Source organism: Oncorhynchus gorbuscha, linkage group LG12, assembly GCF_021184085.1.
Source record: "Oncorhynchus gorbuscha isolate QuinsamMale2020 ecotype Even-year linkage group LG12, OgorEven_v1.0, whole genome shotgun sequence".
Lineage (NCBI taxonomy): Eukaryota > Metazoa > Chordata > Actinopteri > Salmoniformes > Salmonidae > Oncorhynchus > Oncorhynchus gorbuscha.
Genome location: NC_060184.1, coordinates 41,141,318 through 41,213,406, shown reverse-complemented (window position 1 = coordinate 41,213,406; position 72,089 = coordinate 41,141,318). Strand labels below are relative to the sequence as shown.

Here is a 72,089-nt window from a genome sequence, read left to right as displayed (position 1 = left end):
AGGATGAGCTGAAGGCTGCTGTGGAGGAGCTGCTCTTTGCCTCAGTACCAAGAGTGAGTAGCCAATCAACCAGGCGGGGTTGTTGGATTCAACTTTTGCTCACCTTTACGGTAACAAAGAACACATACATACACATTGTCAGAAGGATAGGTTGGATTTTTTTTGTGTATTCCCTGACCCCATTTGGTCAATTGTTTTTGGCGAATGGCTGTTGGTTGACCAAGATTTCTTTAGTTGAGTAGTCACAAATATATATTTTTTTTAATGGTGCACAAGACACGTCTGATTCGCACCGTCCTCAGTGGACTAATCCATTGCGGGGGCCACAGGGATGGCACAGTCCATCACTCTAGGACGTGATACTGAAAATGTACATGGATATATTATGGAAAAAATGACTGTGCAACACTAATAAATATATTATTTTTGAACAAATGTGCTTTCTCTCGCATTGGATATCAGAATATTTAGTGCGCCGTTAACTTTGCTATAATGCACATTCAACTGGCATATTGGTGTTGGGAACAATGTGGTTGAGGCAGCAGTGGAGTGAGGAGATGAGGAACCAGCCCTTGCCTTAACTGTCTAAGAAAATTGATGAGAGTGAAACCCCAACTTAAATAGGGCTATAATCAATAGCCTAACTGTTAAATGTGCCTTTATAAATCATCCATAAACACTGAGTGTACAAAACATTGAGAACACCTTTCTAATGAGTTGCACCCCCCCCCCCCCTCACCCTTTTCCCCCTGCCCCAGAACAGCCTCAATTCATTGGGGCATGGACTCTACAATGTTTCAATCACTCCTCTATTGCCTCTCTACTACTGGAGTGCCAAGTCTAGGACAAAGTATTTAACAGTTTTTACCCCCAAGCCATAAGACTCCTGAACAGGTAATCAAATGGCTACCCGGACTATCTGCATTGTGTGCCACCCGCCAACCCCTCTTTACACTTCTGCTACTCTCTGTTCATCATATATGCACAGTCACTTTAACAATACCTACATGTACATACTACCTCAATAAGCCTGACTAACAGAGGTCTGTATAGAGTAAGTCAATATCTGGTGCATCTCCTCATGGACTGCACCAGATTTTCCAGTTCTTGCTGTGAGATGTTACCCCACTCTTCCACCAAGGCACCTGCAAGTTCCCGGACATTTCTCAGGGGAATGGCCCGAGCCCTCACCCTCCGATCCAACAGGTCGCAGATGTGCTCAATGGGATTGAGATCCGGGCTCTTCGCTGGCCATGGTAGAACACTGAAATCACGCACAGAACGAGCAGTACGGCTAGTGGCATTGTCATGCTGGAGGGTCATGTCAGGATGAGCCTGCAGGAAGGGTACCACATGATGGAGGAGGATGTCTAACCTGTAACGCACAGAATTGAGATTGCCTACAATGACAAGCTCAGTCCGATGATGCTGTGACACACCGCCCCAGACCATGACGGACCCTCCAAATCGATCCCACTCGAGTACAGGCCTCGGTGTAACGCTCATTCCTTCGACGGTAAACGTGAATCCGACCATCACCCCTGGTGAGACAACCTCGACTCGTCAGAGAAGAGCACTTTTTGCCAGTCCTGTCTGGTCCAGCGACGGTGGGTTTGTGCCCATAGGCGACGTTATTGCCAGTGATGTCTGGTGAGGATCTGCCTTACAACAGGCTTACAAGCCCTCAGTTCAGCCTCTCTGTCTATTGCGGACAGTCTGAGCACTCATGGAAGGATTGTGCGTTCCTGGTCTAACTTGGGCAGTTGTTGCCATCCTGTACCTGTCCCTCAGGTGTGATTTTCGGATGTACTGATCCTGTGCAGGTGTTACACGTGGTCTGCCACTGCGAAGACGATCAGCTGTCCGTCCTTTCTCCCTGTAGCTCTGTCTTGGGAATCTCACATCTGCAGTCCTCATGCCTCCTTGCAGCATGCCTTAGGCACGTTCACGCAGATGAGCAGGGAACCTGGGCATCTTTCTTTTGGTATTTTTCAGAGTCAGTAGAAAGGCCTCTTTAGTGTCCCAAGTTTTCATAACTGTGACCTTAATTGCCTACCGTCTGTAAGCTGTTAGTGTCTTAATAACCTTTCCACAGGTGCATGTTCATTAATTGTTTATGGTTCCTTGAACAAGCATGGGAAACAGTGTTTGAACCCTTTACAATGAAGATCTCTGAAGTTATTTGGATTTTTATGAATTATCTTTGAAAGACAGGGTCCTGAAAAGGGACTTTTTTTTTTGTTGTTGTTGCTGAGATGACATGTCATATTGTCAAGACTTAAATGTGTTTTTTTGCTCCAGGAATGTAACTTGCGTTTAATTTTATGCCATGCCCCCGTACTGCACTCCCTCGTCCCTATTTCCCTTAACCTCTCCTCCTCCAGATACATTATGCATGACGTGGCACAGGTGAACCTGAAGTACCTGCTGAAGATCAAGTTCAACTACCAGACGTCCCTGTGGTAAAGGGGGCCGTAGTAGCCCACCACCACTCCTCCAAAAAGATCCAGCTGACCACGTAGCAACCCACCGCTTCCAGCCCACGCCCCACAACAAAGGACATCTTTGCCCCCCTTTACCATCTTCCCACCATGTTATGTTTTAAAATCCTTGCCACTATATACCTGGCTTATTGCAATAGCAGATAGCTATAAATTGGATTGATGTATTGGCCTTAGTCTTATGCAACTCAGTACTTACCTGTTTCAGTCTTTACTAAGTTACTAATAAGACTGTGGATCATGAGTTCAGAGTTTGCCTTTCAGAACGGCTGAATTGAGGTACCTGTGGAAAGAGATTCTCATTAGAAAACAATATAACATTACTTGTAAAATTGTACATGTGTACCCATAGTCCTAGGTAGTATTTGAGGTAAAAGCGATGCTGTTTACTCTTAACTGCAATTTGTCACAGTTAATAAGGTATTAGTTTGGGATAAATGCATTTAGACTACATTCTGTGAAATAAATGATTTACTTGGAGTAATTGTTGGTGTTATATCAATCTTTTCATGACTTAATGATAACTTCTGGGGTTGCATGTACAGTATGTCTGGAGAATTAATGTCTACACCTAACATGTCAAACATCCCCAGGTGGGCCACTTTGAATCCTGTGTGAAACAAGGAGAGATTCTCTGCGTGGTCAGGCTATTTTAAACAGCATTCTCATTCATGTATTTTTGTCTTATTTGTGTGGATGAGTTATACAACAGGGATCATTGGAGTGATTTATACAACTATAGCTAAATACATGAATTTCATTGTAACCCAATTTGAACAGCCCTTTCCATAAACTATATATCTGAAAATAATAATGTACTGGTTAGTTATAAAGATGACCGCTGAGTTAGTTGTATGCTCCAGACACCCTCTGTCCCAGAATGCATCTTGACAATAAATCTTTGAAAAAACGGTGCGGCTAATTCAAGATGGCGGAGATGGACCAGCTGTTTGAGAGTAAGTAATAACACGAATTTTACATCACGTTTAAGCTACCTATGCCATTCTGAGGTAATTTGTTTATAACCTGATGTTGTTATTCACTGAATACTTGTCACACCCTCCCCCAATGAAGTGTTTATAAGCTCACGATTTCTAGACTCAAAAGCTAGTGAGCTAATAATGCTTGTTAGTTCTTAAGGTTAGCTAGCTAGTTATTTTCTAACGTTGGCCAGCTGCACTAAACATAATTAGGCAATGGTCATAATAGCTAGCGAACTTATAGCAACCTTGTAGTTCCTTGGCTAGACTTTGTTTCTGAATCTTTTTATCCACTCACATTTTTGAGCCAAGGGGGTAACTAACGCTAATTTATGGGATAATAATTACCCAATCACGATGAGGTCTAACTTACTGTTGTAATAACACATTTAGTTAGCTAGTTGCTTACATTATCCACTGTTCCCTAAAATATGTAGTTAGCAGAAAGAAACCTATCTAAAAACAAACCGCCTATTCAGCAGCTGAAGACAGACAGAACAGCTGTCTAGTGGGTGATGTGAGGCGTTATACTGTGTTGGCTTGCTGTCTGACATATTTCTCTGTATGGGGTGGACTGTATCAACATACATATAGGTTTCAAGACTAGTCATTCAACTGAGACTGCTCTTCTCTGTATCACGGAGGCGCTCCGCACCGCTAAAGCTGTCTCTCTCCTCTGCTCTCATCCTTCTAGACCTATCGGCTGCCTTCGATACTGTGAACCATCAGATCCTCCTCTCCACCCTCTCCGAGTTGGGCATCTCCGGCGCGGCCCACACTTGGATTGCGTCCTACCTGACAGGTCGCTCCTACCAGGTGGCGTGGCGAGAATCTGTCTCCTCACCACGCGCTCTCACCACTGGTGTCCCCCAGGGCTCTGTTCTAGGCCCTCTCCTATTCTCGCTATACACCAAGTCACTTGGCTCTGTCATAACCTCACATGGTCTCTCCTATCATTGCTATGCAGACGACACACAATTAATCTTCTCCTTTCCCCCTTCTGATGACCAGGTGGCGAATCGCATCTCTGCATGTCTGGCAGACATATCAGTGTGGATGACGGATCACCACCTCAAGCTGAACTTCGGCAAGACGGAGCTGCTCTTCCTCCCGGGGAAGGACTGCCCGTTCCATGATCTCGCCATCACGGTTGACAACTCCATTGTGTCCTCCTCCCAGAGCGCTAAGAACCTTGGCGTGATCCTGGACAACACCCTGTCGTTCTCAACTAAAATCAAGGCGGTGGCCCGTTCCTGTAGGTTCATGCTCTACAACATCTGCAGAGTACGACCCTGCCTCACACAGGAAGCGGCGCAGGTCCTAATCCAGGCACTTGTCATCTCCCGTCTGGATTACTGCAACTCGCTGTTGGCTGGGCTCCCTGCCTGTGCCATTAAACCCCTACAACTCATCCAGAACGCCGCAGCCCGTCTGGTGTTCAACCTTCCCAAGTTCTCTCACGTCACCCCGCTCCTCCGCTCTCTCCACTGGCTTCCAGTTGAAGCTCGCATCCGCTACAAGACCATGGTGCTTGCCTACGGAGCTGTGAGGGGAACGGCACCTCAGTACCTCCAGGCTCTGATCAGGCCCTACACCCAAACAAGGGCACTGCGTTCATCCACCTCTGGCCTGCTCGCCTCCCTACCACTGAGGAAGTACAGTTCCCGCTCAGCCCAGTCAAAACTGTTCGCTGCTCTGGCCCCCCAATGGTGGAACAAACTCCCTCACGACGCCAGGACAGCGGAGTCAATCACCACCTTCCGGAGACACCTGAAACCCCACCTCTTTAAGGAATACCTAGGATAGGATAAGTAATCCTTCTCACCCCCCTTTAAGATTTAGATGCACTATTGTAAAGTGACTATTCTACTGGATGTCATAAGGTGAATGCACCAATTTGTAAGTCGCTCTGGATAAGAGAGTCTGCTAAACGACTTAAATGTAAATGTAACATGTCTGGTAGTCCTGGGCTTCCGATTGGCTCAGTGGTCTAAGGCACTGCATCTCAGTGCATCACTACAGTCCCTGGTTCGAATCCAGACTATCACATCAGGTTGTGATTGGGAGTCCCTAGGGCGGCACACAATTTGGCCCAGCGTTTGCCCGGGGTAGGCAGTCATTATAAATAATAATTTGTTCTTAACTGACATTCCTCGTTAAATAAATCTCATACAATTAATTCTCCACTCATCTATTGGCTTCCGCAGATGCTGCCACCACCATGCTTCACTATAGGGATGGTGCCATGTTTCCACCAGGGGTGATGCTTGGCATTCAGGCCAAAGAGTTCATCTGGGAATTTTGTTTCTCAAAGTTTCTCTTAAAGTCCTTTCGATGCCTTTTGGCAAACTCCAAGCGGGCTGTCGTGTGCATTTTTTTGTGTGTCTTCTCTGGCCACTACCAGAAAGGCCTGATTGGTGGAGTGTTGCAGAGATGGTTGTCCTTCTGGAAGATTCTCCCATCTCCACAGAAGAACTCTGAAGCGCTGTCAGAGTGACCAACGAGTTCTTGGTCACTTCCCTGTCAAATCAAATGTATTTATATAGCCCTTCGTACATCAGCTGATATCTCAAAGTGCTGTACAGAAACCCAGCCTAAAACCCCAAACAGCAAGCAATGCAGGTGTAGAGGCACGGTGGCTAGGAAAAACTTCCTAAAAAGGCCAAAACCCAGGAAGAAACCTAAAGAGGAACCAGGCTACGAGGGGTGGCCAGTCCTCTTCTGGCTGTGCCGGGTGGAGATCATAACAGAACATGGCCAAGATGTTCAAATGTTCATAAATGACTAGCATGGTCAAATAATAATAATCACAGGCAGAACAGTTGAAACTGGAGCAGCAGCACAGCCAGGTGGACTGGGGACAGCAAGGAGTCATCATGTCAGGTAGTCCTGAGGCATGGTCCTAGGGCTCAGGTCCTCCGAGAGAGAGAGAAAGAAAGAGAGAATTAGAGAGAGCATACTTAAATTCACACAGGACACCGGATAGGACAGGAGAAGTAGTCCAGATATAACAAACTGACCCTAGCCCCCCCCCGACACATAAACTACTGCAGCATAAATACTGGAGGCTGAGACAGGAGGGGTTAGGAGACACTGTGGCCCATCTGAGGACAACCCCGGACAGGGCCAAACAGGAAGGATATAACCCCACTCACTTTGCCAAAGCACAGCCCCCACACCACTAGAGTGATACCTTCAACCACCAACTTACCATCCTGAGACAAGGCCGAGTATAGCCCACAAAGTTCTCCGCCACGGCACAACCCAAGGGGGGCGCCAACCCAGACAGGAAGATCACATCAGTGACTCAACCCACTCAAGTGACGCACCCCTCCTAGGGACGGTATGAAAGAGCCCTAGTAAGCCACTGACTCAGCCCCTGTAATAGGGTTAGAGGCAGAGAATCCCAGTGGAAAGAGGGGAACCGGCCAGGCAGAGACAGCAAGGGCGGTTCTTTGCTCCAGAGACTTTCCGTTCACCTTCCCACTCCTGGGCCAGACTACACTCAATCATATGACCCACTGAAGAGATGAGTCTTCAGTAAAGACTTAAAGGTTGAGACCGAGTCTGCGTCTCTCACATGGGTAGGCAGACCATTCCATAAAAATGGAGCTCTATAGGAGAAAGCTCTGTCTCCAGCTGTTTGCTTAGAAATTCTAGGGACAATTAGGAGGCCTGCGTCTTGTGACCGTAGCGTACGTGTAGGTATGTACGGCAGGACCAAATCAGAGAGATAGGTAGGAGCAAGCCCATGTAATGCTTTGTAGGTTAGCAGTAAAACCTTGAAATCATGGTTCGAGTGGCACAATGGTCTAAGACATTGCATCTCAGTGCATCACTGAAGTACCTGGTTCCAATCCAGGCTACATCACATCTGGCTGTGATTTGCCTCATGCTACAACCAGCTGTTTGAGAGCTGCACGATCTCTCTGCCTGACAGATTTATCTATAGGCTGTATGTGTGCACCCAACGTGTGATAAATAATCGACAGCTTCGGGTATCCGTCTGTTATTTTTTTTAAATTCTAGCCTAGATTCAAAATGGCATGATTACAATATTTTTTTCTCACTGGCCCAAGCGGGCCACTGACAGGAATGATCGACTGGCCCTGAAGGTTTCCACAACCTCCCCAGTATGTCAATCCCTGACACACACAGGCTGGGGCATTTCTCTGGTGTTGTTGCCTCTTCAGAAAATGTTTGCCGAATTGCACATTTTGATGTGTATAAATTATTTTTAAAATCTAATTGCAAACAAAAAACTAACTTCACCAACAACACACAAATTCCGCTGGCACTCTTGAGACCAATAAAAAAACTTGTCACACTACCAAGTCAAATGGTATATAAAATTAAGCTACTGGAAACAACTCATCTGGCTATAGCCTACCTGCTGATTGGGTATGGAGCAGTTTTGTACTTCAAACAATCAGTGTATATGGTCATTTTTAGGTATACTGGGTGAAGTTGATCATTTCCTAGGCGCACTACATGGCAAAAGCGCAATAGATCACTGTAAAAACTTCCAAACGGTGAAAATCTTTGTAGTTTGAGAATGGTGAAGGTAGCCAACAACACCTCCGCCACACTGATCCTCAACACGGGGCCCCACATATGTTCTTAAGGTTTTGTACACTGTGTATGTTTATATACATTAAGGACACCTGCTCTTTCCTTGACATACAGACAGACCAGGTGGAAGCTATGATCCCTCATTGAAGTGGATTAAACAAATGACATCATTCAGTATGGGGAAGATTTTTAAGCCTTGAGACATGGATTGTGTATGTGTACCATTCAGAGGGTAAATGGGAAAGACAAAAGATTTAAGTGCCTTTGAACGGGGAATGGTAGTAGGTGGCAGGCACACCGGTAGTAGGTGGCAGGCACAAACAGGCAACGTGTCAATACAGGACTAAGATTGAATCCTACTACACCGTCTCCAACTCTCGTCGGATGTGGCAGGGCTTGCTGCCCACTGACACATGCCTACCGGACGAGCTAAATGACTTCTGTGCGCGCTTCGAGGCAAGCAACACGGAAGCATGCATGAGAGCACCAGCTGTCCCGGACGACTGTGTGATCACGCTCTCCGTAGCCGATGTTAGTTAGACCTTTTTGAACAGGTAAACATTCATAAGGCCCCAGGGCCAGACGGATTACCGGGGCGTGTACTCTGAGAATGCGCTGACCAACTGTTATGTGTCTTCACCGATATTTTCAACCTGTCCCTGATTTGAGTCTGTAATACCTACATGTTTCAAGCAGACCGCCATGGTCCTTGTACCCAGGAACACCACGCTAACCTACTTCAATGACTACCGATCCGTAGCACTCACGTCTATAGCCATTAACTGCTTTGAAAGGCTGGTCATGGCTCACATCAACACAGTCATCTTAGAAACCCTAGACCCACTCCAATTTGCATACCGCCCTAACAGAACCACAGATGGTGCAATCTCTATTGCACACCACACAGCCCCTTCCCACCTGGACAAAAGGAACACCTACTTAACTTCTTGGTGACGGGGCAGTATTTTCATGTCCGTATGAAATGCATGCCCAAATTAAACTGCCTGCTACTCATCCCCAGAAGATAATATATGCATATTATTAGTAGATTTGGATATAAAACACTCTGAAGTTTCTAAAACTGTTTGAATCATGTTTGTGAGTATAACAAAACTTATTTAGCAGGCAAAACCCGAGGAGAAACCATTGAGATTATTTTTTAGTTCACTCTCTTTTCAATGAGTTTTCATTGGGAATCCAGATTTCTAAGGGACCTTCTTGCAGTTCCTATCGCTTACACTGGATGTCAACAGTCTTTAGAAATTGGTTGAGGTTATTCCTTTGTGTAATGAAGAAGAACGGCCATCTTGAACGAGGGTCACTTGAAGTGTACTGTTAGAGGCACGTGACCAGAAAGCATGCAACAGTTTGTTTTACTCCTGTATTTTTTTATTTCTTTTTAACCAGGTAGGCTAGTTGAGAACAAGTTCTCATTTGCAACTGCGACCTGGCCAAGATAAAGCATAGCAGTGTGAACAGACAACACAGAGTTACACATGGAGTTAACAATTAACAAATCAATAACACAGTAGAAAAAAAGAGACTATATACATTGTGTGCAAAAGGCATGAGGAGGTAGGCGAATAATTACAATTTTGCAGATTAACACTGGAGTGATAAATGATCAGATGGTCATGTACAGGTAGAGATATTGGTGTGCAAAAGACCAGAAAAGTAAATAAATATAAACAGTATGGGGATGAGGTAGGTAAAATTGGGTGGGCTATTTACCGATGGACTATGTACAGCTGCAGCGATCGGTTAGTTGCTCAGATAGCAGATGTTTGAAGTTGGTGAGGGAGATGAAAGTCTCCAACTTCAGTGATTTTTGCAATTCGTTCCAGTCACAGGCAGCAGAGGACTGGAACGAAAGGCGGCCAAATGAGGTGTTGGCTTTTGGTCTGCATAGTGGTGTGGTCTGCATAGAGGTGGATCAGGGAATTGCCCGCAGCAAGAGCAACATCATTGATATATACAGAGAAAAGAGTCAGCCCGAGAATTGAACCCTGTGGCACCCCCATAGAGACTGCCAGAGGACCGGACAACATGCCATCCGATTTGACACACTGAACTCTGTCTTCAAAGTAGTTGGTGAACCGTGCAAGGCAGTCATCAGAAAAACCGAGGCTACTGAGTCTGCCGATAAGAATATGGTGATTGACAGAGTCGAAATCCTTGGCAAGGTCGATGAAGACGGCTGCACAGTACTGTCTTTTATCGATGGCGGTTATGATATCGTTTAGTACCTTGAGTGTAGCTGAGGTGCACCCGTGACCGGCTCGGAAACCAGATTGCACAGCGGAGAAGGTACGGTGGGATTCGAGATGGTCAGTGACCTGTTTGTTGCCTTGGCTTTCGAAGACCTTAGATAGGCAGGGCAGGATGGATATAGGTCTATAACCGTTTGGGTCCAGGGTGTCTCCCCCTTTGAAGAGGGGGATGACTGCGGCAGCTTTCCAATCCTTGGGGATCTCAGACGATATGAAAGAGAGGTTGAACAGGCTGGTAATAGGGGTTGCGACAATGGCGGCAGATAGTTTCAGAAATAGAGGGTCCAGATTGTCAAGCCCAGCTGATTTGTACGGGTCCAGGTTTTGCAGCTCTTTCAGAACAGCTGCTGGAGCGCGTGCTACAGGTGGGTGTTGCCATCGTGACCAGTGAACTGAGATAAGGCGGAGCTTTACCTAGCATGGACTTGTAGATGACCTGGAGCCAGTGGGTCTGGCGACGAATATGTAGCGAGGGCCAGCCGACTAGAGCATAGAGGTCACAGAGGTGGGTGGTATGAGGTGCTTTAGTACTAAAACGGATGGCACTGTGATAAACTGCATCCAGTTTGCTGAGTAGAGTATTGGAAGCAATTTTGTAGATGACATCGCCGAAGTCGAGGATCGGTAGGATAGTCAGTTTTACCAGGGTAAGTTTGGCGGCATGAGTGAAGGAGGCTTTGTTGCGGAATAGAAAGCCGACTCTAGGTTTGATTTTAGATTGGAGATGTTTGATATGAGTCTGGAAGGAGAGTTTACAGTCTAGCCAGACACCTAGGTACTTATAGATGTCCACATATTCTAGGTCGGAACCATCCAGGGTGGTGATGCTAGTCGGGCGTGCGGGTGCAGTCAGCGAACGGTTGAAAAGCTTGTTTGAAGGTTAGATAGCACAGTGTCCAAGGACGAGCCGGAAGTATACAGAATGGTGTGGTCTGCATAGAGGTGGATCAGGGAATCGCCCGCAGCAAGAGCAACATCATTGATATATACAGAGAAAAGAGTCAGCCCGAGAATTGAACCCTGTGGCACCCCCATAGAGACTGCCAGAGGACCGGACAACATGCCATCCGATTTGACACACTGAACTCTGTCTTCAAAGTAGTTGGTGAACCGTGCAAGGCAGTCATCAGAAAAACCGAGGCTACTGAGTCTGCCGATAAGAATATGGTGATTGACAGAGTCGAAAGCCTTGGCAAGGTCGATGAAGACGGCTGCACAGTACTGTCTTTTATCGATGGCGGTTATGATATCGTTTAGTACCTTGAGCGTGGCTGAGGTGCACCCGTGACCGGCTCGGAAACCAGATTGCACAGCGGAGAAGGTATGGAGGGATTTGAGATGGTCAGTGACCTGTTTGTTGACTTGGCTTTCGAAGACCTTAGATACAGTTTTGGTCCAGGGTGTCTCCCCCTTTGAAGAGGGGGATGACTGCGGCAGCTTTCCAATCCTTGGGGATCTCAGACGATATGAGAGGTTGAACAGGCTGGTAATAGGGGTTGCGACAATGGTGGCGGATAGTTTCAGAAATAGAGGGTCCAGATTGTCAAGCCCAGCTGATTTGTACGGGTCCAGGTTTTGCATCTGTTGGCAGAGGTTGGAGTAGCCAGGAGGAAGGCATGGCCAGTCATTGAGAAATGCTTGTTGAAGTTTTCCATAATCATGGATGTATCGGTGGTGACCATGTTACCTAGCCTCAGTGCAGTGGGCAGCTGGGAGGAGGTGCTCTTGTTCTCCATGGACTTTACAGTGTCCCAAAACTTTTTGGAGTTAGAGTTACATGATGCAAATTTCTGCCTGAAGAAGCTGGCCTTTGCTTACCTGACTGATTGCGTGTATCGGTTCCTGACTTCCCTGAACAGTTTCATATCGCGGGGACTATTCGATGCTATTGCAGTCTACCACAGGATGTTTTTGTGCTGGTCGAGGGCAGTCAGGCCTGGAGTGAACCAAGGACTATATCTGTTCTTAGTTCTGCATTTTTTGAACAGAGCATGCTTATCTAAAATGGTGAGGAAGTTCCTTTTAAAAAATGACCAGGCATCCTCAACTGACAGGATAAGGTCAGGGTAGCCTAGTGGTTAGAGCATTGGACTAGTAACCGAAAGGTTGCAAGTTCAAATCCCCGAGCTGACAAGGTACAAATCTGTCGTTCTGCCCCTGAACAAGCAGTTAACCCACTGTTCCTAGGCTGTCATTGAAAATAAGAATTTGTTCTTAACTGACTTGCCTAGTTAAATAAAGGTTAAAAAAATATATATATATCCTTCCAGGATACCCGGGCCAGGTTGATTAGAAAGGCCTGCTCACAGAAGTGTTTTAGGGAGCGTTTGACAGTGATGAGGGGTGGTCGTTTTACTGTGGATTCGTAGCGGATACAGGCAATGAGGAAGTGATCGCTGAGATCCTGGTTGAAGACAGCGGAGGTGTATTTGGAGGGTCAGTTGGTCAGGATGACGTCTATGAGGGTGCCCTTGTTTACAGATTTAAGGTTCTCCCTGGTGGGTTTGTGTGAGATTGAGGGCATCTAGCTTTGATTGTAGGACTGCCGGGGTGTTAAGCATATCCCAGTTTAGGTCATCTAACAGAACAAACTCTGAAGATAGATGGGGGTGATCAATTCACAAATGGTGTCCAGGGCACAGCTGGGAGCTGAGGGGGATCGGTAGCAGGCGGCAACAGTGAGAGACTTATTTCTGGAGAGAGTCATTTTTAAAATTAGTACTGTTTTGTATAGACCTGGAAAGTATGACATTACAAAATGTTATGGTTGGGTATGGAAATTTTTGGTGGCCTTCCAGAGCCAGGATTCAGACACGGCAAGGACATCAGGGCTAGCAGAGTGTGCTAAAGCAGTGAGTAAAACAAACTTAGGGAGGAGGCTTCTGATGTTGACATGCATGAAACCAAGGCTTTTTCGATCACAGAAGTCAACAAATCAGGGTGCCCGGGGACATGCAGGGCCTGGGTTTACCTCCACATCACCCGTGGAACAGAGGAGTAGTATGAGGGTGCGGCTAAAGGCTATCAAAACTGGTCGCCTAGAGCGTTGGGGACAAAGAATAAAAGGAGCAGATTTCTGGGCATGGTAGAATATATTCAGGGCATAATGCGCAGACGGGTATGGTGGGGTGCGGGTACAGCGGAGGTAAGCCCAGGCACTGGGTGATGATGAGAGAGGTTGTGTCTCTGGACATGCTGGTTGTAATGGGTGAGGTCACCGCATGTGTGGGAGGTGGGACAAGGGGGTATCAGAGGTATGAAGAGTGGAACTAGGGGCTTCATTGTAAACTAAAACAATGATAACTAACCTGAACAACAGTATACAAGGCATATTGACCTTTGAGAGAAACATACAGCAAGGCATACAGTAATCGCAGGTGTTGATTGGGAGAGCTAGCTAAAACAGTAGGTGAGACAACAACAGCTAATCAGATAGTACAACAACAGCAGGTAAAATGACGTTGACTAGGCAGAGAGGGTCGGATTAACTACACACAGAGCCTGAGTGCGGTTGGGGCCGACAGATAAAAACATAAACAAACAGAATGGAGTACCGTGATTAATGAACAGTCCAGCAGGCATCAGCTATGTAGCCAAGTGATCACAGTGTCCAGCGGGCATCAGCTCTGTAGCCAAGTGATCACAGTGTCCAGGGGGCAGCGGTAGATGGGACAGGGAAGCTAGACTGGCGAGTATTATCCAGGCTAAAAAAACTGGCTGGCTGTGCAGAAGGTAAAATCCGCTAGCAGTGGCTAACAATGACTAAATAGCTTGTAGCTAGTTAGCTGGTTAGCTTCTGGAGGTTCTTGAATGCGTTCTAAAAATAAACAAATTATAGTGATTCCGTATCACATTGGGTGAGGCATGTTACCGGAAGGTATAATCAAATTAAAAATCGAAAAGAGATTGAAAATAAATAGTGGTCCAGTGAGTGGTTGGGGCTGGCTGGGGACGCAGCGATTCCGACAGTTAGCAGGCCTGTGCTAACAAGCTAACAGTTAGTAGGCCGGGGCTAAACAAGCTAGCAGTTAGCAGACCGGGGCTAAACAAGCTAGCAGTTAGTAGACCGGGACAGGCTAGCAGTTAGCAGGCTGAATTAACAAGCAAGCGGATAGCAAGGGCTAGAAAGTTAGCCTTTGGGGGATGTCGAGATGGGGTTGAGTCTGTTTATGCCTCTTCATGCGGTGACATCGATAGTCCGGTCGTGGGTCCGGATATTGTAGCCCAGGAGTATGCTTCGGTGGTAGCACAGGAGCTCTGGCCAGGCTAGCTTCAAGCTAAGTGGATGGAAACGCTAGCCAGGAGTAGTCATCCGGGGTTGCGGTTAGCTAGTTAGCTAGTTGTGAAGATCCAGATGAAAATGTTCCGTTTGTGGTGGGAATCCGGGGATAAAAATAATAGGTCCGTTATGCTCTGGTTAGAGCCGCGTTGTTCGAACTGGCGAGAGCTTTCCGAGCTAAAGGTTAGCTGATGACCGCTAGCAATGGTTTGATGACTGATAGCTGGTAGTTGGCTAGCTTCAGTTGAGGGGTTCCGGATCCGAAGTAAATATAAGTACTTTAGAATAAAAAAAGCAGATCCACGCTACATTGGGTGAGGTGGGTTGCAGGAGAGTATTTAGATGTTGAGGTTTAGCAAAATGTTTTAAAAGATATGCGAACACAAATCATCCCATCTTCAATTTTATCGATTATTTACGTTAAAAAATACCTAAAGTAGTTTGAAATGTTTTGGCAATGTTTACAGGTAACTTTTGAGATATTTTGTAGTCACATTGCGCAAGTTGGAACCTGTGTTTTTCTGGATCAAACGCGCAAAATAAATTGACATTTTGGATATATATCGACGGAATTAATCGAACAAAAGAACCATTTGTGATGTTTATGGGACATATTGGAGTGCCAACAAAAAAAGCTCGACAAAGGTAAGGCATTAATTATATTTTTATATCAGAGTTTTGTGTCGCGCCTGCAGGGTTGAAATATGCTTTTCTCTCTTTGTTTACGGAGGTGTTATCCTCAGATAATAGCGTTGTTTGCTTTCGCCGAAAAGCCTTTTTGAAATCTGCCATGTTGGCTGGATTCACAACAAGTGTAGCTTTAATTTGCTATCTTGCATGTGTGATTCCATGAAAGTTTGATTTTTATAGTAATTTATTTGCATTTGGCGCTCTGCATTTTCCCTGGCTTTTGGCCAGGTGGGACGCTATAGCATCCCACATATCCCGGAGAGGTTAAGAATGCTGCTCATTAACTACAGCTCAGCATTCAACAACGTAGTGCCCGCAAAGCTCATCACTAAGCTTAGGACCCTGGGACTTAACACCTCCCTCTGCAACTGGATCCTGGACTTCCTGACTGTCCACCCCCAGTTGGTAAAGGTAGGCAACAACACACCTGCCACGCTGTTCCTCAACATGGGGCCTCACTGGGGTGCATTCTTAGTCCCCTTCTGTACTCTGTTCACCAATGACTGCGTAGCCAAGCAGGACTCGTTCTCTGATCGCATCGAATAGTTTCAAACTGAAATAGATTTTTCCTGTACTTATCGGAGCCCATATGCGTAATGCATCGTCTTTAAAGGGAAAGATACACATCCCTACTGCATTTTTGTAAATACATTTTTTAAAGTTCCATGGTAAAGTCTAGCCTAATTCCCTCTTCTCTTGATTGTCGGCTCTTCCGCCAAGGCACTTGTCAGTCTGAAAGTTACTGTATCTTAACACATTGCGTTGATTATCCTTGTGTGTAAGTATACAGTGCATTCAGGAAGAATTCATACCACTTGACTATTCCGCATTTTGTTGTTGCAGCCTGAATTCAAAATGGATACACAAAAGTCCTCACCTATCTACACGTAATGCCCCATAATGACAAAGCGAAAACAACATGCTTTTATTTTTAAAAGTGCCATTTTATTGATGATTAAATACAAATCTAATTTACATATGTTTTCACACCCCTAAGTCAATACAGAATCACCTTTGGCAGTGATTACAGCTGAGAGTCTTTCTGGGTAAGTCTAAGATCTTTGCTTACCTCGATTGTACAATATTTGCTCATTATTTTTTTAATTCTTCAAGCTCTGTCAAGTTCATTGTTGAGCATTACTAGACAGACATTTTTCTTGCTATTGATGTTCAAGCACATTTAAGTCAACTGTAACTCTTTCATTCAGCAAATGTCTTCTTGGTAACCAACTCCGGTGTAGATTTGGCCTTGTGTTTTAGGTTAGTTTCTTGCTGAAAGGTGAATTTGGCTCCCAGTGGCTGTTGTAAAGCAGACTGAACCAGTTTCCCTCAAGGATTTTACCTGTGCTTAGCTCTATTATTTTTATCCTAAAATAACTCCCTAGTCCTTGCCGATGAAAAGTATACCCATAACATGATGCAGAAACTACCATGCTTTAAAATATGTGGTAATTAGTGATGTGTTGTTGGATTTTCCCCAGACATTTTTCTGTCACATTTTTGTCCGTTTTACATTAGTGCCTATTGCAATATTTTTTGGAATATTTTTATTCTGTTCAGACTTCCTTCTTTTAACTCACTTTTAGGTTAGTATTGTGGAGTAACTACAATGTTGTTGATCCATCCTCAGGAGAACTGCTTTTAAAGTCACAATTGATTGACCTAGTGAAATCCATGAGCGGTTTCGTTCCTGAGTTAGGAAGGACGCCTGTATTGATGCACCATCCAAAGTGTAATTAATAACTTTACCATGCTCAAAGGAATATAACATTTCAGCTTTTTTTTGTTTTTTACCAATCTACCAATAGGTACCCTTTGAGAGGCATTGCGTAACCTCCCTGGTCTTTGTGGTTGTATCTGTGTTTGAAATTCTCTGCTCGACTGAGGGACCTTACAATTATCTGTATGTGTGCGGTACAGAGATGAGTTAGTCATAAAGTCATGTTAAACTCTATTATTGCACAGAGGGAGTCCATGCAACTTATGGAACTTTTTTTGCCATAAAAGGGGTCGAATGCTTATTGACTCAAGACATTTAAGCTTTTCATTTCTCATTAATTGCAAAAATATTCTAAACCTAATTCCACTTTGACATTATGGGATATTTGGTGTTGACCAGTGAGACACAATTTAAATTTAATCCATTTTAAATGTGGCTTTAAAAATGTGAAATAAGTCAAGGGATGTGAATACTTTCTGAAAGCTCTGTATGTATTGCATATGTGTTTGAACTGAGGTTACCAACCTCTTCAAGAGGGAAACAAACGTAGAAGGTGTAAAAAAAAAAAAACACCTGCTACGTTTGTTGTGGAGTTCCCACATCTGTTTTTCAGGGGAAATTTAAGTTAGGTTGAAAATACTGTATCCCTGAGAACCGGAAACATCCACTTTCTGCGACCCCACGGAGATTGAGAGGTTGGAGATGTCAGTACCTCATTGGATTAGGCGTCTTTAGTAGATTCACGAATGACTGGCTTAAAAATGCAACACGCAAGGGATGTGTCGTAGACCCGTAACTAAGCCAATCTGAAGTCTTAACTTGTCAATTGTTATACTGTAGTCATCAAATAGTCTGAGTCAAAGGACTTTATTAACTTATGTCATCCTCAATGTATGATGTGGTAAAAATCTGTTAAGTAGTTTACTCTTCTTGTCTCCTTTCCTGTATGACCAATGATCTTAGGAGACTTGATAAAGCAATAGTGTGGAAACTAGTCCTGTCACCGACGGTGCCTTGCAAAAGTATTCAACCCCCTTGGTGTTTTTTCTATTCTGTTGCATTACAACCTGTAATTTAAATGGATTTTTATTTACATTTCATGTAATGGACATACACAATTGTCATGTATTGTCATGTTATGTCTTGTTCCTGTTCTTTCTCTTCACTTCGTTTCCCCCTGCTGGTCGTATTAGGTTACCTTCTCTCCCTTTCCTTCCCCCAGCTGTTCCTCATCTCCTCTAACTACCTTGTTTACTCTCTCCCACCTGTTCCCTTTTTTCCCTCTGATTAGGTCTCTATTTCTCTCTCTGTTTCTGCTTCTGTCTTTGTCAGATTCTCGTTTGCTTCACCCTTGTCCCGTCCTGTCATAATCTGCCTCTTCATCAGATGCTACGTGTGATCAGGTACCTCTGTCCTCTACAACCCGCGCCTATCTGGAGAGACCAGCAGTCTGTTGCCGCTAACCCTGCTATTCTCCTCTGCTGCTAGAAGGGGACTCTTCTGTAAAGATCAGAGGACTTTATGATTTTTTTGTCGCCCTCTCTGCGGGTTGTCTATTTTGTCAATCGTTACATCTGAAGAGGATATATGTCTTCCCTGTGTTTGGACATTAAAAGACTCTGTTTCTGTTAAACCGCTTTTGGGTCCTCACTCACCTGCATAACAGAAGAATCTGACCAAGAATGGACCCAGCGACTTCGGATCCTCTCCACTCAGCCGTCGAGATCCAGGGAGCGATGCTAGGCAGACACGAGCAGGAATTGTCTGCTGCTCGACATGCCGTTGAGACCCTGGCCGCCCAAGTCTCCGACCTCTCGAAACATTCACCATCTCCGCCTCGATCCACCGGCCACTTCCAGGGCTTCCGAGTCTCCGGAGCCCAGAATTAATAACCCGCCGTGTTACTCTGGGGAGCCCACTGAATGCCGCTCGTTCCTCACCCAGTGTGATCTTGTGTTTTCTCTCCAGCCCAACACGTACTCCAGGGGCACAGCTCGTATCGCCTATGTCATATATCTCCTTACTGGACGGGCTCGTGAGTGGGGCACGGCAATCTGGGAGGCGAGGGCTGAGTGTACTAACCAGTATCAGAACTTTAAGGAGGAGATGATACGGGTTTTTGATCGTTCTGTTTTTGGGGAAGAAGCTTCCAGGGGCCTGTCTTCCCTATGTCAAGGTAATCGATCCATAACTGATTACTCTATAGAGTTTCGCACTCTTGCTGCCTCCAGTGACTGGAACGAGCCGGCTTTGCTCGCTCGTTTTCTGGAGGGTCTCCGCGCGGAGGTAAAGGATGAGATTCTCTCCCGGGAGGTTCCTTCCAGCGTGGATTCCTTGATTGAACTCGCTATTTGCATAGAACGACGGGTTGATCTTCGTTACCGAGCGCCTGGAAGGGAGCTCGCGTTATCCGTTGCCCCCCTCTCCGCATCACTACCATCTTCCTCCACTGGCTCGGGTGCTGAGCCTATGCAGCTGGGGGGTATTCGCATCTCGACTAAGGAGAGGGAACGGAGAATCACCAACCGCCTCTGTCTCTATTGCGGTTCCGCTGGTCATTTTGTCACTTCATGTCCAGTAAAAGCCAGAGCTCTTCAGTAAGCGGAGGGCTACTGGTGAGCGCTACTACTCAGGTCTCTCCTTCAAGATCCTGTACTACCTTGTCGGTCCATCTACGCTGGACCGGTTCGGCAGCTTCCTGCAGTGCCTTGATAGACTCTGGGGCGGAGGGCTGTTTTATGGACGAAGCCTGGGCTCGGGAACATGACATTCCTCTCAGACGGTTAGGGGAGCCCACGGCCTTGTTCGCCTTGGATGGTAGTCCTCTCCCCAGGATTCAGCGTGAAACGCTACCTTTAACCCTCACTGTCTCTGGTAATCATAGCGAAACCATTTCTTTTTTAATTTTTCGTTCACCTTTTACACCTGTTGTTTTGGGCCATCCCTGGCTAGTGTGTCATAATCCTTCTATTAATTGGTCTAGTAATTCTATCCTCTCCTGGAACGTCTCTTGTCATGTGAAGTGTTTAATGTCTGCTATCCCTCCTGTTTCCTCTGTCTCTTCTTCACAGGAGGAGCCTGGTGATTTGACAGGGGTGCCGGAGGAATATCACGATCTGCGCACGGTGTTCAGTCGGTCAGTCGGTAGATTATCGAGGGCTGAATGACATAACGGTTAAGAATCGTTATCCGCTTCCCCTTATGTCTTCAGCCTTCGAGATCCTGCAGGGAGCCAGGTTTTTCACTAAGTTGGACCTTCGTAACGCTTACCATCTCATGCACATCAGGGAGGGGGACGAGTGGAAAACGGCGTTTAACACTCCGTTAGGGCACTTTGAATACCGGGTTCTGCCGTTCGGCCTCGCTAACGCTCCAGCTGTCTTTCAGGCATTAGTGAATGATGTACTGAGAGACATGCTGAACATCTTTGTTTTCGTTTACCTTGACGATATCCTGATTTTTTTCACCGTCACTCCAGATTCATGTTCAGCACGTTTGACGTGTCCTCCAGCGCCTTTTAGAGAATTGTCTTTATGTGAAGGCTGAGAAGTGCTCTTTTCATGCCTCCTCCGTCACATTTCTCGGTTCTGTTATTTCCGCTGAAGGCATTAAGATGGATTCCGCTAAGGTCCAAGCTGTCAGCGATTGGCCCGTCCCTAAGTCACGTGTCGAGCTGCAGCGCTTTCTCGGCTTCGCGAATTTCTATCGTCGTTTCATCCGTAATTTCGGTCAGGTGGCAGCTCTTCTCACAGCCCTTACTTCTGTCAAGACGTGCTTTAAGTGGTCCATTTCTGCCCAGGGAGCTTTTGATCTCCTCAAGAAGCGTTTTACATCCGCACCTATCCTTGTTACACCTGACGTCTCTAGACAGTTCATTGTCGAGGTTGACGCGTCATAGGAGGGCGTGGGAGCCATTCTTTCCCAGCGCTCCCGTTCTGACGACAAGGTCCACTCTTGCGCATATTTTTCTCATCGCCTGTCGCCGTCGGAACGTAACTATGATGTGGGAAACCGCGAACTGCTCGCCATCCGCTTAGCCCTAGGCGAATGGCGACAGTGGTTGGAGGGGGTGACCGTTCCTTTTGTCGTTTGGACTGACCATAGGAACCTTGAGTACATCCGTTCTGCCAAACGACTTAATGCGCGTCAAGCTCGTTGGGCGCTGTTTTTCGCTCGTTTCGAGTTCGTTATTTCTTATCGTCCAGGCTCTAAGAACACCAAGCCTGATGCTTTATCCCGTCTCTTCAGTTCTTCAGTAGCCTCCACCGACCCCGAGGGGATTCTCCCTGAGGGGCGTGTTGTCGGGTTGACTGTCTGGGGAATTGAGAGGCAAGTAAAGCAAGCACTCACTCACACTCCGTCGCCGCGCGCTTGTCCTAGGAACCTTCTTTTCGTTCCCGTTCCTACTCGTCTGGCCGTTCTTCAGTGGGCTCACTCTGCCAAGTTAGCCGGCCACCCCGGCGTTCGGGGTACGCTTGCTTCTATTCGCCAGCGTTTTTGGTGGCCCACTCAGGAGCGTGACACGCGTCGTTTCGTGGCTGCTTGTTCGGACTGCGCGCAGACTAAGTCTGGTAACTCCCCTCCTGCCGGCCGTCTCAGACCGCTTTCCATTCCCTCTCGACCGTGGTCTCACGTTGCCTTAGACTTTATTACCGGACTGCCTTCGTCAGCGGGGAAGACTGTTATTCTAATGGTTGTCGATAGGTTCTCTAAGGCGGCTCATTTTATTCCCCTCGCTAAGCTTCCTTCTGCTAAAGAGACGGCACAAATCATCATTGAGAATGTTTTCAGAATTCATGGCCTTCCGTCAGACGCCGTTTCGGACAGGGGTCCGCAATTCACGTCTCAATTTTGGAGGGAGTTTTGCCGTTTGATTGGGGCTTCTGTCAGTCTCTCTTCCGGTTTTCACCCCCAGTCTAACGGTCAAGCAGAACGGGCCAATCAGACTATTGGTCGCATCTTACGCAGTCTTTCTTTTCGTAACCCTGCGTCTTGGGCAGAACAGCTCCCCTGGGCAGAATACGCTCACAACTCGCTTCCTTCATCTGCGACCGGGCTATCTCCTTTTCAGAGTAGCCTCGGGTACCAGCCTCCTCTGTTCTCGTCCCAGCTCGCCGAGTCCAGCGTCCCCTCCGCTCAGGCTTTTGTCCAACGTTGTGAGCGCACCTGGAAGAGGGTCAGGTCTGCACTTTGCCGTTATGGGGCGCAGACTGTGAGAGCCGCTAATAAGCGTAGGACTAAGAGTCCTAGATATTGTCGCGGTCAGAGAGTATGGCTCTCCACTCAAAACCTTCCCCTTAAGAAAGCTTCTCGCAAGTTGACCCCGCGGTTCATTGGTCCGTTCCGTATTTCTCAGGTCATTAATCCTGTCGCAGTGCGACTTCTTCTTCCGCGACATCTTCGTCGCGTCCACCCGGTCTTCCATGTCTCCTGTGTTAAGCCCTTTCTTTGCGCCCCCGTTCGTCTTCCCCCCCCCCATCCTTGTCGAGGGCGCACTTATCTACAGGGTCCGTAAGATTTTGGACATGCGTCCTCGGGGCCGTGGTCATCAGTACCTAGTGGATTGGGAGGGGTACGGTCCTGAGGAAAGGAGTTGGGTTCCATCTCGGGACGTGCTGGACCGTTCGCTGATCGATGATTTCCTCCGTTGCCGCCAGGTTTCCTCCTCGAGTGCGCCAGGAGGCGCTCGGTGAGTGGGGGGGTACTGTCATGTATTGTCATGTTATGTCTTGTTCCTGTTCTTTCTCTTCACTTCGTTTCCCCCTGCTGGTCGTATTAGGTTACCTTCTCTCCCTTTCCTTCCCCCAGCTGTTCCTCATCTCCTCTAACTACCTCGTTTACTCTCTCCCACCTGTTCCCTTTTTTCCCTCTGATTAGGTCTCTATTTCTCTCTCTGTTTCTGCTTCTGTCTTTGTCAGATTCTCGTTGGCTTCACCCTTGTCCCGTCCTGTCATAATCTGCCTCTTCATCAGATGCTACGTGTTATCAGGTACCTCTGTCCTCTACAACCCGCGCCTATCTGGAGAGACCAGCAGTCTGTTGCCGCTAACCCTGCTATTCTCCTCTGCTGCTAGAAGGGGACTCTCCTGTAAAGATCAGAGGACTTTATGATTTTTTTGTCGCCCTCTCTGCGGGTTGTCTATTTTGTCAATCGTTACATCTGAAGAGGATATATGTCTTCCCTGTGTTTGGACATTAAAAGACTCTGTTTCTGTTAAACCGCTTTTGGATCCTCACTCACCTGCATAACACACAATATTCCAAATTGGTAAATTGAAATGAGAAAAAAATAACTTTGTTTGAAAAAGCCCCTAAATAAGATCTGGTGCAACCAATTACCTTCAGAAGTCACATAATTAGTTAGATTGCACACAGGTGGACTTTATTTAAGTGTCACATGATCTCGGTGTATATATACACCTGTTCTGAAAGGCCCCAGAGTCTGCAACACCACTAAGCAAGGGGCACCAACAAGCAAACGGCACCATGAAGACCAAGGAGCTCTCCAAAGTTGTGTAGAAGTACAGATCAGGGTTGAGTTGTAAAAAAGTATCCGAAACTTTGAACATCCCACGGAGCACCATTTAAATCCATTATAAAGAAAATGGAAAGAATATGGCACCACAACAAACCTGCCAAGAGAGGGCTGACCACCAAAACTCACAGTCCAGGCAAGGGGGGGATTAATCAGAGGGGCAACAAAGAGACCAAAGATTACCATGAAGGAGCTGCAAAGCTCCACAGTGGAGATTGTAGTATCTGTCCATAGGTCCACTTTAAGCCGTACACTCCACAGAGCTGGGCTTTACGGAAGAATGGCCAGAAAAAAAGCCATCGCTTAAAGAAAAAATAAGTAAACGCGTTTGGTGTCCACCAAAAGGCAGTTGGGAGACTCCCCAAACATATGGAAGAAGGTACTCTGGTCAGATAAGACCAGAGTAAATTGAGCTTTTTGGCCATCGAGGAAAACTCTGTCTGGCACAAACCCAACACCTCTCATCACCCGAGAACATGATCCCCACAGTGAATTGTTGTGGCAGCATCATGATGTGGGGATGTTTTTCATCGGTGGGGACTGGGAAACTGGTCAGAATTGAAGGAATGATGGATGGCGCTAAATACAGGGAAATTCTTGAGGGAAACCTGTTTTAGTCTTCCAGATTTGAGACGGGGACCGAGGTTCACCTTTCAGCAGGACAATGACCCTAAGCATACTGCTAAAGCAACACTTGAGTGGTTTAAGGGGAAACATTTAAATCTATTTTAATGGCCTAGTCAAAGCCCAGACCTCAATCCAATTGAGATTCTGTTATATGACTTCAAGATTGCTGTACACCAGCGGAACCCATCCAACTTGAAGAAGCTGGAGCAGTTTTGCCTTGAATGGTCAAAAATCCCAGTGGCTTGATGTGTCAAGCTTATAGAGTCATACCCCAAGAGGCTTGCAGCTGTAATTGGTGCAAAAGGTGGCTCTGCAAAGTATTGACTTTGGTGGGTGAATAGTTATGCACGCTCAAGTTCTTATTTTTTGTCTTATTTCTTGTTTGTTTCACAAAAATATTTTGCATCTTCAAAGTGTTAGACATGTTGTGTAAATCAAGTGATACAATCCCCCCCCCCCAAAAAATATATATATAATAGTTAAAATGCCAAGGGGGTGAATACTTTCGCAAGCCACTGTATCAATGGTCATGAAGGAAGGAGACTGGGAATGGAGGACACTTCAAAGTTTGGGAAAATAGACTGTCTAAACAATGAGGGAGCAGTTGTGACTTGCCAGTGTATTGTGAGTTTAATCTATTTTTGATAATGCCATATGTTGTAAATTTCCAGAGGGCAGTCTGTCAAATACTTTGAATGAGAAGCAAACAAAAGCTCACAACACGAGAGGACAACACACCCTGGTGTCCATGGAAACGGTGAGATGACCAATGTAGCCCTTCCTCCCGTCTATGCCTTGGAACTCTTTAGGGCTCATATGGATTTTATCTCTGGTAATTCAACCATTATTGATTAAGTCGGCACTGACACTCTTATCAGCACTTCCCATGAATTTAGCTGGGGATTGCCACGGCCTTCATGATGCGATATTATCACAATACTTTGTTGGTATGATATGTATTGCGATTCTCACGATTTATATACAGTTCTAGTCAAATGTTTGGACACCTGTTCATTCAAGGGTTTTTCTTTATTTGTGCTATTTTCTACATTGTAGAATAATAGTGAAGACATCAACACTTTGAAATAACACACATGGAATCATGTAGTAACCAAAAAAGTGTTAAACAAATCTAAATATATTTTACATTTGAGTTTCTTCAAATAGCCACGCTTTGCCTTGATGTCAGCTTTGCACAGTTTTGGCATTCTCTCAACCAATTTCATGAGGTATGCACCTGGAATGCATTTCAATGAACAGGTGTGCCTTGTTAATTTGTAGATTTTATTTCCTCAATGCGTTTGAGCCAATCAGTTGTGTTGTGATAAGGTAGGGGTGGTTTACAGAAGATAGCCCTATTTGGTAAAAGACCAAATCCTTATTATGGCAAGAACAGCTCAAACGTATTGATGGACTATCGTTTCTCTTTGCTTAACCTCTGCAGAGCGCCAAATTCAAATAAATTACTATAAAAATCAAACTTTCATGAAATTACACATGCAAGATCACAAATTAAAGCTACACTTGTTGTGAATTCAGCCAACATGTCAGATTTCAAGGCTTTTTGGCGAAAGCAAACAATGCTATTATCTGAGGATAGCACCATAATAAACAAAGAGAGAAAATCATATTTCAACCCTGCAGGCGCGACACAACTCTGATATAAAAATGTAATTAATGCCTTACCTTTGACGAGCATCTTTTGTTGGCACTCCAATATTTCCCATAAACACCACAAATGGTCCTTTGTTTGATTTAAATCCATTGATATATATCCAAAATGTATTTGGTGCGTTTGATCCAGAAAAACACTGGTTCCAACTTGCGCAACGTGACTACAAAATATCTCAAAAGTTACGTGTAAACTTTGCCAAAACATTTCAAACTACTTTTGTAATGCAACTTTAGGTATTTTTTAAAGTAAATAATCAATCAAATTTAAGAATGGATGCTCTGTGTTCAATACAAGAGGAAAACAAACTGTAGCTAGCATTCTAGTCTCGCCTCTGTCTAACAGTACACTTCAAGTTATCCTTGTTCAAGATGGCCATACTTCTTCATTACACAAAGGAAAAACCTCAAACAATTTCTAAAGACTGTTGACATCCAGTGGAATCGATCGGAACTGCAAGAAAGTCCCTGGATTCCCAATGAAAAAACATTGAAAAGTGACCTAAAAAAAATTCTCAATGGTTTGTCCTCGGGGTTTCGCCTGCTAAATAGGTTGTGTTATACTCAGACATGATTCAAACAGTTTTAGAAACTTCCGAGTGTTTTATATCCATATTTACTAATAATATGCATATCTTATCTTCTGGGGATGAGTAGCAGGCATTTCATCCGGACATGAAAATACTGCCCCTGTCACAAAGAAGTTAAAGACATGGTCAGTCAATGCGGAAATTTTCAACAACTTGGAAAGTTTCAAGTGCTGTCACAAGAACCATCAAGCGCTATGATGAAACGGGCTCTCATGAGAACCTCCACAGGAAGTTACAGAGTTCAAGTATAGACGCATCTCAACATCAACTGTCCAGAGGAGATTGCGTGAATCAGGCCTTCATGTTTGAATTGCTGCAAAGAAACCACTACTAAAAGACACCAATAAGAAAGAGACTTGCTCGGGCCAAGAAACACAAACAATTAAAAAAAATATATATTTTTATTTTTTACATTTAACCTTCATTTAGCTAGGCATGCCAGTTAAGAACAAATTCTTATTTACAGTGACGGCCTACCGGGGAACAGTGGGCTAACTGCCTTGTTCAGGGGCAGAACGACAGATTTTTACCTTGTCAGCTTAGTGATTCTATCCAGCAACCTTTCAATTACTGGCCCAATGCTCTAACCACTAGGATACCTGCAATGGACGTTAGACCAGTGGAAATGTGTCCTTTTGGTCTGAGTACAAATTGCGACACAGAGTATGTGAACGGATGATCTCCGCATGCGTAGTTCCCACCGTGAAGCATGGAGGAAGTATGATAGTGTGGGGGTGCTTAGCTGTTGACACTGTCTGATTTTATTTAGAATTCAAAGCACACTTAACCAGCATGGCAACCACACTTTTCTGATGCAATATGCCATCCCATCTGCTTTGCACTTAGTCCCACTATCATTTGTTTTTCAACAGGACAAGGGCCCAATACACATCTAGGCTGTGTAATGGCTATTTGACCAAGAAGGAGAGCGATGGAGTGCTGTATCAGATGAGCTGGCCTCACCCGACCTCAACCCAATTGAGGTGGTTTTGGATGAGTTGGATTGCAAAGTGAAGGAAAAGCAGCCAACAAGTGCCCAGCATATATGGGAACTCCTTCAAGACTGATGGAAAAGCATTCCAGGTGAAGCTGGTTGAGAGAATGCCAAAAGTGTGGAACGCTGTCAAGACTAAGGGTGGCTACTTTGAAGAATCTAAAATATATTTAAGATTTTTTTGGTTACCTGATGATTCCATATGTTATTTAATAGTTTTGATGTCTTCACTATTATTCTACAATGTAGGAAATAGTTTTTAAAAATAAAAATGTGAACCCTTGAATGAGTAGGCGTGTCTGAACTTTTGACTGGTATTGTATATATTTCAATTTGATGCTGTGATTTTATTGCGATTCAGTGTTCCAAACATATTGCTCACCATATCTCTGCTGCAGAGGGACAAGATAGCCATGAAAAAAACAACACTTTTTTTATCAGTCATGGAAATAAAAGTACTGAAAACAAATTGGCTACCTTTTTTTAAAGATGGGGAACAAGCTATGAAGGAAAAATAGCCAACTAGGGCATGAATGTGATATTGTCTATATAATCGTCAAATAATATCACTATGTAACTCACTTTTGTTTTTTTACTACCCATGAGCAGTTTGTCTCTCTGTTCAAATAACCATCATTGGTCTGATTTGCACAATCAATTCTACCATGTTGACACTTCATTTGTATTCTCAACAAATCAGTGCCCCAGTTTCATCTTAGATGGAGTAGGAATGTTTAATAAGCAGAACTATCTGCACATTTTAAAAACATGTTAAAACATTAACATTATCACCCATATGCTGACCCTGCCCTCCCTGTGTCCAGCCGACACGGAGCTCCAAGGGTAGCAGACTGTTCGGGGAAGAGGAGGAACAGCGCCTCCCATCCAGATCCCCTAGAAGGAGCCAAAGGGTCACCTCTGTGCCCCAGGTAAGGGCTCCAGCTCATACAGATGGGCAATGCAGTCTCTCTTTTTGAGGTCGACCGATTAATCGGAACGGCAGATTTACTTATGGCCGATTTTCAAGTTTTCATAACAATCGGAAATCGGTATTTTTGGACACCGATTTTTATTTCAGAAAAAAAGTAATATATATATATATATATTTTTTTACACCTTTATATAAATATTGTTGTTAGATTGTACAACTGACAATATTATTTCATAATTATGTACAATTCTGGCAAATTGATTACAGTCTTTGTTAGGAATTAATAGACTTCACACAGTTCGCAACGAGCCAGGCGGACCAAACTGCTCCATATACCTTGACTGCTTGCACGGAACACAAGAGTAGTGACACAATTTCCCTAATTCTAAGAAATGCATGTTAGCAGGCAATATTAACTAAATATGCATGTTTAAAAAATGCTTACTTACGAGCCCCTAATCAACAATGCAGTTTTCTTTTTTTAAAGAAGAAAAAAGATGATGATAATAATAAGAAATATAAGTAACAATTAATTAAAGTAACAGTAAAATAACAATAGCAAGACTATATATACAGGGGGTACCGGTTAGTTGAGGTAATATGTACATGTAGGTACAAGTGACTATGCATAAATTATAACAACAGAGAGTAGCAGCGGTGTAGGGGGGTCAATGCAAATAGTCTGGGTGGCCAATTGATTAGGTGTTCAGGAGTCCTACGGCTTGGGGGTAGAAGCTGTTTAGAAGCCTCTTGGACCTAAACTTGGCACTCTGGTACTGCTTGCCGTGTGGTAGCAGAGATAACAGTCTGACTAGAGTGGCTGGAGTCTTGGGCAATCTTTAGGGCCTTCCTCTGACACTGCCTGGTATAGAGGTCCTGGATGGCAGGCAGCTTAGCCCCAGTGATGTACTGGGCCGTACGCACTACCCTCTGTAGTGCCTTGCGGTCGGAGGCTGAGCAATTGCCATACTCTTTCTTGATGATGCAGCTGTAGAACCTTTTGAGGATCTCAGGACTCGTGCCAAATATTTTTTGTTTCCTGAGGTGGAATAGGTTTTGTCGTGCCCTCTTCACGACTGTTGGTAAGCTTGGACCATGTTAGTTTGTTGATGATGTAAACACCAAGGAACTTAAATCTCTCAACCTGCTTCACTGGTTAGGACATCTACTTTGTTTATGACACAAGACATTTTTGCAACAATTGTTTCCAGACAGATTATTTCACTTATTCACTGTATCACAATTCCAGTGGGTCAGAAGTTTACATACACTTAGCTGACTGTGCCTTTAACTTCTTATTGCTGGGGGGCAGTATTGAGTAGCTTGGATGAATACGGTGCCCAGAGTTAACTGCCTGCTACTCAGCCCCAGAAGCTAAGATATGCATATTATTAGTATATTTGGATAGAAAACACTATGATGTTTCTAAAACTGTTCGAATGATGTTTGTGAGTATAACAGAACTCATATGGCAGGCAAAAACCTGAGAAAAAATCTGAGATTTGTAGTTTTTCAACTCATCCCCTATTGAAGGTTTAGTGGGATATTGGTCATCTTGCACTTCCTAAGGCTTCCACTAGATGTCAACAGTCTTTAGAACGTTGTTTGATGCTTCTACTATGAAGGGGGCTGAATGAAAGGGGAATGACTCAGAGGTCTGGCAGAGAGCCCATGGGCTCGTGACGCGCGGTCATGAGAAACACCATGGGACCCTGCAGCCGTCATACCGCTCAGGAAGGAGACACATTCAGTCTCCTAGAGATGAACATACCTTGGTGCGAAATGTGCAAATCAATCCCAGAACAGCAAAGGACCTTGTGAAGATGCTCAAGGAAACGGGTACAGAAGTATCTATATCCACAGTAAAACGAGTCCTATATGGACATAACCTGAAAAGCTGCTTAGCATGGAAGAAGCCACTGCTCCAAAACCGCCGTAAAAAAAGCCAGACTACAATTTGCAACTGCACATGGGGACAAAGATTGTACTTTTTGGAGAAATGTCCTCTGGTCTGATGAAACAAAAATATAACTGTTTGGCATAATGACCATCGTTATGTTTGGAGGAAAAAGGGGGATGCTTGCAAACCAAAGAACACCATCCCAACCATGAAGCACGGGGGTGGCAGCCTCATGAGGCATGAAACAAAATAGATAGCATCATGAGGCAGGACAATTATGTGGATATATTGAAGCAACATCTCAAGTAATCAGTTAAAGCTTGGTCGCAAATGGGTCTTCCAAATGGACAATGACCCCAAGCATACTTCCAAAGTTGTGGCAAAATGGCTTAAGGACTACCTTAATTCTTGTTCATTTGTTTTGGTATGTTTTCTTGTAGAAATTTACTAATGTGACAACCCCAGATAAGAAAGTGTCTCAGATAATTGGTCTGCGATTGAGAAACCTCCTCAAACTGCCAAAAGCACACAAATGGTGCATCTACGAGTGGTTTTATTCTAACATAGACAGGTAAGCTGTATTACATACTTTCACAGTGAGTTATTATAAGGACAATGACTTCTGCCTGTGTTTGAAAGAGATCCTAACCTGAAGACCAGGAAGTTGATCCGTGTGGAGTGGGGGAATATCAGGAGACTGATGGGAAAACCCAGACGGTATTGTTCATTATTATTGCATATTCTCTTTTCAAAGCGTGGCCCTCCAAATCAGATTTTTATTTCAAAGCTCTCTTACATAGAACATTGTCCTGATCATATAGGCCTAGACCATGTCCAAAACAACAAAAATACACTAAGTTCATACATTTTCTGTCATGTAAATTGTGATTTCGTGTCTTTCTACACAATACCACTACTAATATTTCCAATCTGGGATGTAAACTTGATAAAGTATTCAATCATTTTGCTGTGTATTTCGAATCAAGGCATTAGAATGTACCAGAGGCCACCAAAATAGAGCTCCTTCTGCTAAAAATGTTTAACCCGGGGGTGGCCTGGCTGGTTATGTACTTGTGGAAAACACTGATCCCATACACCACGCCAGGCCATTGAATAATGCAGGTCTTGGCGATATAGGATCTGCTCCTTCAGCTTCAATATATACAATTAACTACAAGCAATGAATGTGGTAAGCTATACAAATCCCCCAAAACAGCAGAGCCAGAATACTGTGTAGCTACGGCAGAAAGCACTATTTAGATATTATCAAATGATCCAGCTAAGTCATTCTACCATATCAAGGTTGTGTCCTGACTGGCCTATGAGGATCAGGTTACAGTGGATCATGGTTCTACAGAGAGATCTCTTCCTCCCGCACAGGTGGAGAGGTATAGAGGGATTGGTTGAGGGGTTTATGATCTCACATCCATCGTAAATTGTAAGGCAGCAGCCCAACCCTTCTGGTCTGTAACGTGAGAGGCTGGAATATCTGTGTGATTGAGGAAGAGTTTACGGCCCAAAATGCCAGAACATCAAATAAATTGACCTTTGGACATTATATTTCAGCCAAAATGGTGGTAAAACAATGATAGATGGAATATGAAAATGAATGTCGATTTTTGTGCTGTCATTAAAACTTAAATGAAGACGTTATAACAAAAACGTTACTTGAAGAGTTATTATTTGTATATGATGTTTACATCCTTTTTGTTGTGTAGAAAATATCCAGATCAAAGAGAACTGTGATTTTAGTTGTCTAAACGAGATCATAGTAAGTTCTAATACCTTTCCTTGTAACTAGCTACAAACCAGGGAACCCAGAGAGCATGTCATAAAGACGGAAACGGCCCTTTTGACCCGAGGGTATAAAACATGTGCGCTAAGAATTTACATATCAGACTAAGTTGACCATGCGCTGCAGCTGCGAAACGCAACACGAGTTTGAGGAAGACAAAGGAACCTTTTAACAATCAATGCTATGGTTGATTACTGTATCTAGGAAGGTGAATTCAAGCAGGACCACCCAGTTATTCTTTTCAAGTCACCGGTTGTCTACACGGCCCTCCTACCCACGTTGGGAGCGTCGACACGGCTGATTAGCCTCGCCTCCTCAGAAGCTCATTCACAGAACGAGTGCAAGGAAACAGACAACTAAGAGAAAGGACATGGCTCTCCCGAGTGGCGCAGTGGTCTAAGGCTAGCTGTGCAACTAGAGATTCTGGGTTTTTAGAAAAAGTGCAACTAGGCCTATTTGTTTTTAGAAAAAGTTTCAAACTATATTGCTGTTCATTGTCTATATATACACTACTCGTTTAAAAGCTAGAGAGAGGCCGGTGGAGATTCGGTACGTGAATTGCGCATGAAGCGAACAGTGAAGAAAACCAAGATGTGTAAATTAGAAGTTAATATATTAATGCAAAAAATATCAGTCAGTGTTTGCACAGATTTAGATAAAGTGCTCACTTAAATTAAAATGTAGTGTCATCATAGCCACCCACTGCTTCACTAAATTGATCATTAGACTATGGACAGGTTGTGTGCATTTGTCTATTTTCTAATAGTTGTCAATTAAATCTTCATGCCTATCAGAACTGTTTCAAAACGTCTTCTCACTGTCAACTGCGTTTATTTTCAGCAAACTTAACATGTGTAAATATTTGTATGAACATAAGATTTAACAACTGAGACATAAACTGAACAAGTTCCACATACATGTGAATAACAGAAATTGAATATTGTGTCCCTGAACAAATGGGAGGGTCAAAATCAAAAGTCAGTATCTGGTGTGGCCACCAACTGCATTAAGTACTGCAGTGCATCTCCTCCTCATGGACTGCACCAGATTTGACCTATTATTTCTGTGAGATGTTACCCCCTCTTCCACCAAGGCAGCTGCAAGTTCCCGGACATTTCCGGGGGGAAAGTCCCTAGCCCTCACCCTCCGATCCAACAGGTCCCAGATGTGCTCAATGGGATTGAGATCCAGGCTCTTCGCTGGCCATGGCAGATCACTGACATTCCTCTCTTGCAGGAAATCATGCACAGATCGAGCAGTATGACTGGTGGCATTTTCATGCTGGAGGGTCATGTCTGGATGAGCCTGCAGAAAGGGTACCACATGAAGGGGGAGGATGTCTTCCCTGTAACGCACAGAGTTCAGATTGCCTGCAATGACAAGAAGCTCAGTCTGGTGATGCTGTGACACACCGCCCCAGACCATGACGGGCCCTCCACCTCCAAATCGATCCTGATCCAGAGTACAGGCCTCGGTGTAACGCTCATTCCTTTGACGATATATTTCCGAGATGGCATAGCAGTTCAGACGTCTTTTGTCCTCATCTTGTCGTGTCCTGTATATATATATATTTAAACTTTTTTCACATACATTTTATTTTTATTTTCCATCAACTCATCTTCAAAACACTCTCCTGCAATCCGCCTCACCAATTTATATTTATAAATAAGTATTATTTACCTGGCTAGCCAGAAACTCCAAGAAGCTAGCCAGAAACTAGCCAGAAGCTAGCCAGAAGCTAATCCAGAAGCTAATCCAGAAGCTAGTTCAGAAGCTAGTTAGCTTCTTTACTGGCAAATCATTAGTATTCAGCTAACCACGGTTTGTGGTCATCAGCTATCCTTTAGCTCGAAAATCTATCGCCAGTTTTGTACGGCACAGCGCGGCTCGGAACGGAACATACCGGACCAATATTTCTCTCCATGTCCCTGGATTTCAACTGCTCTCTGGACATTCATACCCGGATCTCACAGCTAGCTAGCTGCTATCCGTGTGACTGTCGGCTTTCGTCGATTCCGGAGCAAACATCAATTACTCCGGAGCTAGCCAGCTCCTTCAATCACTCCTGGGCTGCAGTCACCTATCCGGACCCGTTTTACTGCCTACGCGGAGCCCCACCGGGCCTTCACAACTGGATTGCTGACGTTATCTACCCGAAGGAGATCCAGCTGGCTCCTCCGTCGCGACGTTACCTGAACGCCCATCTGCGGCCTGCTAACCGTTAGCTGTCTTACCGGCTGCTCTCAGAATAGACAATCGGACAATTTATTTATTTTGATTATTATTATGTTTCTTCTTGGGCCTCTATAACTATCTATTGTTTTTATTTTTTGTTGTTGTGTGATTTGGATTAATCCCCTCTACCACATGGAACCCCACTAATCTACTGACGGAACGCAAGAGGTGGCTAACAACAGACCTCCATCCTATGCTAGCTTGCTACCGATGGCCTGGCTAGCTGTCTAAATCGCCGTGATCCCCAACCAACCTCTCCACTCACTGGACCCTTTTGATCACTCGACTAAGGATGCCTCTTCTTAATGTCAATATGTCTTGTCCATTGCTGTTTATTGGCTTATTTCACTGTAGAGCCTCTAGTCCTGCTCACTATACCTTTATCCAACTTATTAGTTCCACCACCCACACATGCAATGACATCTCCTGGTTTCAATGATGTTTCTAGAGACAATATCTCTCTCTTCATCACTCAATACCTAGGTTTACCTCCACTGTATTCACATCCTACCATACCTTTGTCTGTACATTATACCTTGATGCTATTTTATCGCCCCCAGAAACCTCCTTTTACTCTCTGTTCCAGACGTTCTAGACGACCAATTCTTATTGCTTTTAGCCGCACCCTTATTCTTCTCCTCCTATGTTCCTCTGGCGATGGAGAGGTGAATCCAGGCCCTGCAATGTCTAGCTCCACTCCTATTCCCCAGGCGCTCTCTTTTGATGACTTCTGTAACCGTAATAGCCTTGGTTTCATGCATGTTAACATTAGAAGCCTCCTCCCTAAGTTTGTTCTATTCACTGCTTTAGCACACTCTGCCAACCGGGATGTTCTAGCTGTGTCTGAATCCTGGCTTAGGAAGAAATGTTGTAGTTTGGAAATTTTAATTCCAAACTACAACATTTTCAGACAAGATAGAACTGCCAAAGGGGGCGGTGTTGCAATCTACTGCAAAGATACATTTACATTTTTACATTTAAGTCATTTAGCAGACGCTCTTATCCAGAGCGCCTTACAAATTGGTGCATTCACCTTATGACATCGAGTGGAACAGTCACTTTACAATAGTGCATCTAAATCTTAAAAGGGGGGGGTGAGAGGGATTACTTATCCTATCCTAGGTATTCCTTAAAGAGGTGGGGTTTCAGGTGTCTCCGGAAGGTGGTGATTGACTCCGCTGTCCTGGCGTCGTGAGGGAGTTTGTTCCACCATTGGGGGGCCAGAGCAGCGAACAGTTTTGACTGGGCTGAGCGGGAGCTGTACTTCCTCAGTGGTAGGGAGGCGAGCAGGCCAGAGGTGGATGAACGCAGTGCCCTTGTTTGGGTGTAGGGCCTGATCAGAGCCTGGAGGTACTGAGGTGCCGTTCCCCTCACAGCACCGTAGGCAAGCACCATGGTCTTGTAGCGGATGCGAGCTTCAACTGGAAGCCAGTGGAGAGAACGGAGGAGCGGGGTGACGTGAGAGAACTTGGGAAGGTTGAACACCAGACGGGCTGCGGCGTTCTGGATGAGTTGAAGGGTTTAATGGCACAGGCAGGGAGCCCAGCCAACAGCGAGTTGCAGTAATCCAGACGGGAGATGACAAGTGCCTGGATTAGGACCTGCGCCGCTTCCTGTGTGAGGCAGGGTCGTACTCTGCGGATGTTGTAGAGCATGAACCTACAGGAACGGGCCACCGCCTTGATGTTGGTTGAGAACGACAGGGTGTTGTCCAGGATCACGCCAAGGTTCTTAGCGCTCTGGGAGGAGGACACAATGGAGTTGTCAACCGTGATGGCGAGATCATGGAACGGGCAGTCCTTCCCGGGAGGAAGAGCAGCTCCGTCTTGCCGAGGTTCAGCTTGAGGTGGTGATCCGTCATCCACACTGATATGTCTGCCAGACATGCAGAGATGCGATTCGCCACCTGGTCATCGGAAGGGGGAAAGGAGAAGATTAATTGTGTGTCGTCTGCATAGCAATGATAGGAGAGACCATGTGAGGTTATGACAGAGCCAAGTGACTTGGTGTATAGCGAGAATAGGAGAGGGCCTAGAACAGAGCCCTGGGGACACCAGTGGTGAGAGCGCGTGGTGAGGAGACAGATTCTCGCCACGCCACCTGGTAGGAGCGACCTGTCAGGTAGGACGCAATCCAAGCGTGGGCCGCGCCGGAGATGCCCAACTCAGAGAGGGTGGAGAGGAGGATCTGATGGTTCACAGTATCGAAGGCAGCCGATAGATCTAGAAGGATGAGAGCAGAGGAGAGAGAGTTAGCTTTAGCAGTGCGGAGCGCCTCCGTGATACAGAGGAGAGCAGTCTCAGTTGAATGACTAGTCTTGAAACCTGACTGATTTGGATCAAGAAGGTCATTCAGAGAGAGATAGCGGGAGAGCTGGCCAAGGACGGCACGTTCAAGAGTTTTGGAGAGAAAAGAAAGAAGGGATACTGGTCTGTAATTGTTGACATCGGAGGGATCGAGTGTAGGTTTTTTCAGAAGGGGTGCAACTCTCGCTCTCTTGAAGACGGAAGGGACGTAGCCAGCGGTCAGGGATGAGTTGATGAGCGAGGTGAGGTAAGGGAGAAGGTCTCCGGAAATGGTCTGGAGAAGAGAGGAGGGGATAGGGTCAACCGGGCAGGTTGTTGGGCGGCCGGCCGTCACAAGACGTGAGATTTCATCTGGAGAGAGAGGGGAGAAAGAGGTCAGAGCACAGGGTAGGGCAGTGTGAGCAGAACCAGTGGTGTCGTTTGACTTAGCAAACGAGGATCGGATGTCGTCGACCTTCTTTTCAAAATGGTTGACGAAGTCATCTGCAGAGAGGGAGGAGGGGGGGGAGGATTCAGGAGGGAGGAGAAGGTGGCAAAGAGCTTCCTAGGGTTAGAGGCAGATGCTTGGAATTTAGAGTGGTAGAAAGTGGCTTTAGCAGCAGAGACAGAGGAGGAAAATGTAGAGAGGAGGGAGTGAAAGGATGCCAGGTCCGCAGGGAGGCGAGTTTTCCTCCATTTCCGCTCGGCTGCCCGGAGCCCTGTTCTGTGAGCTCGCAATGAGTCATCGAGCCACGGAGCGGGAGGGAGGACCGAGCCGGCCTGGAGGATAGGGGACATAGAGAGTCAAAGGATGCAGAGAGGGAGGAGAGGAGGGTTGAGGAGGCAGGATCAGGAGATAGGTTGGAGAAGGTTTGAGCAGAGGGAAGAGATGATAGGATGGAAGAGGAGAGAGTAGCGGGGGGAGAGAGAGCGAAGGTTGGGACGGCGCGATACCATCCAAGTAGGGGCAGTGTGGGAGGTGTTGGATGAGAGCGAGAGGGAAAAGGATACAAGGTAGTGGTCGGAGACTTGGAGGGGAGTTGCAATGAGGTTAGTGGAAGAACAGCATCTAGTAAAGATGAGGTCGAGCGTATTGCCTGCCTTGTGAGTAGGGGGGGAATGTGAGAGGGTGAGGTCAAAAGAGGAGAGGAGTGGAAAGAAGGAGGCAGAGAGGAATGAGTCAGAGGTAGACGTGGGGAGGTTAAAGTCGCCCAGAACTGTGAGAGGTGAGCCGTCCTCAGGAAAGGAGCTTATCAAGGCATCAAGCTCATTGATGAACTCTCCGAGGGAACCTGGAGGGCGATAAATGATAAGGATGTTAAGCTTGAAAGGGCTGGTAACTGTGACAGCATGGAATTCAAAGGAGGCGATAGCCTGCAGAGTTCTGTCCTACTATCCAGGTCTGTACCCAAACAATTTAAACTTCTACTTTTAAAAATCCACCTCTCTAAAAACAAGTCTCTCACCGTTGCCGCCTGCTATAGACCACCCTCCTGCTATAGACCCCAGCTGTGCTCTGGACACCATATGTGAACTGATTGCCCCCCATCTATCTTCAGAGCTCGTGCTGCTAGGCGACCTAAACTGGAACATGCTTAACACCCCAGCCATCCTACAATCTAAACTTGATGCCCTCAATCTCACACAAATGATCAATGAACCTACCAGGTACCTCCCCAAAGCCTTAAACACGGGCACCCTCATAGATATCATCCTAACCAACTTCCCCTCTAAATGTTATGCAGGTGAATGAGGACCCAAAAGCGACTTGGCGAAAACAGAGTCTTTATTCCAGTAAAGGAAATAGGCAATACTCCTGGACAATCAGAGCAGAAAACAAAACATAAAAAACTTAATTCCACTCGTAGTGACGAGGACAGACTGGAGACTCGACCATTAACTGTAGGTTGCCTCGGGAAGGCACCGACCGTAGCAGACTCAGACACCTGCTCACACGCAGCATCTGAGGGAAACAAGACACGACAGGGCGAGACAAAGACACAGCACGGCGAACAATATACAAGGATCCGACAGGACAGAAACGGAAAACAAGGGGAGAAATAGGGACTCTAATCAGAGGGCAAGATAAGGAACCGGTGTGAAAAGACTAGATGATTGAGTAGGGGAATAGGAACAGCTGGGAGCAGGAACGGAACGATACAGAGAAGAGAGAGAGGGAGGGAAAGAGAAAAAAGGGAACGAACCTAATAAGACCAGCAGGGGGAAAACGAACAGAAGGGAAAGCAAAATGACAAGACAATATAAGACAAAACATGACAGTACCCCCCCACTCACCGAGCGCCTCCTGGCGCACTCGAGGAGGAACACTGGCGGCAACAGAGGAAATCATAAATCACAAACGGTCCAGCACGTCCTGAGAAAGAGCCAACTCCTCTCCTCAGGACCGTAACGGAAAACGATAAAAAGGGAAACTAGGGTACTACTCTAAAAAAAAAATGAGACACGGGTAGAGAACTGAAAGCTTTAGAGCAAACAGGACCAAACAGGCCAGGAGAGTAACAACTAGGGACAGACTGAGACACAGCAAGGGCAGGAACAAGAACAGGAGAGATGCGGTGGCAGGGAACAGACTGAGACCCAGCAAGACCAGGAGCAGAAGCAGAAAAAAAATTACCAGACTTATTCTGCGCGCAGTCCGAACACGCAGCCACGAAACGGCGCGTGTCACGCTCCTGAGTAGGCCACCAAAACCGCTGGCGAATAGAAGCAAGCGTACCCCGAACGCCGGGGTGGCCAGCTAACTTGGCAGAGTGCGCCCACTGAAGAACAGCCAGACAAGTAGAGACAGGAACGAAAAGAAGGTTACTAGGACAAGCGTGCGGCGACGGAGTGTGAGTGAGTGCTTGCTTAACCTGTCTCTCAATTCCCCAGACAGTCAACCCGACAACACGCCCAACAGGAAGGATCCCCTCGGGATCGGTAGAAGCCACAGAAGAACTAAAGAGACGGGATAAAGCATGAGGCTTGGTGTTCTTAGTACCCGGGCAATAAGAAATAACGAACTCGAAACGAGCGAAAAACAACGCCCAACGAGCATGACGCGCATTCAGTCGTTTGGCAGAACGGATGTACTCAAGGTTCCTTTGGTCAGTCCAAACGACAAAAGGAACGGTCGCCCCTCCAACCACTGTCGCCATTTGCCTAGGGCTAAACGGATGGCGAGCAGTTCACGGTTAGCCACATCATAGTTACGTTCCGACGGTGACAGGCGATGAGAAAAATACGCGCAAGGGTGGACCCCATCGTCAGTATCGGAGCGCTGGGACAGAATGGCTCCCACGCCCACCCCCGACGCGTCAACCTCGACAATAAACTGTTTAGTGACGTCAGGTGCAACAAGGATAGGAGCGGATGCAAAACGCTTCTTGAGGAGATCAGAACAACAATCATACGACCGGTGAGGAGGAAGGGAGTTGGTACTGGACCGACTGAAGACCGTGCGCAGACCATGATATTCCTCCGGCACTCCTGTCAAATCACCAGGTTCCTCCTGTGAAGAGGGAGCAGAACAAACAGGAGGAATAGCAGACATTAAACACTTCACATGACAAGAAACGTTCCAGGAAAGGATAGAATTACTAGACCAATCAAAAGAAGGATTATGACACACTAGCCAGGGATGACCCAAAACAACAGGTGTAAAAGGTGAACAAAAAATCAAAAAGAAATGGTCTCACTATGGTTACCAGATACAGTGAGGGTTAAAGGTAGTGTTTCACATAATATACTGGGGAGAGGACTACCATCCAAGGCGAACATGACCGTGGGCTCCCTAACTGTCTGAGAGGAATGTCATGTTCCCGAGCCCAGGCTTCGTCCATAAAACAGCCCTCCGCCCCAGAGTCTATTAATGCACTGCAGGAAGCTGCCGATCCGGTCCAGCGTAGATGGACCGGTAAGGTAGTACAGGTACTTGACGGAGAGGACCGTCTAGTAGCGCTTATCAGTCGCCCTCCGCTTACTGATGAGCTCTGGCCTTTAACTGGACATGAAATGACAAAATGACCAGCGGAACCGCAATAGAGACAGAGGCGGTTGGTGATTCTCCGTTCCCTCTCCTTAGTCGAAATGCGAATACCCCCAGCTGCATGGGCTCAACACCTGAGTCAGTGGGGAAAGATGGTAGTGTCGGAGAGAGGGGAGACACAGTTAACGCGAGCTCTCTTCTATGAGCTCGGTGACGAAGATCTACCCGTCGTTCAATGCGAATAGCGAGTTCAATCAAAGAATCCACGCTGGATGGAACCTCCCGAGAGAGAATCTCATCCTTAACCTTAGCGTGGAGTCCCTCCAGAAAACGAGCGAGCAACGCCTGCTCGTTCCAGTTACTGGAGGCAGCAAGAGTGCGAAACTCTATAGAGTAATCCGTTATGGATCGATTACCTTGACATAGGGAAGACAGGGACCAGGAAGCTTCTTTCCCAAAACTGAACGATCAAAAACCCTTATCATCTCCTCTTTAAAGTTCAGATAATCGTTAGTACACTCAGCGCTTGCCTCCCAGATAGCTGTGCCCCACTGCCGAGCCCGACCAGTAAGGAGTGATATGACGTAGGCAATCCGAGCTCTCTCTCTTGAGTATGTGTTGGGTTGGAGAGAGAACACTATATCACACTGGGTGAGAAAGGAGCGGCACTCAGTGGGCTGCCCAGAGTAACATGGTGGGTTATTAACCCTAGGTTCCGGAGACTCGGAAGACCAGGAAGTAGCTGGTGGCACGAGACGAAGACTCTGATACTGTCCTGAGAGGTCGGAGACCTGAGCGGCCAGGGTCTCAACGGCATGCCGAGCAGCAGACAATTCCTGCTCGTGTCTGCCGAGCATCGCTCCCTGGAACTCGAGAGTAGAGTAGAGAGAATCCATAGTCGCTGGGTCCATTCTTGGTCGGATCCTTCTGTTATGCAGGTGAATGAGGACCCAAAAGCGACTTGGCGAAAACAGAGTCTTTATTCCAGTAAAGGAAATAGGCAATACTCCTGGACAATCAGAGCAGAAAACAAAACATAAAAAACTTAATTCCACTCGTAGTGACGAGGACAGACTGGAGACTCGACCATTAACTGTAGGTTGCCTCGGGAAGGCACCGACCGTAGCAGACTCAGACACCTGCTCACACGCAGCATCTGAGGGAAACAAGACACGACAGGGCGAGACAAAGACACAGCACGGCGAACAATATACAAGGATCCGACAGGACAGAAACGGAAAACAAGGGGAGAAATAGGGACTCTAATCAGAGGGCAAGATAAGGAACCGGTGTGAAAAGACTAGATGATTGAGTAGGGGAATAGGAACAGCTGGGAGCAGGAACGGAACGATACAGAGAAGAGAGAGAGGGAGGGAGAGAGAAAAAAGGGAACGAACCTAATAAGACCAGCAGGGGGAAAACGAACAGAAGGGAAAGCAAAATGACAAGACAATATAAGACAAAACATGACACTAAATACACCTCTGCTGTCTTCAACCAAGATCTCAGCGATCACTGCCTCATTGCCTGCATCCGTAACGGGTCAGCGATCAAACGGCCTCCACTCATCACTGTAAAACGCTCCCTGAAACACTTCAGCGAGCAGGCCTTTCTAATCGACCTGGCCGGGGTATCCTGGAAGGATATTGATCTCATCCCGTCAGTAGAGGATGCCTGGATATTTTTTTAAATGCCTTCTTAACCATCTTAAATAAACATGCCCCATTCAAGAAATTTAGAACCAGGAACAGATATAGCCCTTGGTTCTCCCCAGACCTGACTGCCCTTAACCAACACAAAAACATCCTATGGCGTTCTGCATTAGCATCGAACAGCCCCCGTGATATGCAGCTGTTCAGGGAAGCTATAAACCGTTATACACAGGCAGTTAGAAAAGCCAAGGCTAGCTTTTTCAAGCAGAAATTTGCTTCCTGCAACACTAACTCAAAAAAGTTCTGGGACACTGTAAAGTCCATGGAGAATAAGAACACCTCCTCCCAGCTGCCCACTGCACTGAAGATAGGAAACACTGTCACCACTGATAAATCTACCATAATTGAGAATTTCAATAAGCATTTTTCTACGGCTGGCCATGCTTTCCACCTGGCTACTCCTACCCCGGTCAACAGCACTGCACCCCCAACAGCAACTCGCCCAAGCCTTCCCCATTTCTCCTTCTCCCAAATCCATTCAGCTGATGTTCTGAAAGAGCTGAAAAATCTGGACCCCTACAAATCAGCCGGGCTAGACAATCTGGACCCTTTCTTTCTAAAATTATCTGCCGAAATTGTTGCCACCCCTATTACTAGCCTGTTCAACCTCTCTTTCGTGTCGTCTGAGATTCCCAAAGATTGGAAAGCAGCTGCGGTCATCCCCCCTCTTCAAAGAGGGGGACACTCTTGACCCAAACTGCTACAGTGTCATGTTTGTCATTTATTATCATGTCTTGTCCCTGTGCTCCCCATGCTATTCGTTTCCCTCTGCTGGTCTTATTTGGTTCTTTCCCTCCTTCTATCCCTCTCTCTCCCCCTCCCTCTCTCACTCTCTCGCTCTCTCTTCTCTCTATCGTTCCGTTCCTGCTCCCAGCTGTTCCTATTCCCCTAATCATCATTTAGTCTTCCCACACCTGTTCCCGATCCTTTCCCCTGATTAGAGTCCCTATTTATTCCTTTGTGATCCGTTCCTGTCCCGTCGGTTCCTTGTTTTGTATTCACCATGCTGTGATTGTGTTTCGCCCTGTCCTGTCGTGTTTTTTTGCCTTCATCAGATGCTGCGTGTGAGCAGGTGGCTCTATCAACTACGGCCTGCGCCTACCCGAAGCGACCTGCAGTCTGTGGCCGCTTCTCTAGTTATTCCCCTCTACAGACTAGAGGATTTTTGTTATTCCCTGTTTGGATTTAAATAAACTCTGTTTCTGTTAAGTCGCTTTTGGGTCCTCTTTCACCTGCATGACAGAAGGAACCGACCAAGGAATGGACCCAGCGACTTCAGACGCTCGTTACACTGCCGTCGAGATCCAAGGAGCCATGCTCGGCAGACACGAGCAGGAATTGTCTGCTGCTCGCCATGCCGTGGAGAACCTGGCCGCTCAGGTTTCCGACCTCTCTGGACAGTTCCAGAGTCTACGTCTCGTGCCACCTGTTACTTCCTGGCCTGCCGAGCCTCCAGAACCTAGGGTTAATAACCCACCTTGCTACTCCGGGCAGCCCACTGAGTGCCGCTCCTTTCTCACGCAGTGTGAGATTGTGTTCTCTCTCCAACCCAACACATACTCTAGAGAGAGCTCGGGTTGCTTACGTCATTTCACTCCTTACTGGCCGGGCTCGAGAATGGGGCACAGCTATCTGGGAGGCAAGGGCTGATTGCTCTAACAAATTCCAGAACTTTAAAGAGGAGATGATTCGGGTTTTTGACCGTTCAGTTTTTGGTGGGGAGGCTTCTAGGGCCCTGGATTCCTTATGCCAAGGTGAACGGTCCATAACGGATTATTCCATTGAGTTTCGCACTCTTGCTGCCTCTAGTGAGTGGAACGAGCCGGCGCTGCTCGCTCGTTTTCTGGAGGGACTCCACGCAGTGGTTAAGGATGAGATTCTCTCCCGGGAGGTTCCTTCAGATGTGGACTCTTTGATTGCTCTCGCCATCCGCATAGAACGACGGGTAGATCTTCGTCACCGGGCTCGTGGAAGAGAGCTCGCATCAACGGTGTTTCCCTGCTCCGCATCGCAACCATCTCCCTCCTCTGGCTTTGAGACTGAGCCCATGCAGCTGGGAGGGATTCGCATCTCGAATAAGGAGAGGGAACGGAGGATCACCAACCGCCTGTGCCTCTATTGCGGAGTTGCTGGACATTTTGTTAATTCATGTCCAGTAAAAGCCAGAGCTCATCTGTAAGCGGAGGGCTACAGGTGAGCGCAACTACTCAAGTCTCTCCATCAAGGTCCTGTACTACTTTGTCGGTCCACCTACGCTGGACCGGTTCGGGTGCTACATGTAGTGCCTTGATAGACTCTGGGGCTGAGGGTTGTTTCATGGACGAAGCATGGGTTCGGAAACATGACATTCCTTTCAGAGAGTTAGATAAGCCTACGCCCATGTTCGCCTTAGATGGTAGTCATCTTCCCAGTATCAGATTTGAGACACTACCTTTAACCCTCACAGTATCTGGTAACCACAGTGAGACTATTTCTTTTTTGATTTTCCGTTCACCGTTTACACCTGTTGTTTTGGGTCATCCCTGGCTAGTATGTCATAATCCTTCTATTAATTGGTCTAGTAATTCTATCCTATCCTGGAACGTTTCTTGTCATGTGAAGTGTTTAATGTCTGCCATCCCTCCCGTTTCTTCTGTCCCTACTTCTCAGGAGGAACCTGGCGATTTGACAGGAGTGCCGGAGGAATATCATGATCTGCGCACGGTCTTCAGTCGGTCCCGAGCCAACTCCCTTCCTCCTCACCGGTCGTATGATTGTAGTATTGATCTCCTTCCGGGGACCACTCCTCCTCGAGGTAGACTATACTCTCTGTCGGCTCCCGAACGTAAGGCTCTCGAGGATTATTTGTCTGTGTCTCTTGACGCCGGTACCATAGTGCCTTCTTCTTCTCCGGCCGGGGCGGGGTTCTTTTTGTTAAGAAGAAGGACGGTACTCTGCGCCCCTGCGTGGATTATCGAGGGCTGAATGACATAACGGTTAAGAATCGTTATCCGCTTCCCCTTATGTCATCAGCCTTCGAGATTCTGCAGGGAGCCAGGTGCTTTACTAAGTTGGACCTTCGTAACGCTTACCATCTCGTGCGCATCAGAGAGGGGGACGAGTGGAAAACGGCGTTTAACACTCCGTTAGGGCATTTTGAGTACCGGGTTCTGCCGTTCGGTCTCGCCAATGCGCCAGCTGTTTTTCAGGCATTAGTTAATGATGTTCTGAGAGACATGCTGAACATTTTTGTTTTTGTCTATCTTGACGATATCCTGATTTTTTCTCCGTCACTCGAGATTCATGTTCAGCACGTTCGACGTGTTCTACAGCGCCTTTTAGAGAATTGTCTCTACGTAAAGGCTGAGAAGTGCTCTTTTCATGTCTCCTCCGTTACTTTTCTCGGTTCCGTTATTTCCGCTGAAGGCATTCAGATGGATTCCGCTAAGGTCCAAGCTGTCAGTGATTGGCCCGTTCCAAGGTCACGTGTCGAGTTGCAGCGCTTTTTAGGTTTCGCTAATTTCTATCGGCGTTTCATTCGTAATTTCGGTCAAGTTGCTGCCCCTCTCACAGCTCTTACTTCTGTCAAGACGTGTTTTAAGTGGTCCGGTTCCGCCCAGGGAGCTTTTGATCTTCTAAAAGAACGTTTTACGTCCGCTCCTATCCTCGTTACTCCTGACGTCACTAGACAATTCATTGTCGAGGTTGGCGCTTCAGAGGTAGGCGTGGGAGCCATTCTATCCCAGCGCTTCCAGTCTGACGATAAGGTTCATCCTTGCGCTTATTTTTCTCATCGCCTGTCGCCATCTGAGCGCAACTATGATGTGGGTAACCGTGAACTGCTCGCCATCCGCTTAGCCCTAGGCGAATGGCGACAGTGGTTGGAGGGGGCGACCGTTCCTTTTGTCGTTTGGACAGACCATAAGAACCTTGAGTACATCCGTTCTGCCAAACGACTTAATGCCCGTCAAGCTCGTTGGGCGTTGTTTTTCGCTCGTTTCGAGTTTGTGATTTCTTACCGTCCGGGTAGCAAGAACACCAAGCCTGATGCCTTATCCCGTCTGTTTAGTTCTTCTGTGGCTTCTACTGATCCCGAGGGGATTCTTCCTTATGGGCGTGTTGTCGGGTTAACAGTCTGGGGAATTGAAAGACAGGTTAAGCAAGCACTCACGCACACTGCGTCGCCGCGCGCTTGTCCTAGTAACCTCCTTTTCGTTCCTGTTTCCACTCGTCTGGCTGTTCTTCAGTGGGCTCACTCTGCCAAGTTAGCTGGTCATCCCGGTGTTCGAGGCACTCTTGCGTCTATTCGCCAGCGCTTTTGGTGGCCGACTCAGGAGCGTGACACGCGCCGTTTCGTGGCTGCTTGTTCGGACTGCGCGCAGACTAAGTCGGGTAACTCTCCTCCTGCCGGTCGTCTCAGACCGCTCCCCATTCCTTCTCGACCATGGTCTCACATTGCCTTAGACTTCATTACCGGTCTGCCTTTGTCTGCGGGGAAGACTGTGATTCTGACGGTTGTCGATAGGTTCTCTAAGGCGGCACATTTCATTCCCCTCGCTAAACTTCCTTCCGCTAAGGAGACGGCACAAATCATTATTGAGAATGTATTCAGAATTCATGGCCTCCCGTTAGACGCCGTTTCAGACAGAGGCCCGCAATTCACGTCACAGTTTTGGAGGGAGTTCTGTCGTTTGATTGGTGCGTCCGTCAGTCTCTCTTCCGGGTTTCATCCCCAGTCTAACGGTCAAGCAGAGAGGGCCAATCAGACGATTGGTCGCATACTACGCAGCCTTTCTTTCAGAAACCCTGCGTCTTGGGCAGAACAGCTCCCCTGGGCAGAATACGCTCACAATTCGCTTCCTTCGTCTGCTACCGGGTTATCTCCGTTTCAGAGTAGTCTGGGTTACCAGCCTCCTCTGTTCTCATCCCAGCTTGCCGAGTCCAGCGTTCCCTCCGCTCAAGCGTTTGTCCAACGTTGTGAGCGCACCTGGAGGAGGGTGAGGTCTGCACTTTGCCGTTACAGGGCACAGACGGTGAGAGCCGCCAATAAACGCAGGATTAAGAGTCCAAGGTATTGTTGCGGCCAGAGAGTGTGGCTTTCCACTCGCAACCTTCCTCTTACGACAGCTTCTCGTAAGTTGACTCCGCGGTTCATTGGTCCGTTCCGTGTCTCCCAGGTCGTCAATCCTGTCGCTGTGCGACTGCTTCTTCCGCGACATCTTCGTCGCGTCCATCCTGTCTTCCATGTCTCCTGTGTTAAGCCCTTTCTTCGCACCCCCGTTCGTCTTCCCTCCCCCCTCCCGTCCTTGTCGAGAGCGCACCTATTTACAAGGTACATAAGATCATGGACATGCGTTCTCGGGGACGGGGTCACCAATACCTAGTGGATTGGGAGGGTTACGGTCCTGAGGAGAGGAGTTGGGTTCCGTCTCGGGACGTGCTGGACCGTTCACTCATCGATGATTTCCTCCGTTGCCGCCAGGATTCCTCCTCGAGTGCGCCAGGAGGCGCTCGGTGAGTGGGGGGTACTGTCATGTTTGTCATTTATTATCATGTCTTGTCCCTGTGCTCCCCATGCTATTCGTTTCCCTCTGCTGGTCTTATTTGGTTCTTTCCCTCCTTCTATCCCTCTCTCTCCCCCTCCCTCTCTCACTCTCTCGCTCTCTCTTCTCTCTATCGTTCCGTTCCTGCTCCCAGCTGTTCCTATTCCCCTAATCATCATTTAGTCTTCCCACACCTGTTCCCGATCCTTTCCCCTGATTAGAGTCCCTATTTATTCCTTTGTGATCCGTTCCTGTCCCGTCGGTTCCTTGTTTTGTATTCACCATGCTGTGATTGTGTTTCGCCCTGTCCTGTCGTGTTTTTTGCCTTCATCAGATGCTGCGTGTGAGCAGGTGGCTCTATCAACTACGGCCTGCGCCTACCCGAAGCGACCTGCAGTCTGTGGCCGCTTCTCTAGTTATTCCCCTCTACAGACTAGAGGATTTTTGTTATTCCCTGTTTGGATTTAAATAAACTCTGTTTCTGTTAAGTCGCTTTTGGGTCCTCTTTCACCTGCATGACATACAGACCTATATCTATCCTACCATGCCTTTCTAAGGTCTTCGAAAGCCAAGTCAACAAACAGATTACCGACCATTTCGAATCTCACCATACCTTCTCTGCTATGCAATCTGGTTTCAGAGCTGGTCATGGGTGCACCTCAGCCACGCTCAAGGTCCTAAACGATATCTTAACCGCCATCGATAAGAAACATTACTGGGCAGCCGTATTCATTGATCTGGCCAAGGCTTTCGACTCTGTCAATCACCACATCCTCATCGGCAGACTCGACAGCCTTGGTTTCTCAAATGATTGCCTCGCCTGGTTCACCAACTACTTCTCTGATAGAGTTCAGTGTGTCAAATCGGAGGGTCTGCTGGCCGGACCTCTGGCAGTCTCTATGGGGCTGCCACAGGGTTCAATTATTGGACTGACTCTCTTCTCTGTATACATCAATGAGGTCGCTCTTGCTGCTGGTCTCTGATCCACCTCTACGCAGACGACACCATTCTGTAAACTTCCGGCCCTTCTTTGGACACTGTGTTAACAACCCTCCAGGCAAGCTTCAATGCCATACAACTCTCCTTCCGTGGCCTCCAATTGCTCTTAAATACAAGTAAAACTAAATGCATGCTCTTCAACCGATCGCTACCTGCACCTACCCGCCTGTCCAACATCACTACTCTGAACGGCTCTGACTTAGAATACGTGGACAACTACAAATACTTAGGTGTCTGGTTAGACTGTAAAATCTCCTTCCAGACACATATCAAACATCTCCAATCCAAAGTTAAATCTAGAATTGGCTTCCTATTTCGCAACAAAGCATCCTTCACTCATGCTGCCAAACATACCCTTGTAAAACTGACCATCCTACCAATCCTCGACTTTGGCGATGTCATTTACAAAATAGCCTCCAATACCCTACTCAACAAATTGGATGCAGTCTATCACAGTGCAATCCGTTTTGTCACCAAAGCCCCATATACTACCCACCATTGCGACCTGTACGCTCTCGTTGGCTGGCCCTCGCTTCATACTCGTCGCCAAACCCACTGGCTCCATGTCATCTACAAGACCCTGCGAGGTAAAGTCCCCCCCTTATCTCAGCTCGCTGGTCACCATAGCATCTCCCACCTGTAGCACACGCTCTTTCTTTCTTTGGCCGCCTCTCCTTCCAGTTCTCTGCTGCCAATGACTGGAACGAACTACAAAAATCTCTGAAACTGGAAACACTTATCTCCCTCACTAGCTTTAAGCACCAACTGTCAGAGCATCTTACAGATTACTGCACCTGTATATAGCCCACCTATAATTTAGCCCGAACAACTACCTCTTTCCCAACTGTTTTTAATTTATTTTTTTATTTTGCTCCTTTGCACCCCATTATTTTTATTTCTACTTTGCACATTCTTCCATTGCAAAACTACCATTCCAGTGTTTTACTTGCTATATTGTATTTACTTTGCCACCATAGCCTTTTTTGCCTTTACCTCCCTTCTCACCTCATTTGCTCACATTGTATATAGACTTGTTTATACTGTATTATTGACTGTATGTTTGTTTTACTCCATGTGTAACTCTGTGTCGTTGTATCTGTCGAACTGCTTTGCTTTATCTTGGCCAGGTCGCAATTGTAAATGAGAACTTGTTCTCAACTTGCCTACCTGGTTAAATAAATAAAATAAAATGCATATCCGACCATCACCCCTGATGAGACAAATCCGTGACTCGTCAGTGAAGAGCACTTTTTTGCCAGTCCTGTCTGGTCCAGCGACGGTGGGTTTGTGCCCATGGGCGACTTTGTTGCCGGTGATGTCTGGTGAGGACCTGCCTTACAACTGTCCGCAATAGGGCTTGTAAGGCCTGTCTGAGCACTGATGGAGGGATTGTGCATCCCTGGTGTAACTCAGGCAGTTGTTGTTGCCATCTTGTACCTGTCCTGCAGTTGTGATGTTCAGATGTACCGATCCTGTGCGGGTGTTGTTACATGTGGTCTGCCACTGCGAGGACGATCAGCTGTCCGTCCTGTCTCCCTTTAGCGCCGTCTTAAGCGTCTCACAGTACGGACATTACAATGTATTGCCCTGCCCACATCTGTAGTTCTCATGCCTCTTTGCAGCATGCCTAAGGCACATTCAAGCAGATAAGCAGGGACACTAGGCATCGTTCTTTTGGTGTTTTTCAGTCAGTAGAAAGTCCTCTTCAGTGTCCCAAGTTTTCATAACTGTGACCTTACTTGCCTACTGTCTGTAAGCTGTTAGTGTCTTAACGACTGTTCCACGGGTGCATGTTTATTAATTGTTTATGGTTCCTTGAACAAGCATGGGAAACAGTGTTTGAACCCTTTACAATGAAGATCTGTGAAGTTATTTGGATTTTTGCGAATTATCTTTGAAAGACAGAGTCCTGAAAAGGGGAAGTTTTTTTTGCTGAGTTTATATATCTCCCTTAACATTTCCTTGTCAATTTATATGATAGGCTACATTGATTTAGCGTTATCCTATAATGTAGACAAAAAATATTCTCCTACAGAAAGGATTTGAAGGTAAGGCACTGTTCTTGAGTGTGATGCACTGCAGGTGACTTTTAATGATGAGTCCTTTTAGGTGGGTCGGTGTGCATGTATAAGTTCACTAATTCTCTATGTCCATTCATAAAGTTTTCTAAAATAGCTTAGACTGTCTGGACTTTATCTCTTTTTGCAGGGTCAGCATATATGCAAGGAATGACGACAGGTGCCAGTTTTGCATTGGCTCTCTTATTAAATGGGATGCAATTGAATGAAACGTAGCCAAGCTGCGTTTCAATAAAATTCATGATTCATCCTATCGGATACTTAGCCTATATCCTAATATTTTCAGTAGCATATTTTTCCGAAAGTATATCATTTGATCTCATTACTGTGTCCCCTCTTACCACTTTTAACAACATATTGCCATATGGAATAACCACAGCAGCATTAGTGACGTTATGCGAAATGCTCTGAAAAGTGGAGAGAAAAAAACGCATCGGACTTAGTATGAATGGTTTAGTGTGTCAAAATTCAAATTCCTCTCCAATCTGACATTTTATTAATTTGTATATTAAAATAATATTTAGAGGTTATAACTTGAATATTAATCAAATGCTACTGATAATAACGAAGTGTCATGGTTATAGTGAAGTTGCAATGAAAAGCCACATGTTTCTTTTGAACGGTTATGTCGGTTACTGTGTACATTGGCCTGGCCAATTACCATGATTTCAAATTCCATACTGTCACAGCATATTGCTTGATCGCTAACAGCTAATCGCCATATGGGTGTTTAGCAAGCCAACCGCATGCTAGGTAATGCTAGTATCAACTGCTCATCCAACACAGTTGAAACTATAGCAAGCCTTAATTGGTCATCTCACAGCTATAAAGCGTCAGCTTCCCCACTAAGGTATACGGTGATAACTTGAAATCTGAGGAAGAAAGCTTATGGTTTGGGTTAGGCAGTAGTAACTATTTCAAATGAAGCTTTACCTCTGAAAATATTCTTAATGATGGAAAGACCCAGAAAAGTTTAGCTGACGACAGCCTTACTCCATCCGAGTAGCACAAGATATCACGCTGGTCGACTGCTGAACAGTGTGTGTAGCGGCCAGCACAACGGTGGTAGATATGAGTCATGCTCCACTACAATGACTGTAGCAGTGTGAGCGGCATCAGGGTATTAGATGCCTTGCATACGCACCATGTACAAGCATGCATGATAATGCACGTAAACTTGTTTACCACTATCCTAAAATGATGTGTGCCATCGTACTGCGATGCTCCAAGCAGATGCTATTGAAGGGGTAGACAGTGTTGGCATCTGTCACCACAACATCGTGTGCTATTGGCAATAGCAATAATAGCAACCATGCCATAACGACTATGTGCAGATCATACAAGACGTAACAAGCAATGCATGAATTAGCACAAGATCATGGATACGGAGCCAAACCATGCACATGCTCCCATGAATGCAATATCGGCAGCCATTCCATTTATGCAGTACTGTGTGTAGATAATGAAGCAAAGAATATCAGCTACAACCTGAATGTGTTATCATTCCCCACAGCATAAGAGTTGAAGCCTAAAACGCTTGATAGAACTAAATTAATTAATAACAGTAGCGAATGCATGATTACTAGAATGAAACGATCACTAAAATTAGCATACAAAAGCATATGATAGAATTAGAATAGAGTCACAAAACTGTCACTCAAATAATACTAATAGAATGCAGATGGACTGACAGGAAGGACTACATATGTAAAATGCATGATTTAAACCTGGCTAATAAATCAGCCTAAACCTACTGCTGCAGATAAGGATGAAGTAAATGTAACTACTTTGTCTGAAACTATGCTGTAAAATGTATGCCAATAGTTTGACTCGTGAAACAGTATGCACAAATGTGCTAGCAGACACTCCTGATTTGATCAAATCAAACTTTGTCACATGCTCCAAATACAACAAATGTAGACCTTACTGTGAAATGCTTACTTACAAGCCCAACAGTGCAGTTCAAGAAAGAGTTAAGAAAATATTTACCTAATTAAAAGTAACGCAATAAAATAATAACGAGGCTATACACAGGGAGTACAGGTTAGTCGAGGTAATGTGTCCATGTAGGTAGGGGTGAAGTGACTATGCATAGAGCAGAAAAGCAGCAGAAGTGTAGCTATACAAGTACACTAGTCCAGACCAGTCTGCAAGTTCATTTGAATGCATTTCTAGCTTTAAAATGTATCAGGGAAAAAGGTTCCAAAGAATAATAACCATAGTTAGAAATCATTTGTACAACATTTACAATGTGACTGCTGGCGCAAGTCACAATAACTAATGTGATTGGGATGATCCCTAAAATGTAGAATATTGCTGGAAGGCACCGTATCAGCAGTCTCGTGAGGTGCACGACATGCAGTGATAGTTAGGCTACTTTCGATATTGATGCTACACTAAACAAATTACTGACTGCATAGAGACTGAAATACTATCGAATCGCCATAAGTACCTGCTCCTGATCAGAAGGCATTGCTGCTCACTCATGGAATATCAACGCCTAGGCCTCTATAGCTATCCTGGCATTGGCTACTTTCTAATTGTATGGATGAGGGATGATTCTCCACGATGGGGTGTGAGTTCACCGAGCGCACAGACTTCCTGAAATCTGGCATTGGGAACAAAGTAGGCTATACAATAGGCTACTCCCGAGACGACTAATTATACTAAGCTAGCTAGTGTCAGGATTTGGCCAGGGTTGTTCCGGTTTTTGGTCACTAGATGCCCCCATTGTGCCTTTTGACCTTTTGTTTTCCCTTGATCCCCATTATTTTTTGTATTTATTTTACCTTTATTTAACCAGGCAAGTCAGTTAAGAACATATTCTTATTTTCAATGACGGCCTGGGAACAGTGGGTTAACTGCCTGTTCAGGGGCAGAACGACACATTTGTACCTTGTCAGCTCGGGGGTTTGAACTCGCAACCTTCCGGTTACTAGACCAACGCTCTAACCACTAGGCTACGCTGCCGCCCCAATTATTTGCACCTGTGCCCTCGTTTCCCCTGATTGTATTTAAACCCTTTGTTTTCTTCAGTTCTTTGCTCTGTGTTTGTATGTTAGCACCCAGCCCTAGTACTCTTGTTGATCCCGGTGGACTCTCTTGTGGAATTCTGTTTTTTGTTCTTGTTTGTTTGTTTTTGAGTATCTTTGAGGCTTTTTGTGCTTTACCTTCCACCTTGTGGATTTACCTTTTTTGTCTTAGAGGTTTGTTCTTGTGGAATTCCTTTTGAGGTTGTGGAGTTACATGTTTTCCTGAAGAACTTCACTTTTTACTTCATTAAATACACCGTCTCAAGTACTGCTGTGTCTGCCTCATCTTCTGGGTTCTGCCGACTATTCGTGGCTCAGTTGGTTAAGTGACTGTTTCTCACTCCGGAGACCTGGGTTTGTAACCGGGTCCTGACAGCTAGTTTGTAGCTGGCTATTGATGGACAACATTCATGCAGCAACATAGTTGATCCTCACAATCAATGACATCCCCCGCAGCAGCCATACATTTCATCATGAGCATATTGAACCATGTGTGTGAGGTTAAAACACAGCTAGCGAGCATTCACTAAGAAAATGTTTCATGAAGCGGCAGCATGGCGATGAACCGCTAGCTGCAGCATTACTAGCAGTAGCAGCAAGCGGCAGCAGGATGTGTGAGCAGAACCGGTCAGCTTAAGTGGGCCACCAAGTAAGGTAGGCGTGATTGCACCAATTAGATATTAGTAATAATCTCGGATGAGGTGGGCACTCAAAGGTTCCCTTTCTGAACTGGCTTCTCTTTATGGACACCATGGAATCTCTGGGAAATATCAATGCAATGGAATCGAATGAAACATTTTTGGGGGTTTTCTTTTTCATGCACACCAAGTGTACCAGTTATTTGTGTCTGTAATTAACTGAAATGTTCCCCTGTAGGTGTTCATCTGCATTCTTTTCGGAGGAGCGGACTGCACTGAGGCAGAAGATGCGTCTGCTGCAGCAGAGGAAGCTTGCCGACGTGTCACACTGCAAAGACCTCCCCGATGAGATTCCCCTGCCGCTTGTCATAGGAACCAAAGTCACTGGTACAACACTGTTGTCATGGCAACCAAAGTGACTTGTTAAATATCAGCAGCCCTTACCCTAAAAGTAGCTATCATCGTCACCTGTAAAATATCCACAAACCTGTAGCCATAGCAACCAAAGTCACCTGCAAATATCTCCAGATTAAATTTCCTTGTTTTTGTATGTGCAGCCAGCTTTGACTATTGATGATGTCTGTGTGTATTCCAGCTCGACTCAGGGGAGTCCATGACGGCCTGTTCACTGGGCAGATTGATGCTGTGGATACAGGCGCTGCCACTTACCGTGTGACCTTTGACCGGAATGGGCTGGGCACACACACTGTGCCTGACTACGAAGTGTTGGTATGCCTGCCTAGCCTTCATAACACTCATTCAGCATTATGTTAGAACCGGGATTCTAACCTCATCAGACATCACAGACACAAACACATAAGTCTTTGGCCATCACTAGCAGTTTTGTCCAAGCCCCAAGAAAGCATTACCAACCTAGAAGACGATACATTTTTCTTCCTCGATCACGCTCATATGCTTTCGGAAAATCAGCAGCAAGGGAGGGATCATGTACGAGATATTGCCAATACCATGGTGATTTATTGCATTACCAGCTAGAGTTTATTTAAAATATCTGTTGTGTTTCTTCCCTCTCCAGAGTAACGAGCCTAACGAGACCATGCCCATCTCAGCCTTTGCCCAGAAACAGAGACCATCCCGCTTTCAGAACTTCATGACCCCACCTAGGGAAACTTACCCCTCTGCCACCACACCCGTCCTCATGGTAAGCATGAAACAAGGGCTTCAGTGCACATTATAGTTGCCTTTCCAGTTTTATTTGTGATCATGTGAGATTACGGGGAATGCTTCATGTACTTTATTGCTATAAGATGAATATGACGGACCTTTAATATTGTTTTGTTTATTTGGAATTGACACGTCAATTCTGTGACAGGACAATGACACCCTCATCAGCCAGTCTCCATGGAAAAGCAAACTCTCCGGAGCTGAAGGGGATACACTCGGCGGATTCCCTGTCAAGTTACTCGTTCAAGTGGTGAGTGTTCCTGTCTTGGCTTTGCCTCTAGGATCATATATCATAGTGTAAATATGTCCCACTAAAATCTCTCCCTCTCCTCTATATCCTAGACGAGGCTTTCCAAGATCCTTATGATCAAGAAGGAACACATCAAGCACTTGAAAGATATGAACTCAGAGGCTGAAAAACTGGTATGGTCATAGATAGTTCTATAACAATATTATAACAGAATATTTTCAAGACAGTATATTCAGTCAAAGAAATGTGGAAATAAGTGACAAAGAGTAAATGTATACCACTTAACATTGATATGTGTGTTTGTCTTTGTAGAAGTCATACTCAATGTCTATAGGCCTGGAGTTCAAGAAGCGTTATGCCACCACAGTCCTGGAGCTGGAGCAGCTCAATACGGACCTGAACAAGGTGCTGCACGAGGTCCAGCAGTTCTGCTGCGAGGTGAGGACTTATTTCGGGCTCATCAAATAAATGGGCTATATTTGATAGTTTTGCAGCAAAATGTGTAGCATGTAGCCAAGCCTCTTGTGAGGGTACTTAGTGAGAAGACATACCGAAGACTAGCAAAACATCAGCAATAGTTGTTTTAGATTGTCATCAGCGAAAGGGCGTCTTAATAATAATGTAAATAAAATATGTTTTTGTTTCCAAAGCTTATATGAACTTCTTTCTCTTCAGCTGCTCCCAGAACAGTTTTGCAACAACATGAATCTAAGTATCTATGTCCCTGCGCCCTCTCTAGCTGGCCCCAGATCAGGGCATGGCACCTGCAGACCGGCCCACAGAGCTGCGTCAGCACTGTGAGGAAGAGGCCAAGGAGATAGTGCAGCAGACCAACTCCCTCCGCGACGACCAGCAGTGAGTTTCTAACTCCAGCCTCACTCACCTCATCTCAGGCCTCACCGCCTTGTTGCTTCAGATCAAGGTTAGTGTAAGGTACACACACAGAGCCTCACAACCCTACTCAAGTTATTTGTTTGCCTGATCATGTATTTGTTTGTGCTCCAGTGTCTGGCTGAGGGAGGAGACCTGAACTCCTTTGAATTTAAATCACTGACGGACTCTCTGAATGACATAAAGAGCTCAATAGACCCCTCCAACCTCAGGTGAGTGCCTCTACATATCACACTCATTCTCTGCCCCAATGTTTTGTCCTATTTAGAGTTATGCAGGGAGATGGATGGAGGTGATAGAAGTCTTCAGAGAAAGGTCTATAAATATGGCCAAGATGACGGGTGCATGTTCACATGGTCAAAATGTGTGTGTCTTGTCTGTGCAGTTGCTTCCAGAACAACGTAGAGATCCACGTAGCACACATCCAGAGTGGCCTGAGTCAGCTGGGAAACCTGCATGCCTTTGCAGCCAACAACACCAACATGGTCTGAAGCCGGTATCATTACCACACACAGAGAGCAGCCTGGTCAGCACCAACTAAGTGGAACATACACACACACACCATCTCGAATGACTGAAAGAAAATATGTCCTTTGTGGATCCCCTAACTTCCCTCCAAGAAAGGCCCCACTGAAATGATCTAGTTCAACATGTATTTTTTAGGTTGTGGGGAAATATCCTGATTTTTATCAGTCTGTCGTCGACTTTTATTGTGGATGTCTTTTGAAAATGATTTGTTTACTATAATGAAAACTGACATTTTAATGTCAAAAAATTGCCCTGGTCTCTAAACTAGATTTTGGTCATTGCGGGAATTCACGCACATTTCCTGTTGTAGATGATTCTATAGTCTCATGGGCCAAACAGTACGTTAAACAGTTTCTATAATAATCCACATTTATTTATTTATTTTTGAGTGATATAACAATTTACCATTTGGAGCTTCCCTTTGAGTCAATGTTTTGTGTTCCTTTACTCAACTGGTAGTAAGCACAGGGGAGGCTAAAGAATGTTTTGTACATTTTCTTTATTGTGGATATATATAGAATGCCTTTATGATTACTAGGATTTATCATCAACATTTCTGTAACATACTCAAAGATGGCTTTTGTAATTTTGTGTGCACTGAAGAGATTTTTGTAATAGGAGGTTTGACAGTCTCGAACAGGGCATTGCTGTTGCTGAAGGCTCACATCAGGCCTACATCACTGATGTAACCGAATTTCAAACACAAAACTGAGTTGGTAAAGTTTGTTACCAGAATTTCTCCATTTCATAATTGGTTTTGTAAATCTGTATATGGAAATGCCCCAGGGCAATTGTAAATATGCCTTGTTGTCATTTTGTATTAAACATATTGCAAAGCAAACTGATTACATGCATTTGTACACAGTGCTGGTACATTAAATGTTGTATATATTTTATTTTGCATGTTTGCAAACGAAGATAATTAAAATATGTATTTAAATATACTAGTGTTTATTTATAACAAACTTACATCATTTCATTTTGAAGTTAATTAAGAACCCACCACTTTTTGTTGTTGCTGTGACAGAAAATGTACATAAAATTTCAAAAGCCGGACATGGCACTATTTTCCCACTCTGAATCTCATCAGAATACTCTTGCTCCTCACTGGCACAAATAGGAAAGGAGTGGCCAAAGGTGTCTGGTCTTCACTTGAGGATGCTGGACTTAACATGCTTTGGAGAGGACCTGCCGAAGTTGTTCTGTGATTGAATTGGAGGGATTTACCACTCATCTCTGGACCAATGGTTTCATTTGAGAGAAAGTTCTCATATTCAACCAGGACATGTTTTGGCCCTGTGCTAACGCTTATGTTGTTTAAAGACTTGATGTAATGTCCATTTTCTTTGTGATACAGATGAGTGTTGTTGCACGGAACCGCAATGCTCAACTCGTCGAAACAGAGACCATCTCGCTTTCAGAACTTCATGACCCCACCTAGGGAAACTTACCCCTCTGCCACCACACCCGTCCTCATGGTAAGCATGAAACAAGGGCTTCAGTGCACATTATAGTTGCCTTTCCAGTTTTATTTGTGATCATGTGAGATTACGGGGAATGCTTCATGTACTTTATTGCTATAAGATGAATATGACGGACCTTTAATATTGTTTTGTTTATTTGGAATTGACACGTCAATTCTGTGACAGGACAATGACACCCTCATCAGCCAGTCTCCATGGAAAAGCAAACTTTCCGGAGCTGAAGGGGATACACTCGGCGGATTCCCTGTCAAGTTACTCGTTCAAGTGGTGAGTGTTCCTGTCTTGGCTTTGCCTCTAGGATCATATATCATAGTGTAAATATGTCCCACTAAAATCTCTCCCTCTCCTCTATATCCTAGACGAGGCTTTCCAAGATCCTTATGATCAAGAAGGAACACATCAAGCACTTGAAAGATATGAACTCAGAGGCTGAAAAACTGGTATGGTCATAGATAGTTCTATAACAATATTATAACAGAATATTTTCAAGACAGTATATTCAGTCAAAGAAATGTGGAAATAAGTGACAAAGAGTAAATGTATACCACTTAACATTGATATGTGTGTTTGTCTTTGTAGAAGTCATACTCAATGTCTATAGGCCTGGAGTTCAAGAAGCGTTATGCCACCACAGTCCTGGAGCTGGAGCAGCTCAATACGGACCTGAACAAGGTGCTGCACGAGGTCCAGCAGTTCTGCTGCGAGGTGAGGACTTTAAAGACTTGATGTAATGTCCATTTTCTTTGTGATACAGATGAGTGTTGTTGCACGGAACCGCAATGCTCAACTCGTCGAAACAGAGACCATCTCGCTTTCAGAACTTCATGACCCCACCTAGGGAAACTTACCCCTCTGCCACCACACCCGTCCTCATGGTAAGCATGAAACAAGGGCTTCAGTGCACATTATAGTTGCCTTTCCAGTTTTATTTGTGATCATGTGAGATTACGGGGAATGCTTCATGTACTTTATTGCTATAAGATGAATATGACGGACCTTTAATATTGTTTTGTTTATTTGGAATTGACACGTCAATTCTGTGACAGGACAATGACACCCTCATCAGCCAGTCTCCATGGAAAAGCAAACTCTCCGGAGCTGAAGGGGATACACTCGGCGGATTCCCTGTCAAGTTACTCGTTCAAGTGGTGAGTGTTCCTGTCTTGGCTTTGCCTCTAGGATCATATATCATAGTGTAAATATGTCCCACTAAAATCTCTCCCTCTCCTCTATATCCTAGACGAGGCTTTCCAAGATCCTTATGATCAAGAAGGAACACATCAAGCACTTGAAAGATATGAACTCAGAGGCTGAAAAACTGGTATGGTCATAGATAGTTCTATAACAATATTATAACAGAATATTTTCAAGACAGTATATTCAGTCAAAGAAATGTGGAAATAAGTGACAAAGAGTAAATGTATACCACTTAACATTGATATGTGTGTTTGTCTTTGTAGAAGTCATACTCAATGTCTATAGGCCTGGAGTTCCAGAAGCGTTATGCCACCACAGTCCTGGAGCTGGAGCAGCTCAATACGGACCTGAACAAGGTGCTGCACGAGGTCCAGCAGTTCTGCTGCGAGGTGAGGACTTATTTCGGGCTCATCAAATAAATGGGCTATATTTGATAGTTTTGCAGCAAAATGTGTAGCATGTAGCCAAGCCTCTTGTGAGGGTACTTAGTGAGAAGACATACCGAAGACTAGCAAAACATCAGCAATAGTTGTTTTAGATTGTCATCAGCGAAAGGGCGTCTTAATAATAATGTAAATAAAATATGTTTTTGTTTCCAAAGCTTATATGAACTTCTTTCTCTTCAGCTGCTCCCAGAACAGTTTTGCAACAACATGAATCTAAGTATCTATGTCCCTGCGCCCTCTCTAGCTGGCCCCAGATCAGGGCATGGCACCTGCAGACCGGCCCACAGAGCTGCGTCAGCACTGTGAGGAAGAGGCCAAGGAGATAGTGCAGCAGACCAACTCCCTCCGCGACGACCAGCAGTGAGTTTCTAACTCCAGCCTCACTCACCTCATCTCAGGCCTCACCGCCTTGTTGCTTCAGATCAAGGTTAGTGTAAGGTACACACACAGAGCCTCACAACCCTACTCAAGTTATTTGTTTGCCTGATCATGTATTTGTTTGTGCTCCAGTGTCTGGCTGAGGGAGGAGACCTGAACTCCTTTGAATTTAAATCACTGACGGACTCTCTGAATGACATAAAGAGCTCAATAGACCCCTCCAACCTCAGGTGAGTGCCTCTACATATCACACTCATTCTCTGCCCCAATGTTTTGTCCTATTTAGAGTTATGCAGGGAGATGGATGGAGGTGATAGAAGTCTTCAGAGAAAGGTCTATAAATATGGCCAAGATGACGGGTGCATGTTCACATGGTCAAAATGTGTGTGTCTTGTCTGTGCAGTTGCTTCCAGAACAACGTAGAGATCCACGTAGCACACATCCAGAGTGGCCTGAGTCAGCTGGGAAACCTGCATGCCTTTGCAGCCAACAACACCAACATGGTCTGAAGCCGGTATCATTACCACACACAGAGAGCAGCCTGGTCAGCACCAACTAAGTGGAACATACACACACACACCATCTCGAATGACTGAAAGAAAAGATGTCCTTTGTGGATCCCCTAACTTCCCTCCAAGAAAGGCCCCACTGAAATGATCTAGTTCAACATGTATTTTTTAGGTTGTGGGGAAATATCCTGATTTTTATCAGTCTGTCGTCGACTTTTATTGTGGATGTCTTTTGAAAATGATTTGTTTACTATAATGAAAACTGACATTTTAATGTCAAAAAATTGCCCTGGTCTCTAAACTAGATTTTGGTCATTGCGGGAATTCACGCACATTTCCTGTTGTAGATGATTCTATAGTCTCATGGGCCAAACAGTACGTTAAACAGTTTCTATAATAATCCACATTTATTTATTTATTTTTGAGTGATATAACAATTTACCATTTGGAGCTTCCCTTTGAGTCAATGTTTTGTGTTCCTTTACTCAACTGGTAGTAAGCACAGGGGAGGCTAAAGAATGTTTTGTACATTTTCTTTATTGTGGATATATATAGAATGCCTTTATGATTACTAGGATTTATCATCAACATTTCTGTAACATACTCAAAGATGGCTTTTGTAATTTTGTGTGCACTGAAGAGATTTTTGTAATAGGAGGTTTGACAGTCTCGAACAGGGCATTGCTGTTGCTGAAGGCTCACATCAGGCCTACATCACTGATGTAACCGAATTTCAAACACAAAACTGAGTTGGTAAAGTTTGTTACCAGAATTTCTCCATTTCATAATTGGTTTTGTAAATCTGTATATGGAAATGCCCCAGGGCAATTGTAAATATGCCTTGTTGTCATTTTGTATTAAACATATTGCAAAGCAAACTGATTACATGCATTTGTACACAGTGCTGGTACATTAAATGTTGTATATATTTTATTTTGCATGTTTGCAAACGAAGATAATTAAAATATGTATTTAAATATACTAGTGTTTATTTATAACAAACTTACATCATTTCATTTTGAAGTTAATTAAGAACCCACCACTTTTTGTTGTTGCTGTGACAGAAAATGTACATAAAATTTCAAAAGCCGGACATGGCACTATTTTCCCACTCTGAATCTCATCAGAATACTCTTGCTCCTCACTGGCACAAATAGGAAAGGAGTGGCCAAAGGTGTCTGGTCTTCACTTGAGGATGCTGGACTTAACATGCTTTGGAGAGGACCTGCCGAAGTTGTTCTGTGATTGAATTGGAGGGATTTACCACTCATCTCTGGACCAATGGTTTCATTTGAGGGAAAGTTCTCATATTCAACCAGGACATGTTTTGGCCCTGTGCTAACGCTTATGTTGTTTAAAGACTTGATGTAATGTCCATTTTCTTTGTGATACAGATGAGTGTTGTTGCACGGAACCGCAATGCTCAACTCGTCGAGTCTCATTTGCTCAACTTTGCGCCTATTCACCTCCCTGGCATCATAAACACAAATGATAGTCGAGTGTATGTGGTTGCCCGTGTTCCTGGGTAGTGTTGCCTTCACACGTTTCTTCCACCCGGGTGTGAAGTGGTGGTCTGAATTAGTTCCTGACTGAATCTCTTGGGGCATTAGGTTATAGGGTTGTGTGAACGGAGCCACAGAGGTGTTGGCAGCAACACCGTTGAGATTCATGGACAAAGGCAACCCTTCCTGGTGATGGGATTTGGCTCATCGGTTCTGTAACCACACCTTATTGCATTTTAAAGTTGTGGTTTAGTGGCTAGTAGTCCAATACCAATTTATTGTCATGGAAACTGATTTGAGTCTTAACCGACTTGAAATGTGTTGCCTTACCTGAATTCTGGGTTCTGGTTGGCCAGTGAGAGCCTCAAGTCAGTAGTAGTAGTCAGCGGCAGTAGATGTCAGGGTATTTGGTGTCAGAGTACACTTCCTCCGGCACCCCTATTTACTGCTGGTTGATGGGTCAGCAAAGCCATGCTATCCGCTCTTGGCCTCGTGGGGTTTGCAGAGTTGAAATTACTTATCCTATCGGCAGAACCATAAATGGTGTTCAAACCAAGAATTATGGCATGAGTATAACAACGTAACCAATGTAGACCGTGTTAAAACTTACACAGTAACCAACCTGAATGCAGCATGCTATTCCCCTCAATGTGTCCTCGGTACATCTGGAATTGATTTAGGTCCCTCAGTTTTCCGTGGACGGCAGACATATTACTCGTGTTTTATTCCTAAAATGTGACACCACAATGGCCAGATCCCTGGTCTTATATCCGCCCTCATCTCCTTGTGAATGAAGGTGTCTAGTAACGGATTACATTGTTAAATTAGCCTACCCAGACTCACACATCTATTACATTGTGAAAGTGTTTCATAATAAATTACCATGGGAATGATGTTACTTCTTTTTGACTGTCTGTTTGGCAAAGTCAAAGACTCACTAGCCCTACTATTCATAAGATCTGGTTTGGTATTTTAATTAAAGGCTGGAGAAAGTTGATTAGTTCTTTTTACTTTCAAACATCAAACAGCAGTGAGCTGCTGGCTGGGCAGGGCATCATGCACACGCCAGTGATCAGCTGAGCTGTTTATAGCAGGCACTGGCAGCTATTGGAGAGACAAATCATGTCAACCATCATATGATGTTCTGTTGTCTATTCTATTTAGGCCTGTAACCTGTGGGTGATGATACAAAGGATCACAATACAATCATATTTGTCACATGCTTCGTAATCAACAGGTGAAGGCTAACTGAAATATTTCCTTAGGTGCGTTTCCAACAATGCAGAGTTAAAGTCAAAATAGAAATAGTGACACGAGGAATAAATACACCGTAAATAAGAACGAGTAAAAAATAACATGGCTATATACAGGGAGTATCAATACCAAGTCGATGCGCAGGGGTACCAGGTAATTGAGGTAGCTATGTACATATAAGTAGGGGTAAAGTGACTAGGCAACAAATCAAATCAAATGTATTTATATAGCCCTTTGTACATCAGCTGATATCTCAAAGTGCTGTACAGAAACCCAGCCTAAAACCCCAAACAGCAAGCAATGCAGGTGTAGAAGCACGGATAGATCATGGACTGAGCTGTAAGCAGCAGCGTATGTGGTGAGTGTGAAAGTATGTGTGCACATGTTATGTGTGTGTGGGTGTATGCAGTTTGGGTTTAGGGGTGTGAGTGTGTGGTTAGAGTCCAGTGTGTGTGTGAATGTTCAGTGCAAGAAATGTAGTAAAAAAAGGTCAATGCAGGAAGTCCGGGGTGCCATTTTATTAGCTATTTAGCAGCATTGTTTAGCAGTCTTATTGTTTGGGGTAGACACTGTTCAGGGTCCTGCTGGTTCCAAACTTGGTGCACTGGTACTGCTTGCCATACATTAGCAGAGAGAACAGTTATTTTTTTCAGCCTCCCTGAAGGAAAGAGACGATGTCGTTCCCTCTTCAAAACTGTGTGGACCGTGTTAATTCCTTAGTGATGTGGACACCGAGGAACTTGAAGCTCTCAACCCGCCTCATCGTCCTCGTTGATCAGTCCTAACACCGTTGTGTAATCAGCCAACTTGATGATGGTGTTGGAGTTGTGCACAGCCACGCAGTCATGGGTGTACAGGGAGAACAGAAGGGGACTAAGCACACAACCCTGAGGGGCCTCCATGTTGATGGTCAGCATGGCAGATGTGTTGTTGCCTACCTTCACCACCTGGGGGCAGCCCATCAGGAAGTACAGTTGCAGAGGGAGGTGTTCAGTCCCAGGGTCCTGAACTTGGTGATGAGCATGGAGGGGACTATGGTGTTGAATGCTGAGCCATAGTCAATAAACAGCATTCTTACATAGGTATTCATTTTGTCCAAGCAAGGGGATACCTAGTCAGTTGCACAAGTGAATGCATTGAACTGAAATGTGCCTTCAGCATTTCACGCAACAATGACCAGCCTTTCAAAGCATTTCATGGCTATGGATGTGAGTACTATGGGGCGATAGGCATTTAAGCAGGTTACCTTGGTGTTCTTGGGCACAGGTACTATGGTGGTATGCTTGAAACAAGTTAGTATTACAGACCGGATCAGGGATAGGTTGAAAATGTCAGTGAAGATGTCAGCGCATGCTCTAAGTATGCCTCCTGGTATTCTGTCTGGCCTTGTGAATGGTGACCTGTTTAAAGGTCTTCCTCACATCGACTACAGAGAGCGAGATCACACTGTCGTCAGGAAAAGCTGATGCTCTCAAGCATGGTTCAGTGTTGCTTGCCTCGATGCGAGCATAGAAGGCATTTAGCTCATCTGGTTGGCTCGTGACGCTGGGTAGCTCGCAGCTGGGTTTCCCTTTGTAATCCGTGATTTTTGTAAGCCATACCACATCTGACGAGCGTCATAGCCAGTGTAAGAGGATTCGATCTTAGTCCTGTATTGATGCTTTGCTTGTTTGATGGCTTGTCGGAGGTCGTATTGTGATTTCTTATAGGCGTCCGAATTAGTCACACTCCTTGAAAGTGGGCTTTAGCTCTGTGCGGATGTTGACTGTAATCCATGTCTTCTGGTTGGGGTATGTACATACCAGTGGAGGCTGCTGAGGGGAGGACGCTCATAATAATGCCTGGAATGGAGTGTCAAGCACATGGTTTCCATGTAGTTGATACCATTCCATTGACTCCATTCCAGCCATTATTATGAGCCGTCCTCCCCTAAACAGCCTCCACTGGTACGTACAATCACTGTGGGTATGATGTCGTCGATGCCCTTATTAATGAAGCCGGTGACTGATGTGGTAAACTCCTCAATGTTATTGGATGAATCCCCTAACACATTCCAATCTGTGCTACCGAAACAGTCCTGTAGTTTAGCAACCGCTTCATCAGACAACTTCCGCATTGAGTGCGTCACTGGTACTTCCTGTTTGAGTATTTGCTTGTAAGCAGGAAGATAGAGTTATGGTCTGACTTGCCAAAGGGGGGGGGGGCAAGGAATGACCTTGTATGTGTTTCTGTGTGTGGAGTAAAGGTGATCTAGAGTTTTGTCATCAATAGTTGCACAGGTGACATGCTGATGAAAATGAGGTATAACGGATTTCAGTTTCCCTGCATTAAAATCATCGGCCACGAGAACCCTCTGAATGTATATTTTCTTGTTTGCTTATGGCCCTATACAACTTGTTGAGTGCTATCTTAGTGCCCGCATTGGTTTGTGGTGGTAAATAAACAGCTACAAAAAATATAAATGATAAATAGTATGGTTTGCACCCAAGACTTCCTTAACATTAGAGATTGTGTACAAGCCGTTGTTACTTGTTAAGAAAGAGACACACCCTTCCTCCTTCCATCTTACCCAAGTCTGCAGTCCGGTCTTGGCAATATATAGACAAACAGCAAGATATATATCCATATCATCGTTCAGCCACGACTCTGAGAAACATATGATATTACAGTTTTCAGGTCCCATGGATAGGATAGTCTCGAATGGAGCTCATCCAGTTTGTTCTGCAGTGATTGCACGTTCGCCAATAGAATGACGGCCTATTTGCTCGCCAACATAGTTTTGTCAGGCTACCTACTCGCCTGCCTCTCTTTAGCTGCCGCTTCCTCTTTCGAGTCCTGGGGATTAAGGCCTGGTTGGAGTAAGCAGAACATCCAGAGCATTTTGTCCAAATCGAGGTTAGTGATTGCTGTTCTGATGTCCAGAAGCTGTTTTCCATTTTAGGAAATGATGGCGGAGACAGTATGTACAAAAAAGTTATCAGCGTAAAAAAATATATATATATCCACTGCAACACCATCTTTTCTTTTTGTTATTAATTGTGAGCGGACCAAGTAATTGGGAGTCACTCTAAAGCGGGAAGGTGGAATAAACGAGTCAGGAGTAGGTTTTCTTGATTGAACACATCTTCTCTATTGATGGCATTTGGTCAACACAAACACTCCAACATAATCAATGGAAATCTTCCAAGGAAAAACATACATCTGCTTCTCCAGATGAAACAGGAACACAATAGGATTATCTTTAAACTACAACAAAATCACTGGATTGTTACCGTCTTAGTGGTTTTTCCTGGATAGCTCCTCTCTCGGTGGCCATCTTCCAGAGATAGTTTTCCCCTCCCTCTCTCTGCTGGTTCCAGTCTCTCTCTTATAGGGGAAGGAGAGTAGTAATTAGTACCGTCAGCTATGCTTATAATTGCCTCTGGTTACCTTGTCTCCCCTGCCTTGTTGGGCTACTATCTGTGAGCCCAGCTTGCCCTCTGGTGGTCTTTCCACATAATCTAAAACTGTAAAACCCTATTAGCCAAGTAATTGCATTTTTTTTTAATTGAACGGGGTTCGTATTTGATGCATATTGCATTGGAGGGTCTAGTTCATTGGTATGGTTGAGGGAAAATAGAACTCATAGCCCCATAAAAATGATGCATGAAGATATTTCTATAAACTAGGTTACCAGTGAGGATTTCCTACGCTGGACAACTTCTTACTTGACAATAATCTACCAATTTCTTTAATGTCATTACATTAAGCTATAAGGGAGAAAATAGCTCTATTCAATCAAATTCACAAGTCCTTTTCTGTCCTTGCATTTATGGCAGTGAAGTTGTTATCATATAGGCCTATTAAATTATAGGCCTCAGTTAAATTAGACACTGAACTTGAACCTTTTAAGAATCCTGGATCTAACTGTCTTTGTATAGAAATCTCAGACATGCAATCTCAACCACACTGCACACTGCCCTAACCCATCTGGGCAAGAGGAATACCTATGTGAGAATGCTGTTCATCGACTACAGCTCGGCATTTAACACCATAGTGCCCTCCAAGCTCGTCATCAAGCTTGAGACCCTGGATCTCGACCCCGCCCTGTGCAACTGGGTACTGGACTTCCTGACGGGCCGCCCCCAGGTGGTGAGGGTAGGCAACAACATCTCCACCCCGCTGATCCTCAAGACTGGGGCCCCACAAGGGTGCGTTCTGAGCCCTCTCCTGTACTCCCTGTTCACCCACGACTGCGTGGCCACGCACGACTCCAACTCAATCATCAGGTTTGCGGACGACACAACAGTGGTAGGCTTGATTCCCAACAACGACAAGACGGCCTACAGGGAGGAGGTGAGGGCCCTCGGAGTGTGGTGTCAGGTTTTAACCTCACACTCAACGTCAACAAAACTAAGGAGATGATTGTGGACTTCAGGAAACAGCAGAGGGAACACCCCCCTATCCACATCGATGGAACAGTAGTGGAGAGGGTAGTAAGTTTTAAGTTCCTCGGCGTACACATCACAGACAAACTGAATTGGTCCACCCACACAGACAGCATCGTGAAGAAGGCGCATCAGCGCCTCTTCAACCTCAGGAGGCTGAAGAAATTTGGCTTGTCACCAAAAGCACTCACAAACTTCTACAGATGCACAATCGAGAGCATCCTGTCGGGCTGTATCACCGCCTGGTATGGCAACTGCCCCGCCCACAACCGTAAGGCTCACCAGAGGGTAGTGAGGTCTGCACAATGCATCACCGAGGGCAAACTACCTGCCCTCCAGGACACCTACACCACCCGATGTCACAGGAAGGCCATAAAGATCATCAAGGACAACAACCACCCGAGCCACTGCCTGTTCACCCCGTTATCATCCAGAAGGCGAGGTCAGTACAGGTGCATCAAAGCTGGGACCGAGAGACTGAAAAACAGCTTCTATCTCAAGGCCATCAGACTGTTAAACAGCCACCACTAACATTGAGTGGCTGCTGCCAACACACTGTCATTGACACTGACCCAACTCCAGCCACTTTAATAATGGGAATTGATGGGAAATGATGTAAAATATATCACTAGCCACTTTAAACAATGCTACCTAATATAATGTTTACATACTCTACATTATTCATCTCATATGTATACGTATATACTGTACTCTATATCATCTACTGCATACTTATGTAATACATGTATCACTAGCCACTTTAACTATGCCACTTTGTTTACATACTCATCTCATATGTATACACTGCACTCAATACCATCTACTGTATCTTGCCTAAGCCGCTCTGTACCATCACTCATTCATATATCTTATGTACATATTCTTTATCCCCTTACACTTGTGTCTATAAGGTAGTAGTTTTGGAATTGTTAGCTAGATTACTTGTTGGTTATTACTGCATTGTCGGAACTAGAAGCACAAGCATTTCGCTACACTCGCACTAACATCTGCTAACCATGTGTATGTGACAAATAAAATTTATTTGATTTGATTTATCTAGGTAACATTTTGAGTCTCCTTATGTTACGGGTGAAAGCTGTTTTCATGGGCACACCAAGACGCAGCCGGTGGAGAAGAGGTATTTGGAGTGGACTTCTGGTCTGACTCAGGAGGCGTGCACACCATCCACCACTTCTAAGTATTTTACTCGCAAATGTTCAGTCCTAAGACAAAAAAGTAGACGAGCTCAGGGCGAGGATCTCCTTCCAGAGAGACATTAGGGACTGTAACATACTCTGTTTCACGGAACCATGGCTCTCCCCAGATACACTGTCCTTCTCTATACAGCCAGCTGGGTTCTCAGTACATTGCACAGACAGCAATAAAGAACTCTTCTGGCAGAAGAAAGGCTGTGGTGTATATTTCATAATTAACTACTCATGTTTCTTGGTAATTTCTCTGCCTAGAAGGCCAGCATCCCGGAGTCGCCTCTTCACTGTTGATGTTGAGACTGGTGTTTTGCGGGTACAATTTAATGAAGCTGCCAGTTGAGGACTTGTGAGGCGTCTGTTTCTCAAACTAGACATGTACTTGTCCTCTTGTTCAGTTGTGCACTGGGGCCTCCCACTCCTCTTTCTATTCTGGTTAGAGCCAGTTTGCGCTGTTCTTTGAAGGGAGATGTACACAGCGTTGTACCAGATCTTCAGTTTCTTGGCAATTTCTTGCATGGAATAGCCTTCATTTATCAGAACAAGAATAGACTGATGAGTTTTAGAAGAAAGGTATTCCTTTCTGGACATTGTCAGCCTGTAATCGAACCCACAAATGCTGATGCTCCAAATAGTCTAAAGGCCAGTCTTATTGCTTCATTAATCAGGACATCAGTTTTCAGCTGTGCTAACATAATTGCAGAAGTGTTTTCTAATGATCAATTAGCCTTTTCAAATGATTAACTTGGATTAGCTAAAATAACGTGCCATTGGAACACAGGAGTAATGGCTGCTGATATTGGGCCTTTGTACGACTATGTAGATATTCCAGAAAAATCCGGCATTTTTGTAGCATGAGTACTACAGGCAATGTTTTGATAGAACTTCAGTAGCATTTTCCTCAAATTTGATTTTCCCTGGCACCAGGGCCCTCAGTCAAAAGTTTAGACACACCTACTCATTCAAGGATTCTTCTTTATTTTTACTTTTGTCTACATTGTAGAATAATAGTGAAGACATCACAAGTATGAAATAACACATATGGAATCATGTAGTAAGCAAAAAAGTGTCCATCTGTACATGTGTGTATAGTGTGTATGTTACCGTGTGTGTTTGTATGCTTGTGCTTGTGTCTGTGCCTGTGCCTATGTTTGTGTTGTTTCACAGTCTCCGGCTGTACCATAAGATGGATTTTTATGTTTTTAAAATCTGATTCTACTACTTGCATTAGTTACATGATGTGGAATAGAGTTCCATGTACTCATGGCTCTATGTAGTACAGTGCGTCTCCCATAGTCTCTTCTGGATTTAGGGACTGTGAAAAGACCTCTGGTGGCATGTCTTGTTGGGTATGCATGGTGTCTGAGCTGTGTGCTGGTCTTTTAAACAGACAGCTCAGTGCTTTGAATATGTCAATACATCTCACAAATACAAATAGTGATGAAGTCAATCTCTCCTCCACTTGGAGCCAGGAGAGATTGACATGAATATTATTAATGTTAGCTCTCTGTGTACATCTAAGGGCAAGTCGTGCTGCCCTGTTCTGAGCCAATTGCAATTTTCCTAAGTCCCTCTTTGTGGCACCTGACCACACAACTGAACAATAGTCTGGATGCGACAAAACTAGGGACATGCCTTGTTGATAGTTCTGTTAATAAGGTATTATGGACAGACTTCTCCCCATCTTTGCTACTGTTGAATCAATATGTTTTGACCATGACCTCAACTTGCTCAATTTCCACATGAATTATTACAAGATTTAGTAGAGGTTTAGGGTTTAGTGAATTATTTGTCCCAAATACAATGCTTTTAGTTTTAGAAATATTTAGGACTAACGTATTCCTTGCAACCCACTCTGAAACTAACTGCAGCTCTTTGTTAAGTGTTGCGGTCATTTCAGTCGCTGTAGTAGCTGACGTGTATAGTGTTGAGTCATCCACATACATAGACACACTGGCTTTACTCAAAGCCAGTGGCATGTCATTAGTAAAGATTGAAAAAAGTAAGGGACCAAGACAGCTGCCCTGGGGAATTTCTGATTCTATGTTGGAGAGGCTTCCATTAAAGAACACCCTCTGTGTTCTGATAGACAGGTAACTCTTCATCCACAATATAGCAGGGGATGTAAAGTCTAACAAAACAGCCCCCACAATCTTTTTATCATCAATTTCTCTCAGCCAATCATCTGTCATTTATGTAAATGTTGTGCTTGTTGAATGTCCTTCCCTATAAACGTGCTGAAAGTCGGTTTTCAATTTGTTTACTGTAAAATAGCATTGTATCTGG

The 72,089-nt window shown here is 45.2% G+C and overlaps 1 long non-coding RNA gene and 1 pseudogene across 1 annotated transcript; both read left to right on the top strand.

Annotated features, from left to right (window-relative positions):
• Positions 1-24,907: 24,907 nt before the first annotated feature.
• LOC123991694 lies at positions 24,908-62,218 on the top strand (annotated as a pseudogene).
• On the top strand, positions 56,732-57,419 carry LOC123991695. Its single transcript, XR_006830840.1, has 3 exons — positions 56,732-56,901; positions 56,985-57,082; positions 57,256-57,419. It is a non-coding gene; the product is annotated as an uncharacterized LOC123991695 (long non-coding RNA).
• Positions 62,219-72,089: the final 9,871 nt, after the last annotated feature.